Raw genomic sequence first — 72089 nt, 5'->3', positions numbered from 1 at the left:
TGAGCAACAGAACCGGTATCGAATACCCAGGCACTACTACGAGAGCTGGTTAAGTACACATCAATAACATGTATATCAAATATACCTGATTTTTCTTTGCCCGCCTTCTTATCTGCCAGATACTTGGGGCAATTGCGCTTCCAGTGACCCATACCCTTGCAATAGAAGCACTCTGTTTCAGGCTTAGGTCCAGCCTTGGGTTTCTTCGGCGGATTGGCAACAGGCTTGCCGTTCTTCTTCGAATTGCCCTTCTTGCCTTTGCCGTTTCTCTTGAAACTAGTGGTCTTGCTTACCATCAACACTTGATGTTCTTTACGGAGTTCAGACTCTGCGACTTTCGGCATCGCAAACAACTCGCCGGGAGACTTGTTCATCCCTTGCATGTTGTAGTTCAACACAAAGCCTTTATAGCTTGGCTGCAGTGATTGGAGGATTCTGTCAGTGATAGCTTCTTGCGGGAGTTTAATCCCCAGTTCAGCTAGACGGTTTGAGTACCCAGACATTTTGAGCACATGTTCACTGACAGACGAGTTTTCCTCCATCTTGCAAGCATAGAATTTATCGGAGGTCTCATACCTCTCGATCCGGGCGTTCTTCTGAAAGATAAACTTCAACTCCTGGAACATCTCAAATGCTCCATGACGCTCAAAGCGACGTTGAAGTCCCGGTTCTAAGCCGTACAAGACTGCACATTGAACTATTGAGTAGTCCTCCTTACGCGCTAACCAAGCTTTCTTAACATCCTGATCAGCCGTAGCGGGGGGTTCATCTCCTAGCGCAGCATTAAGGACATAATCCTTCTTTCCAGCTTGTAAGATTAGCTTAAGATTACGAGCCCAGTCTACAAAGTTGCTTCCATCATCTTTCAACTTAGCTTTCTCTAGGAACGTATTAAAATTGAGGATGACACTTGCGTGAGCCATGATCTACAACACAAATATATTCAAAGTGGACTTAGACTATGTTCAAGATAATTAGAGTTCAACTTAATCAGATTACATGCTAAACTCCCACTCAAAAAGTACATCTCTCTAGTCATTTGAGTGGTTCATGATCCACCGACACTATCCCAAGTCCGATCATCACGTGAGTCGGGAGTAGTTTTAGTGGTAAGCATCCCTATGCTAATCATATCATCTATATGATTCATGATCGACCTTTCGGTCTCATGTGTTCCGAGGCCATGTCTGCACATGCTAGGCTCGTCAAGCTTAACCCGAGTGTTCCGCGTGCGCAACTGTTTTGCACCCGTTGTATGTGAACGTTGAGTCTATCACACCCGATCATCACGTGGTGTCTCGAAACGACGAACTGTAGCAACGGTGCACAGTCGAGGAGTACACAATTTCGTCTTGAAATTTTTAGTGAGAGATCACCTCATAATGCTACCGTCGTTCTAAGCAAAATAAGGTGCATAAAAGGATTAACATCACATGCAATTCATAAGTGACATGATATGGCCATCATCACGTGCTTCTTGATCTCCATCACCAAAGCACCGGCACGATCTTCTTGTCACCGGCGCCACACCATGATCTTCATCATCATGATCTCCATCAGCGTGTCGCCATCGGGGTTGTCGTGCTACTTATGCTATCACTACTAAAGCTACATACTAGCAAAATAGTAAACGCATCTGCAAGCACATATGTTAGTATAAAGACAACCCTATGGCTCCTGCCGGTTGCCGTACCATCGACGTGCAAGCCGATATTTCTATTACAACATGATCATCTCATACATCCAATATATAACATCACATCATTGGCCATATCACATCACAATCATACCCTGCAAAAACAAGTTAGACGTCCTCTAATTTTGTTGTTGCATGTTTTACGTGGTGACCAAGGGTATCTAGTAGGATCGCATCTTACTTACGCAAACACCACAACGGAGATATATGAGTTGCTATTTAACCTCATCCAAGGACCTCCTCGGTCAAATCCGATTCAACTAAAGTTGGAGAAACCGTCACTTGCCAGTCATCTTTGAGCAAAGGGGGTTACTCGTAACGATGAAACCAGTCTCTCGTAAGCGTACGAGTAATGTCGGTCCAAGCCGCTTCAATCCAACAATACCGCGGAATCAAGAAAAGACTAAGGAGGGTAGCAAAACGCACATCACCGCCCACAAAGCCTTTTGTGTTCTACTCGAGAAGACATCTACGCATGAACCTAGATCATGATGCCACTGTTGGAGAACGTCGCATGGGAAACAAAAATTTTCCTACGCGCACGAAGACCTATCATGGTGATGTCCATCTACGAGAGGGGATGAGTGATCTACGTACCCTTGTAGATCATACAGCAGAAGCGATTAGAGATCGCGGTTGATGTAGTGGAACGTCCTCACGTCCCTCGATCCGCCCCGCGAACAATCCCGCGATCAGTCCCACGATCTAGTACCGAACGGACGGCACCTCCGCGTTCAGCACACGTACAGCTCGACGATGATCTCGGCCTTCTTGATCCAGCAAGAGAGACGGAGAGGTAGAAGAGTTCTCCGGCAGCGTGACGGCGCTCCGGAGGTTGGTGATGATCTTGTCTCAGCAGGGCTCCGCCCGAGCTCCGCAGAAACACGATCTAGAGGAAAAACTATGGAGGTATGTGGTCGGGCAGCAATGAGAAAGTCGTCTCAAATCTGCCCTAAAAGCCCCATATATATAGGAGGAGGGAGGGGGACCTTGCCTTGGGGTCCAAGGGAACCCCAAGGGGTCGGCCGAGCCAGGGGGGAGGACTCTCCCCCCCCAAACCGAGTCCTACTTGGTTTGGTGGGAGGGAGTCCTTCCCCCTTCCCACTTCCCCTCCTTTTTTTTCCTTTCTTTGATTTTTCTTCTTTGGCGCATAGGATTTGGTGGGCTGTCCCACCAGCCCACTAAGGGCTGGTGTGACCCCCCCCCCCAAATACCTATGGGCTTCCCCGGAGTGGGTTTCCCCCTTCCGGTGAACCCCCGGAACCCATTCGTCATTCCCGGTACATTCCCGGTAACTCCGAAAACCTTCCGGTAATCAAATGAGGTCATCCTATATATCAATCTTCGTTTCCGGACCATTCCGGAAACCCTCGTGACGTCCGTGATCTCATCCGGGACTCCGAACAACATTCGGTAACCAACCATATAACTCAAATACGCATAAAACAACGTCGAACCTTAAGTGTGCAGACCCTGCGGGTTCGAGAACTATGTAGACATGACCTGAGAGACTCCTCGGTCAATATCCAATAGCGGGACCTGGATGCCCATATTGGATCCTACATATTCTACGAAGATCTTATCGTTCGAACCTCAGTGCCAAGGATTCGTATAATCCCGTATGTCATTCCCTTTGTCCTTCGGTATGTTACTTGCCCGAGATTCGATCGTGAGTATCCGCATACCTATTTCAATCTCGTTTACCGGCAAGTCTCTTTACTCGTTCCGTAATACAAGATCCCGCAACTTACACTAAGTTACATTGCTTGCAAGGCTTGTGTGTGATGTTGTATTACCGAGTGGGCCCTGAGATACCTCTCCGTCACACGGAGTGACAAATCCCAGTCTTGATCCATACTAACTCAACTACCACCCTCGGAGATACCTGTAGAGCATCTTTATAGTCACCCAGTTACGTTGCGACGTTTGATACACACAAAGCATTCCTCCGGTGTCAGTGAGTTATATGATCTCATGGTCATAGGAATAAATACTTGACACGCAGAAAACAGTAGCAACAAAATGACACGATCAACATGCTACGTCTATTAGTTTGGGTCTAGTCCATCACGTGATTCTCCCAATGACGTGATCCAGTTATCAAGCAACAACACCTTGTTCATAATCAGAAGACACTGACTATCATCGATCAACTGGCTAGCCAACTAGAGGCATGCTAGGGACGGTGTTTTGTCTATGTATCCACACATGTAAATGAGTCTTCATTCAATACAATTATAGCATGGATAATAAACTATTATCTTGATACAGGAATTATAATAATAACTATACATTTATTATTGCCTCTAGGGCATAATTCCAACAGTTTTATGCGTATTTGAGTTATATGGTTGGTTACCGAATGTTGTTCGGAGTCCCGGATGAGATCACGGACGTCACGAGGGTTTCCGGAATGGTCCGGAAACGAAGATTGATATATAGGATGACCTCATTTGATTACCGGAAGGTTTTCGGAGTTACCGGGAATGTACCGGGAATGACGAATGGGTTTCGGGTGTTCACCGGGGGGGCAACCCACCCCGGGGAAGCCCATAGGCGTTGGGGGTGGCGCACCAGCCCTTAGTGGGCTGGTGGGACAGCCCAAGAAGGCCCTATGCGCCATAGGAAGAAAATCAAAGAGAAAAGGAAAAAAAAGGATGAGGTGGGAAAGGAGAGAAGGACTCCACCTTCCAAACCTAGTTGGATTCGGTTTGGAAGGGGAGGACTTCCCCCCCCCCCTTGGCTCGGCCGAACCCCTTGGGGGTCCTTGGACCCCAAGGCAAGGCTCCCCCTCTTCCCCCTATATATACGGAGGTTTTAGGGCTGATTTGAGACAACTTTGCCACGGCAGCCCGACCACATATCTCCACGGTTTTACCTCTAGATCACGTTTCTGCGAAGCTCGGGCGGAGCCCTGCTGAGATTAGATCACCACCAACCTCCGGAGCGCCGTCACGCTGCCGGAGAACTCATCTACCTCTCCGTCTCTCTTGCTGGATCAAGAAGGCCGAGATCATCGTCGAGTTGTACGTGTGCTGAACGCGGAGGTGCCGTCCGTTCGACACTAGATCGTGGGACGGATCGCGGGGCGGATCGAGGGACATGAGGACGTTCCACTACATCAACCGCGTTCACTAACGCTTCTGTTGTGCGATCTACAAGGGTACGTAGATCGAATATCCCCTCTTGTAGATGGACATCACCATGATAGGTCTTCGTGCGCGTAGGAAATTTTTTGTTTCCCATGCGACGTTCTCCAACACGAAGTGCATCCTATTTTTGTCGTAGCCCTCTCATCTTTTTAACACATGCTATGTGGGTGAAATGATGATAGCATGCCAACTTTCAACATTTTCAGAGTTCATTTGTAGTGCTTTTCAATTTCAGGGTCAACTAGCTCAAAAAAAATAAGTAAATGCACGAAGAATATCAAATGAAGTCAGAAATTATTGAAATTTTGTGATGTGCCTTTGAATGGTACATTTTGAACACACAAAAAGTATGGAGTTCAAATAAGTTCAAAAAAATGAAATCCCTTTGTAAGAGATGAGTTCTCGTTCGAAACGCTGCTACTTCGAGAGAGATTGTCCGTTTTGTACACGAAGTTCATCCAGTTTTTGTCGTAGCCCTCTCAACTTATTAACACATGCTATGTGGGTGAAATGATGATAGCATGCCAACTTTCAACATTTTCAGAGTTCATTTGTAGTGCTTTTCAATTTCAGGGTCAACTAGCTCAAAAAAAAAAGTAAATGCACGAAGAATACCAAATAAAGTCAGAAATTGTTGAAATTTTGTGATGTGCCTTTGAATGGTGCATTTTGAACACACAAAAAGTATGGAGTTCAAATAAGTTCAAAAAAATGAAATCCCTTAGTAAGAGATGAGTTCTCGTTCGAAAAGTTGCTACTTCGAGAGAGATTGCCCGTTTTGTACACGAAGTGCATCCAGTTTTTGTCGTAGCCCTCTCAACTTTTTAACACATGCTATGTGGGTGAAATGGTGATAGCATGCCAACTTTCAACATTTTCAGAGTTCATTTGTAGAGCTTTTCAATTTCAGGGTCAACTAGCTCAAAAAAAATAAGTAAATGCACGAAGAATACCAAATGAAGTCAGAAATTGTTGAAATTTTGTGATGTGCCTTTGCATGGTGCATTTTGAACACACAAAAGTATGGAGTTCAAATAAGTTCAAAAAAATGAAATCCCTTTGAAAGAGATGAGTTCTCGTTCGAAACGCTGCTACTTTGAGAGAGATTGTCCGTTTTGTACACGAAGTGCATCCAGTTTTTGTCGTAGCCCTCTCAACTTTTTAACACATGCTATGTGGGTGAAATGATGATAGCATGCCAACTTTCAACATTTTCACAGTTCATTTGTAGTGCTTTTGAATTTCAGGGTCAACTAGCTCAAAAAAAATAAGTAAATGCACGAAGAATACCGAATGAAGTCAGAAATTGTTGAAATTTTGTGATGTGCCTTTGAATGGTGCATTTTGAACACACAAAAAGTATGGAGTTCAAATAAGTTCAACCAAATGAAATCCCTTTGTAAGAGATGAGTTCTCGTTCGAAACGCTGCTACTTTGAGAGAGATTGTCCGTTTTGTACACGAAGTCGTAGCCCTCTCAACTTTTTAACACATCCTATGTGGGTGAAATGATGATAGCATGCCAACTTTCAACATTTTCAGAGTTCATTTGTAGTGCTTTTCAATTTCAGGGTCAACTAGCTCAAAAAAAATAAGTAAATGCACGAAGAATACCAAATGTAGTCAGAAATTGTTGAAATTTTGTGATGTGCCTTTGAATGGTGCATTTTGAACACACAAAAAGTATGGACTTCAAATAAGTTCAAAAAAATGAAATCCCTTTGTAAGAGATGAGTTCTCGTTCGAAACGCTGCTACTTTGAGAGAGATTGTCCGTTTTGTACACGAAGTGCATCCAGTTTTTGTCGTAGCCCTCTCAACTTTTTAACACATGCTATGTGGGTGAAATGATGATAGCATGCCAACTTTCTACATTTTCAGAGTTCATTTGTAGTGCTTTTCAATTTCAGGGTCAACTAGCTCAAAAACAAATAAGTAAATGCACGAAGAATACCAAATGAAGTCAGAAATTGTTGAAATTTTGTGATGTGCCTTTGAATGGTGCATTTTGAACACACAAAAATTATGGAGTTCAAATAAGTTCAAAAAAATGAAATCCCTTTGGAAGAGATGAGTTCTCGTTCGAAACGTTGCTACTTCGAGAGAGATTGTCCGTTTTGTACACGAAGTGCATCCAGTTTTTGTCGTATCCTCTCAACTTTTTAACACATGCTATGTGGGTGAAATGATGATAGCATGCCAACTTTCAACATTTTCAGAGTTCATTTGTAGTGCTTTTCAATTTCAGGGTTAACTAGCTAAAAAAAATAAGTAAATGCACGAAGAATACCAAATGAAGTCAGAAATTGTTGAAATTTTGTGATGTGCCTTTGAATGGAGCATTTTGAACACACAAAAAGTATGGAGTTCAAATAAGTTCAAAAAATGAAATCCCTTTGTAAGAAATAGAAGAAGAGGAAAAATTAGTTTAGGGTTACAAGAAGAAGAAATATAATCTTTTTTGTCATTTAATTTTGCTATTGTATAGTGTGTATGCTTAAGTGTTAATAGTGTTTCTTAGATTATTGCTTAATTTTGCTATTGTATATGCTTAAGTGTTAATAGTTTAATTTTGCTATTGTATATGCTTACGCTTGTAAGATAAGTTAATCTTATATATATATATATATACATAATTATTTCTATTTAAATTATATGAAAACTAATTCCCGAACTCCAAACGAGGCATCACATTAATCTCCCGAACACCTAAACCCTAAAACCCAAAGGGCCTGCCCCTAGGGCGCTACGAGGCACCCACGTGGAACACCTTTAGTCCCGGATTGTAACAGGGCCGGGACTAAAGCTTAGGCCTTTAGTCCCGCCCCTTTAGTCCCGGTTGGTGAACCGGGACTAAAGCCCCTTATGGGCCGGGGCTAAAGGCCCCGTCCCCACTAGTGTGTTGGTCCCAAAAGGACAGACTGCGGGGCCACCACGGGGGAACTCGAGGTTTGGCACCTGTAGGCTTTTCCATCCGTCGTGTCCTGAGAACGAGATACGCGGCTCCTATCGAGATCGTCGACACGCCGGGCGGCCTTGCTGGATTAGTTTTACCTTTGACGAGATATCTTGTGCATCGGGATTCCGGTGATGCTTTGGGTAATCTCAGAGTTGAGGTATTCCACTAGGGAATCCGACGAGATCGCGAGCTTTGTGATTGAGGATTTCTATGCGGCTTGTGGTAATTTGTGATGGACTAGTTGGAGCACCCCTGCAGGGTTAAATCTTTTCGGAAAGCTGTGCTCGCGGTTATGTGGCAACGTGGAAACTTTGTTTAACACTCGTTCTAGATAACTTGAAGTTAACTTAATTAAAATATGCCAACTGTGTGCGTAACTGTGACTGTCTCTTCCATGAGTTCCCTCTCCGATTGAGGACACGGTGGGGTTATGTCTGACGTAGGTAGGTGTTCAGGGTCATTTATTTGATCAACAATAGTTCACGTCCGCTATGCGTAGATCTTCCCCCTCTTATTTCTGGTACTCGTAAGTTTAGCCACCAAATATATGCTTAGCCGCTGCTGCAACCTCACCACTTAACCATGCCTCACCCATTAAGCTTTGCTAGTCTTGATACCTTTGGAAATGAGATTGCTGAGTCCCCTGTGGCTCACAGATTACTACAGCACCAGTTGCAGGTACAGGTAAAGGTTATTTGACGCGAGCGCATTGATTGTTCATTTGGAGTTGCTTCTTCTTCTTCTTCATCATCGATCTAGGATGGGTTCCAGGCCGGCAGCCTGGGATAGCAAGGATGGACGTCGTTCTTCTTTTGTCGTTTGTTTTCGTCCGTAGTCGGACCCTGCTCTTCTTCATGATGGTTATGTAATGTACTGATGTGACTCTGATGTAGCTTGTGGCGAGTGTAAGCCAATTATATATATATATATATATAAATATATATATATATATATATATATGTATATATATATGTATATATATATATATATATCTTCTTTTCAGTACATGTACTTGTAACGATCCATTCTTGCGACACGACGAGATGTGCTTCTATCCCTGACGAGGCCTTCGTGCCAAATTGAGGATAGGGTCGCATCTTGGGCGTGACACTTCTCCTCCTCCTCCTCCTTCTCCTTCTGCTCTTCTTCTTCTTCTTCTTTCTTTTCATTTTTCCTATTTCTCCTCCTCCTCCTCCATCTCCTCCTCCTCCTCCTTCTCCTTCTTCTCTTCTTCTTCTTCTTCTTTCTTTTCATTTTTCCTATTTCTTCTCCTCTTCTTGGAGCTAAATTAGCTAACTATGTCTTTTTGGAGCTAAATGGGCTAATTATCTCATTTTAGAGGAAAACAAGCTAAGTATATAATATTAATGAGCTAACCAAGGTTCTTATGCCATTTTGATGTTATTATGGCATTTTGGAGCTAAATGGGCTAATTATGTCTTTTTGGAGCTAAATGGGCTAACTATGTCATTGTTGGGGAAATTAAGGCAAGGAGAATATGAAAGAGGAGAAGAGAAACTTACCGTAGTGGTCATCAAGGAGGAGAAACACCTGGAGAAGGGTCGTGCGATGCCGCTTGGGAGTTATTCTGCAGAATAGATATTTTGCAATGTCTTAGCTAGCATGATGACACTCAATTATTAATACTAGTTTATAATGAAACTCACCGTGCTAATCGAAGAGAAGACGGGCATCGGCGGAGGGACTTGACCGCCCTTCTCGCACATACCCTGAAGAGTGGGTCGTATTAGTTAGTAATGAAACAGACATTACACACATGATTTGGCTAATGTGAAAAAAAACTTACCACAAAAAGCTCGTACAGGGCCCGTTGACCCGCCTCATTCCGGGACCTCTCCTCCTCAATCAATCGTGCCATGGTCTGGTCCCTCTCATCAAGAGCAACCTGACTTGCCAATTTCTCTTTCTCAAGAGCAGCCTCAAGAGCAGACTGGCTTGCCAATCTATCTTTCTCAAGAGCAGCCTGGTTTGCCAATCTCTCTTTCTGAAGAGCAGCCTGAAACACCATTCCTCGTTACCACAGTAATGATCTATGGTGACACACATAATGAAATGGATGAAAGTGTTCTTAGTCCGTACAACTAACCTCGATGGCAAGTTCGACTGGCCGTGGACGACGCATTATCTCAGGACAGTTGCTCGACTGGTGCGCCTTGATCTCCGGGAGAGTGAGTGGACAACGTATTATCCCATCTCCAATGGCTATCGAGCCATGGGGCCTCCCGCCACCAGATATCATCACCAGCTTTGGATCCAAAGGTTCCTGGCTAGGGTTAAAGTCATCCCCTTTCGTAGCCTTCCCCGCATCCCTGTATGACACGAGCTTCTGGTGGGATGATATGTTGGTGAAGTTATTGGGATCATCCAGGTCAGACTCAGAGAATGCCTTCGCCTTCTTGTACGAGGCAGTATGGGCCATGCCATAAAGGTCGTACAAGTGTGGCATCTCCATCTTATTGTGATGCGCCTAAAAGAGAGGAACAAAATATTAGCATCAAGAATGAATTGCATGAATCATGAAGCAAATCACATACCCAGTTTCGTCCGAACTGAAGTAAGTTGGCGCTGCCTTGATGGTGTGGCACACCAACCATTTGGCTACGCCGATCCTTCACATTCTCGTGGACGGCTCGCCAGCTGCCTGTGCACCACTCATCAACCAACGCCTCCCAACAATCCATCTTATCCGCACACCATCTCGGGAGCACCTGTAAGTTATTAGAAAGAATTTTCAGCGCTACGCCTATGAATGAAATCAAGAAAACTACGTAGAAGGACTTAAGAATAGGTAATTACCTTCATGTATTGCTCCTTCTTCAGAAACTTTCCGCGGCAATCCTTCTTCTGCTTCTTAATACCATGCGTGGCGTAGTAATCCCGAATAGCCTGCGGCCGAGCCTCGTGGCGCAAGTTCTGTAGTAACCGCCTACACTCGGCGTCGAGAACCCTGGCCGCCTCCTCCTCATATCCATCCTCACACCTATAGAAGGTCTGCAATCAAACGTGAAAACACCGATTAGTACAATAATTAGCTATATTGTTAATTTTAGATTCTGTAAAAGGATAATTTACCCAAAATCTCTTGATCACCAGCTCGGCCCTCGTGTGGCACAAGACACCATCTATAATCTCCTCCGGCGGGGCCTGCGCAGCCTGGTAGTGCTCCCAGGAAAATCCTAGTGTAGGAACCTGACCCTCACCAGGCAACGTGACAAACCCCGGGAAATTTGTTCGGCAAAGCACACCAAGGACGGAGTTCGGCCTGCGGATTCCAAGAGGGTGTACCCATCCCCTACAGTATGATAAGGTCAACGCATTAGATATTTGAACAAACTTGAAGGCAAAAGCTAAAAAAAGAGTAAATGTACTTACCTATCTCCTTCAGGTTTAATCACCGGCCTCTACTCGCGGGTAGCCGGCGCGACCGGGAGACATGTACTACCACGCTTGTACACGGTGGCCCCTTCCACCTGCACATCGTCCTCACTATCCGTAAGCTCATCCCCGCCATCCCTGCCCCCTGAGCCACCCGGACCCTCGGTCCAATCCGGCAACTCGGTACGATCCGGCCAGGTCTCCCATTCGGGCCTCTCCACGTCGGGCGAAGCCTCCGGAACCGTAGTCTCGTGGACTGAAGGCACCTCGACCCGAGGCTGCTCCTAGACTGGAGTCTCATGGGACGAATGCCCGTGAACAACAGGCTCCTGGAACGGAGTCCCCGTAGCCTCCTCCGCTAACGGGTCGACCATAGTAGTCCTATGCTCGGGTGAATGAGCTGGTGATGGTGGCGAGGACGGCTCAACAACCCTCCTGGATCTTCCGCGGCCACCACCTCTCCGTGTACCCTTCCCCTTCTTCCCTACCCGACCAGCACCTCTCCCAGTGGGCAATGCCGCCGACGAAGAAGAACCCACGGGTGGTGTTGACAGACTGTCTGTCAAGGCTCTACAGAGAGATAGGGGTGGAAGGGAAGTACCACCCCTCGTGCGGGGCGCTTGGGAAGAACCCGTCGAGCGATCTGGACCAGCGCCCACCATCTTTCCACACCTGGTGACCTGCCATGATAAAGATTAAAAGAAATTAGTACAACATAAAAAAATTGAATAACTGACATGAATAATAATATGTACATGAATAATAAAGATTAAAATATATATAATTTAAGTTGTGAATCTTACAAACTCATAATCATCATCAGTAAATGCATCATCATCATCACTATCACGCATGTCTTCATGAATGACGTGCTCGTCGGGTTCAACAACGTGAAGTTGTGAAAGGCCTTCCTTTAATCGTTGAAGCATTGACAGGTCATCCGCATCAGTAACCTCTATGAGTTCCAGGTCTTCTGGTTCCGGCTCAGGGCTGGAGTCGAATTCATTGTCGTTGTCTACTTCCATGTTCTTGGGTGAAGCACGGCGGTTCTTGAAACGTTTCTTGGAAAGACGTGTTTCTTGGAAGAATACTCCATCATATGTGTCTGGGTTAATGTGAGGTTCATAATCCTGTTCATTTGGGAGAGGTGGTCTAACATGTGGCGGCACTTCATAAACAACATACCAACCTTCCAGATTCTTATCCATTTGGCATGCCCACGGTAGATAGAAAACTTGGGTCGCCTGTTGAGCCGTAATATAGACATCGGGAACATCTAAATGGGTGTTTGGATTGATTTCGGCTAGTCCTATATGTTCATGAGTCCTTCTAGTCTTGTTCGGCTGGAACCAATAACATTTGAAGACTACGATGTTCGGTGGGTTTTCACCATAGAATTAAAGTTCATAAATTGCTTCAACTCTTCCATAATACTCGATAACACCTTCGCCAATAGCAGAGACACCACAATTTGTAGATTTCCGGTCGGGCATAGATAGCTCTTTGCCAAAGGTACGAAAGAGATACCCGTTGATGTTGTATTTCTCAAATGAACGGACCTTATAGTCAAAACCATTAACGACTTGTCTCAAGTGAACGCGGTTGATGTAGTGGAACGTCCTCACGTCCCTCGATCCGCCCCGCGATCAGTCCCACGATCTAGTGCTGAACGGACGGCACCTCCGCGTTCAGCACACGTACAGCTCGACGATGATCTCGGCCTTCTTGATCCAGCAAGAGAGACGGAGAGGTAGAAGAGTTCTCCGGCAGCGTGACGGCTCTCCGGAGGTTGGTGATGATCTAATCTCAGCAGGGCTCCGCCCGAGCTCCGCAGAAACACGATCTAGAGGTAAAACCGTGGAGATATGTGGTCGGGCTGCCGTGGCAAAGTTGTCTCAAATCAGCCCTAAAACCCCACTATATATAGGAGAGAGGGGGGAGCCTTGCCTTGGGGTCCAAGAACCCCCAAGGGGTCGGCCGAGCCAAGGGGGGAAGGATTCCCCTCCCAAACCGAGTCCTACTTGGTTTGGAAGGTGGAGTCCTTCTTCCCTTTCCCACCTCCTCTTTTTTTTTCTTTTTCTCTTTGATTTTCTTCCCAATGCGCATAGGCCTCTTTTGGGCTGTCCCACCAGCCCACTAAGGTCTGGTGCGGCACCCCCAACACCTATGGGCTTCCCCGGGGTGGGTGCCCCCCCCCCCGGTGAACTCCCGGAACCCATTCGTCATTCCCGGTACATTCCCGGTAACTCCGAAAACCTTCCGGTAATCAAATGAGGTCATACTATATATCAATCTTCGTTTCCGGACCATTCCGGAAACCCTCGTGACGTCCGTGATCTCATCCGGGACTCCGAACAACATTCGGTAACCAACCATATAACTCAAATACGCATAAAACAACGTCGAACCTTAAGTGTGCAGACCCTGCGGGTTCGAGAACTATGCAGACATGACCCGAGAGACTCCTCGGTCAATATCCAATAGCGGGACCTGGATGCCCATATTGGATCCTACATATTCTACGAAGATCTTATCGTTTGAACCTCAGTGCCAAGGATTCGTATAATCCCGTATGTCATTCCCTTTGTCCTTCGGTATGTTACTTGCCCGAGATTCGATCGTCGGTATCCGTATACCTATTTCAATCTCGTTTACCGGCAAGTCTCTTTACTCGTTACGTAATACAAGATCCCGCAACTTACACTAAGTCACATTGCTTGCAAGGCTTGTTTGTGATGTTGTATTACCGAGTGGGCCCCGAGATACCTCTCCGTCACACGGAGTGACAAATCCCAGTCTCGATCCATACTAACTTAACGAACACCTTCGGAGATACCTGTAGAGCATCTTTATAGTCACCCAGTTACGTTGCGACGTTTGATACACACAAAGTATTCCTCCGGTGTTAGTAAGTTATATGATCTCATGGTCATAGGAATAAATACTTGACACGCAGAAAACAGTAGCAATAAAATGACACGATCAACATGCTACGTCTATTAGTTTGGGTCTAGTCCATCACGTGATTCTCCTAATGACGTGATCCAGTTATCAAGCAACAACACCTTGTTCATAATCAGAAGACACTGACTATCGTTGATCAACTGGCTAGCCAACTAGAGGCTTGCTAGGGACAGTGTTTTGTCTATGTATCCACACATGTAAATGAGTCTTCATTCAATACAATTATAGCATGGATAATAAACGATTATCTTGATACAGGAATTATAATAATAACTATATTTATTATTGCCTCTAGGGCATAATTCCAACAGTCTCCCACTTGCACTAGAGTCAATAATCTAGTCCTCACATCATCATGCGAATTACATTGTAATAAATCTAACACCCATACAATTCTGGTGTTGATCATGCTTTGCCCGTGGAAGAGGTTTAGTCAGCTGGTCTGCTACATTCAGATCCGTGTGCAGTTTGCATATCTTTACGTCCTCCCCTTCGACGTAGTCGCGGTTGAGGTTGAAGCGTCGTTTGATGTGTCTGGACTTCTTGTGAAACCGTGGTTCCTTTGCTAGGGCAATGGCACCCGTGTTGTCACAGAACAAGGTTATTGGATTCAGTGCGCTTGGCACCACTCCAAGATCCGTCATGAATTGCTTCATCCAGACACCCTCCTTAGCTGCCTCCGAGGCAGCCATGTACTCCGCTTCACATGTAGAATCTGCTACGACGCTCTGCTTGAAACTGCACCAGCTTACCGCACCCCCATTAAGAATAAATACGTATCCGGTTTGCGACTTAGAGTCGTCCGGATCTGTGTCAAAGCTTGCATCGACGTAACCTTTTACGGCGAGCTCTTCGTCACCTCCATACACGAGAAACATCTCCTTAGTCCTTTTCAGGTACTTCAGGATATTCTTGACTGCCGTCCAGTGATCCACTCTTGGATTACTCTGGAACCTACCTGCCATACTTATGGCCAGGCTAACATCCGGTCTAGTGCACAGCATTGCATACATGATAGAACCTATGGCTGAAGCATAGGGGACGGAGCGCATATGCTCTCTATCTTCATCAGTTGCTGGGCACTGAGTCTTACTCAATCTCATACCTTGTAAAACTGGCAAGAACCCTTTCTTGGACTGTTCCATTTTGAACCTCTTCAAAACTTTATCAAGGTATGTGCTTTGTGAAAGTCCTATCAGGCGTTTTGATCTATCCCTGTTGATCTTAATGCCTAGAATGTAAGCAGCTTCTCCTAGGTCCTTCATACAGAAACTTTTATTCAAGTAATCCTTTATGCTCTCCAAAAACTCTACGTTGTTTCCAATCAGCAATATGTCATCCACATATAATATTAGAAACGCCACAGAGCTCCCACTCACTTTCTTGTAAATACAAGATTCTCCAACCACTTGTACAAACCCAAATGCTTTGATCACCTCATCAAAGCGTTTGTTCCAACTCCGAGATGCTTGCACCAGTCCATAACTGGATCGCTGGAGCTTGCACACCTTGTTAGCATTCTTAGGATCGACAAAACCTTCGGGTTGCATCATATACAACTCTTCCTTAAGGAAACCGTTAAGGAACGCCGTTTTGACATCCATCTGCCAGATTTCATAATTGAAAAATGCAGCTATTGCTAACATGATTCTGACGGACTTAAGCATCGCTACGGGTGAGAATGTCTCATCGTAGTCAACTCCTTGAACTTGTGAAAAACCCTTTGACACAAGTCGAGCTTTATAAACGGTCACATTGACATCAGCGTCCGTCTTCCTCTGAAAGATCCATTTGTTCGGAATAGCCTTGCGGCCCTCAGGCAGTACTTCCAAAGTCCACACTTTGTTCTCATACATGGATCCTATCTCGGACTTCATGGCTTCTAGCCATTTGTCGGAATCTGGGCCCACCATTGCTTCTTCATAATTTGCAGGTTCATTGTTGTCTAACAACATGATCGATAAGACGGGATTGTCGTACCACTCTGGAGCAGCACGTGGTCTCGTCGACCTGCGTGGTTCGACAGAAACTTGAACCGGAGTTTCATGATCATCATCATTAACTTCCTCCTCAACCGGCGTCGCAACGACAGAGGTTTCCCCTTGCCCTGTGCCACCATCCAGAGGGATGAGAGGTTCGACAACCTCGTCAAGTTCTATCTTCCTCCCACTCAATTCTCTCGAGAGAAACTCCTTCTCGAGAAAAGCTCCGTTTTTAGCAACAAACACTTTGCCCTCGGATTTGAGATAGAAGGTGTACCCAACTGTCTCTTTTGGGTAACCTATGAAGATGCACTTTTCCGCTTTGGGTTCCAGCTTTTCAGGCTGAAGCTTTTTGACATAAGCATCACATCCCCAAACTTTAAGAAACGACAACTTTGGCCTTTTGCCATACCATAGTTCGTATGGTGTCGTCTCAACGGATTTTGATGGTGCCCTATTTAAAGTGAATGCAGCTGTTTCTAATGCATAAACCCAAAATGATAATGGCAAATCGGTAAGAGACATCATAGATCGCACCATCTCTAATAAAGTACGATTACGACGTTCGGACACACCATTGCGCTGTGGTGTTCCAGGCGGTGTCAACTGTGAAACAATTCCACATTGTCTTAAGTGAGCACTAAACTCGAAACTCAGATATTCACCCCCACGATCAGACCGTAGGAACTTGATCTTCTTGTTACGATGGTTTTCAACTTCACTCTGAAATTGCTTGAACTTTTCAAATGTTTCAGACTTGTGCTTCATTAAGTAGACATAACCATATCTACTCAAATCGTCAGTGAAGGTGAGAAAATAACGATATCCGCCGCGTGCCTCTACGCTCATCGGACCACACACATCGGTATGTATAATTTCCAACAAGTCACTTGCACGCTCCATTGTTCCGGAGAACGGAGTTTTAGTCATCTTGCCCATGAGGCATGGTTCGCACGTGTCAAGTGAATCAAAGTCAAGTGACTCCAAAAGTCCATCGGCATGGAGTTTCTTCATGCGCTTTACACCAATATGACCCAAGCAGCAGTGCCACAAAAATATGGCGCTATCATTGTTAACTCTAACTCTTTTGGTCTCAATGTTATGTATGTATGTATCACTATCAAGATTCAATATGAACAATCCTCTCACATTGGGTGCATGACCATAAAAGATGTTACTCATAGAAATAGAACAACCATTATTCTCTGACTTAAAAGAGCAACCGTCTCGCAATAAACAAGATCCAGATATAATGTTCATGCTCAACGCAGGCACTAAATAACAATGATTTAAGTTCATAACTAATCCTGATGGTAACTGAAGTGAGACTGTGCCGATCACGATTGCATCAACCTTGGAACCATTTCCCACGCGCATCGTCACTTCATCTTTCGCCAGCCTTCGTCTATTCTGCAGTTCCTGTTTCGAATTGCAAATATGAGCAACAGAACCGGTATCGAATACCCAGGCACTTCTACGAGAGCCGGTTAAGTACACATCAATAACATGTATATCGAATATACCTGATTTTTCTTTGGCCGCCTTCTTATCAGCCAGATACTTGGGGCAATTGCGCTTCCAGTGACCCATACCCTTGCAATAGTAACACTCTATTTCAGGCTTAGGTCCAGCTTTGGGTTTCTTCGTCGGATTGGCAACAGGATTCCCGCTCTTCTTCGAATTGCCCTTCTTGCCTTTGTCGTTTCTCTTGAAACTAGTGGTCTTATTCACCATCAACACTTGATGCTCTTTACGGAGTTCAGACTCTGCGACTTTCAGCATCGCAAACAACTCGCCGGGAGACTTGTTCATCCATTGCATGTTGTAGTTCAACACAAAGCCTTTATAGCTTGGCGGCAGTGATTGAAGGATTCTGTCAGTGATAGCCTCTTGCGGGAGTTCAATCCCCAGCTCAGCTAGACGGTTTGAGTACCCAGACATTTTGAGCACATGTTCACTGACAGACGAGTTTTCCTCCATCTTGCAAGCATAGAATTTATCGGAGGTCTCATACCTCTCGATCCGGGCGTTCTTCTGAAAGATAAACTTCAACTCCTGGAACATCTCAAATCTTCCATGACACTCAAAGCGGCGTTGAAGTCCCGGTTCTAAGCCATACAAGACTGCACATTGAACTATTGAGTAGTCCTCCTTACGTGCTAACCAAGCGTTCTTAACATCCTGATCAGCCGTAGCGGGTGGTTCATCTCCTAGCGCAGCATTAAGGACATAATCCTTCTTCCCAGCTTGTAAGATTAGCTTAAGATTACGAGCCCAGTCTACAAAGTTGCTTCCATCATCTTTCAACTTAGCTTTCTCTAGGAACGTATTAAAATTCAGGATGACTGTCGCGTGAGCCATGATCTACAACACAAATATATTCAAAGTGGACTTAGACTATGTTCAAGATAATTAGAGTTTAACTTAATCAAATTATTCGCTAAACTCCCACTCAAAAAGTACATCTCTCTAGTCATTTGAGTGGTTCATGATCCACTTACACTAGCTCAAGTCCGATCATCACGTGAGTTGAGTATAGTTTCAGTGGTAAGCATCCCTATGCTAATCATATCATCTATATGATTCATGATCGACCTTTCGGTCTCATGTGTTCCGAGGCCATGTCTGCACATGCTAGGCTCGTCAAGCTTAACCCGAGTGTTCCGCGTGCGCAACTATTTTGCACCCGTTGTATGTGAACGTTGAGTCTATCACACCCGATCATCACGTGGTGTCTCGAAACGACGAACTGTAGCAACGGTGCACAGTCGGGGAGAACACAATTTCGTCTTGAAATTTTAGTGAGAGATCACCTCATAATGCTACCGTCGTTCTAAGCAAAATAAGGTGCATAAAAGGATTAACATCACATGCAATTCATAAGTGACATGATATGGCCATCATCACGTGCTTCTTGATCTCCATCACCAAAGCACCGGCACGATCTTCTTGTCACCGGCGCCACACCATGATCTCCATCAACGTGTCGCCATCGGGGTTGTCGTTCTACTCATGCTATTACTACTAAAGCTACATCCTAGCAAAATAGTAAACGCATCTGCAAGCACAAACGTTAGTTATAAAGACAACCCTATGGCTCCTGCCGGTTGCCGTACCATCGACGTGCAAGTCGATATTATCTATTACAACATGATCATCTCATACATCCAATATATCACATCACATCGTTTGGCCATATCACATCACAAGCATACCCTGCAAAAACAAGTTAGACGTCCTCTAATTTTTTTGTTGCATGTTTTACGTGGTGACCATGGGTACCTAGTAGGATCGCATCTTACTTACGCAAACACCACAACGGAGATATATGCGTTGCTATTTAACCTCATCCAAGGACCTCCTCGGTCAAATCTGATTCAACTAAAGTTGGAGAAACTGACACCCGCCAGTCATCTTTGAGCAACAGAGTTACTCGTAGCGATGAAACCAGTCTCTCGTAAGCGTACGAGTAATGTCGGTCCGAGCCGCTCCGATCCAACAATACCGCCGAATCAAGAAAAGACTAAGGAGGGCAGCAAAACGCACATCACCGCCCACAAAAACTTTTGTGTTCTACTCGAGAAGACATCTACGCATGAACCTAGCTCATGATGCCACTGTTGGAGAACGTCGCATGGGAAACAAAAAATTTCCTACGCGCACGAAGACCTATCATGGTGATGTCCATCTACGAGAGGGGATGTGTGATCTACGTACCCTTGTAGACCGTACAGCAGAAGCGTTAGTGAACGCGGTTGATGTAGTGGAACGTCCTCACGTCCCTCGATCCGCCCCGCAAACTATCCCGCGATCAGTCCCATGATCTAGTGCCGAACGGACGGCACCTCCGCGTTCAGCACACGTACAGCTCGACGATGATCTCGGCCTTCTTGATCCAGCAAGAGAGACAGAGAGGTAGAAGAGTTCTCCGGCAGCGTGACGGCGCTCCGGAGGTTGGTGATGATCTCGTCTCAGCAGGGCTCCGCCCGAGCTCCGCAGAAACGCGATCTAGAGGTAAAACCGTGGAGATATGTGGTCGGGCTGCCGTGGCAAAGTTGTCTCAAATCAGCCCTAAAACCCCACTATATATAGGAGAGAGAGAGGGGAGCCTTTCCTTGGGGTCCAAGAACCCCCAAGGGGTCGGCCGAGCCAAGGGGGGAAGGATTCCCCTCCCAAACCGAGTCCTACTTGGTTTGGAAGGTGGAGTCCTTCTTCCCTTTCTCACCTCCTCTTTTTTTTTCTTTTTCTCTTTGATTTTCTTCCCAATGCGCATAGGCCTCTTTTGGGCTGTCCCACCATCCCACTAAGGGCTGGTGCGGAACCCCCAACACCTATGGGCTTCCCCGGGGTGGGTGCCCCCCCCCCCCCCCCCGGTGAACTCCCGGAACCCATTCGTCATTCCCGGTACATTCCCGGTAACTCCGAAAACCTTCCGGTAATCAAATGAGGTCATCCTATATATCAATCTTCATTTCCGGACCATTCCGGAAACCCTCGTGACGTCCGTGATCTCATCCGGGACTCCGAACAACATTCGGTAACCAACCATATAACTCAAATACGCATAAAACAACGTCGAACCTTAAGTGTGCAGACCCTGCGGGTTCGAGAACTATGCAGACATGACCCGAGAGACTCCTCGGTCAATATCCAATAGCGGGACTTGGATGCCCATTTTGGATCCTACATATTCTACGAAGATCTTATCGTTTGAACCTCAGTGCCAAGGATTCATATAATCCCGTATGTCATTCCCTTTGTCCTTCGGTATGTTACTTGCCCGAGATTCGATCGTCAGTATCCATATACCTATTTCAATCTCGTTTACCGGCAAGTCTCTTTACTCGTTCCGTAATACAAGAACCCGCAACTTACACTAAGTCACATTGCTTGCAAGGCTTGTGTGTGATGTTGTATTACCGAGTGGGCCCCGAGATACCTCTCCGTCACACGGAGTGACAAATCCCAGTCTCGATCCATACTAACTTAACGAACACCTTCGGAGATACCTATAGAGCATCTTTATAGTCACCCAGTTACGTTGCGACGTTTGATACACACAAAGTATTCCTCCGGTGTTAGTAAGTTATATGATCTCATGGTCATAGGAATAAATACTTGACACGCAGAAAACAGTAGCAATAAAATGACACGATCAACATGCTACGTCTATTAGTTTGGGTCTAGTCCATCACGTGATTCTCCTAATGACGTGATCCAGTTATCAAGCAACAACACCTTGTTCATAATCAGAAGACACTGACTATCGTTGATCAACTGGCTAGCCAACTAGAGGCTTGCTAGGGACAGTGTTTTGTCTATGTATCCACACATGTAAATGAGTCTTCATTCAATACAATTATAGCATGGATAATAAACGATTATCTTGATACAGGAATTATAATAATAACTATATTTATTATTGCCTCTAGGGCATAATTCCAACACGGAGAACAACTGGGAGGCGCTGACGAAATTCCGCATCGGATCCAGAGCACAGCATACGGGAAAACGAACCCAATCTACACATACTCGGGTTGTCCATGGATAATGTTGGACAATTCGAAAGGATGGCGGTTATAAATATGCAAAGACATGCATATTTATAGATGTCGCCCTTTCGAACGGGAGACGCATACTGGGCACGCACACTGATAAATTAATTTAATTACCTAAATCTAGAAAGTTTCATCCGGAAACCGAGCCACAGTAAATGAAGGGGCGGGGAGGAGATGAAATTTGTACTGACCCACGAATGCAGGGGCGGAGATCGTACAACGCACGGGGAGGTCTTCGCACAGAAGACCTCACAGCGACGAGACAACTATCACATGTAAATCCACCCGATCAACACAAATATTCTAATTATGTCATTTTAGAGGAAAACAAGTTAAGAATATAATATTCATGAGCTAACCAACGTTTTTATGCCATTTTGTAGCTAAATGGGCTAATTATCTCATTGTTGGGGAAAATAAGGTAAGGAGAATAAGATAGAGGAGAAGAAAGAGGAGGAGGAGAAGAAGAAGAAGAAATCAAGAAGAACGAGAAGGAGGAGGAGGATAATAAGGAGGAGGAGAAGGTATTCTTCTTCTCTTCTTCTTCTCTTCTTCTTTTCTTCTTCTTTTCTTCTTCTCCTTCTTATTTTTGTCTTCTCCTCCTCCTCCTCTTCTTCTTCTTCTTCTCCTCCTCCTCCTCTCCTCTTCTCCTCCTCCTCCTCTTCTTCTTCTTCCTATTATTTCTATTAAGCTAACTAACTAACTAACCTAACTAACCAAGCTAACTAAACCTATCGCTAAACCTAGATAGCACTAAACAGCAAAAAAAACAGAATCTACCACTAAGTAACTAAAAAGAATCTAGCTACCACTAAATACCAAACAATAAAAAATCAACTTCTTCTTCTCTTTTCTCTTCTTCTCCTTCTTATTTTTTTTTCTTATTCTCTTCTTCTTTACTTCTTCTCCTTCTTATTTTTCCTTCTCTTCTTCTTCTTCTTCTCCTTCTTATTTTTTTCTTCTCCTCTTCTTCTTTTTCTTCTTCTCCTCCTCCTACTACTCCTCTTCTTCTTCTCCTCTTCTCGTCCTCCTCCTCCTCCTCTTCTCCTCTTCTCCTCCTCCACCTAACTAACCAAGCTAACTAACTAACCTAACTAAAACTACTAACTTAACTAAATCTACCACTAAAACTACTAACAATAATCTAGCTACCACTAATTAACAAAACAAAACTAAATCTATAAATTAGCAAAAAAAGAAGAAAAAAAAGGACTCACCGGAGGGGGCGGTCGGGGAGCAGGAGGGTGCGGCGGTGGAGGAGACGGCGGTGGAGGAGGGGGCACAGGGCGGCCGGGGAGAAGGGGGCGCAGGGCGGCCGGGGAGGAGGAGGGCGCAGGGCGGCGCAGGGGCGCTGGAGGAGGGCGCGGCGGCGGTGCTGGTGTCGGGGGTGAGAGAGAGGGGTGTTGGGGTGGAGGAGGGGGCGCAGGGCGGCGGTGGAGGAGGGTGCATGGCGGTCGGGGAGGAGGAGGGGGCGCACGGCGGCGATGGAGGAGGGTGCAGGGCGGCCGGGGTGGAGGAGGGGCGCAGGGCGACGGTGGAGGAGGGCGCAGGGTGGCCGGGGAGGAGGAGGGCGCAGGGCGGCCGGGGAGGAGGAGGGCGCAGGGCGACCGGGGAGGAGGAGGGCGCGGGGTGGCGCAGGGAGGCCGGAGGAGGGCGCGACGGCGGTGGTGGTGTCGGGGGTGAGAGAGAGGGGTGTCGGGGTGGCCGTTAGGGGGAGAGAGAGGCGCGTGGGAGTGGGGCTAACGACCGTTAGAGGGGGCACCCTCTTTGCCGTCCGCCTCCCGACGGCACAGAGTAGAAAAGCGGACGACAAAGAAAGTGGCCGTTAGGGGGGAGAGAGGGGCTGCGGGGTGGGCCGCCCATGCTCTTTGTCGTCTGCCTGCATGCTCTTTGCCGTGAGCTGGCAGACGGCAAAGAGCTGGCTGATGGCAAATAGTACCTTTGACATCAGCCTGCTCTTTGCTGTCTGGTTTTTGGTAGCTGATGGCAAAGAGGGTCTTTGCCATCAGCCAGCAGACGACAAAGAAGCAGCAGATGGCAAATAACTGTTTTTTTTACAGTAGTGTATGCCTCTTCGGGTTCTTTGCCATAAGACTCCCGCTGAGTGTCTCTTTAAATCCAATAATTTTGTAGTTCCTCCTAAGGTCTTTGGGTATGTTTGCATTGTGCATGATTATAGGAATTATGTTGGAAAATTAGATCCCCGTGTTCTCAAATGTGTTTTCATGGGTTACTCTCCCTCTCAAAAGGGTCATAGGTGTTGGTGCCCTTCGAAGCGTCGACATTTGGTGAGCATGGATGTGACATTCTGAGAAAATGATTCATATTATGGCTCAACCAATGACAGTGGCATTGCCCTATCCCCGTCTAAAGTGCAACAAGAAGGGGAGACTGGTAATGAATGCTCTCCATTAATCCCTAGTCTTGTTTCCACTTTAGATGGTTTGCCCACTAATGTTCCAAATAAGGGGGAGCAGACAACTAGTGATGGGTGTAATAATGGTTCTGGTCATAGAGACATAGAAGATGTATCAGGAAACTCTTCACTTCCTTCACAAGATGGCGAGCTTCACGTGCATGAGGACCCAGGTACTAACAATAACCTACCTAGTCACGTCGCTCTTATTAGCACCACAAGGCAGAGTGATAATCAATTATCTACCCCTGCTCCTAAAAATGATCAAACTATTGTTGTGAGGAAACCTAATAGAAATCGAAACATTCCAGGAGACCTCAAAGACTATAAACATGATATAGTCGATTTCATTTCCTATGAATATTGTACTCCACCCTTCAAAAGCTTTATTGCCTCTTTAGACTCTGTCCCCATACCATCAAACTAGAAAATAACTATGGAGGACCCAAATTGGAAGGAAGCAATGCTTGATGAGATGAAAGCCTTGGAGAAGAATGGGACTTGGGAGCTTGTGGATCTACCACCAGGTAAGCAACCTCTAGGTTGTAAGTGGGTCTTCCTTATTAAACACACCCATGAGGGCAAGGCGGAGAGGTACAAAGGCCATCTTGTGGCAAAAGGATACACGCAAACATATGGGATCGATTATGAGGAGACCTTTGCACTGGTGGTGAGCATGAATTCTGTAAGGACATTTATATCATGTGATGTAAGCCTTGATTGGGATATTTATCAGATGGATGTGAATAATGCTTTCCTTCATGGTGATCTCCAAGAAGTATACATGCATATACCCCCTGGATTTGAGTCAGGCCAAATAATTGGAATGGTTTTGCTCCTAAATCATTCTTTATACAGCTTAAAGCAATCAACTCGAGCTTGGTTTGATCGGTTTAGACAGGCCATGCTCAAAAGAGGTTATCTTCAAAGTAATGTCGACCATACGCTGTTTTACAAGCATATTAATGGTAAGGTTGCAATCTGGATAGTGTATGTCAATGACATTGTGATTACTGGAGATGATTCCAAGGAAGTTGCACATCTGAAGTGTCATATTGCACACGAGTTTGAAGTGAAGGGCTTGGGACAACTGAGATATTTTCTTGGTATAGAGGTCTCACGAGGTTCGAAGGGTATTTTTCTCTCATAGAGAAAATATATCTTGGATCTGCTCAAGGAAACAAGTATGCTTGGTTGTCGACCTGCTACTACACCTGTTGAGCAAAATCATCGGTTATGTAGTGATGCTGGAACACCTGTGGATTGAGAGCGCTAAAAGAGACTAGTTGGAAGGTTAATATATTTATCCCATACCCGTCCAGTTATTGCCTTTGATGTGAGTGTACTTAGCCAATACATGCATGACCCAAAATCAGCTCACATGGAAGCTGTAAATAGGAGCCTACGGTATCTTAAAGGGTGTCCAGGGAAAGGACTCTTATACACCAAACAAGGGGACTTGCAAGTTGAGTGCTATACCGATGCTGATTGGGTCGGTTCCCTAGATGACAAGCGCTCAACATATGGTTACTGTGCATTTGTTGGAGGAAACCTTGTTTCATGGCAAAGTAAAAAATAAAGTGTGGTGGCTCGGTCTACTGCAGAGGCTGAGTTTAGGTCTATGGCTCACGGGATATGTGAGTTGTTATGGTTGCAGATCAACCTAGCAGACTTGCGGTTGTATAAGTACAAACCTCCGATGTTGTACTCTGATAACAAAGCTACTATTGACATTGCAAATAACCCTGTTCAGCATGACCGAACCAAGCACATAGAAATTGAGCGACATTTCATCAAGGAGAATCTCGATAGAGGGATAATTTGCCTACCATATGTAACTTCAGCCAGCAAAGCAGCATTTGTACGTACAAAAGTACTCACGGAACAAACTTTTTCCATATTTTGTAGCAATATGGGTCTGTACGACATATTTGCCCCATCTTGAGGGGGTGTATAGATAATGTAATTAGGTGACTCCTTAGGGTCTAAAATTTAAATTGTACAAACAAATATAAATAAGAACAGAGAGAATGGATCGGTGTGGAACGATCCAGAATTCTCCCAAATCCTCTTCTCGCTACATGCAATCCCTAGCTCAAATCTTCCAAATGTTACCTAATTTTCAACAATAAATCAGATGGAGTAGTAAATAATCGGTGCGAGAGTTTTTGCATTTTATTTTTTTCGTAAAACCAAGATGTGTTTTTGGTCCGAATCCGAAGCATTTATTAGAGATCTTGTTTCATGGCACTCACCACGACAGTCAGTCGCCAGGTTCATATGCGCTCCAGATGTATGTATGGTGGGAAAACAGATAGTACTTGTTTTAGGCATGAACAATAGTTGAAAATAAAAAATGTTGAAACAAAATATGACAGATAAAACTGCAACAACTTTCTAGGGTATTGCAAACTTATTTCTCCACACATCACGCATTACATATGCCTTAAGGGACAAATAAATAAATAAATCCGACTAGGCGGGTAAAGGAGCAGAGGTCATCACACATGACAATTGCTGAATGCATTAGGGACGGCGTGCCTCATCAAGTCGTCCGTGCGTACTGCAGACTTGGTCAGCACAGTTTCAGGGGACGCCGTCCCCGCGGCTAGCATCGGGCAGCTTTTGTCGCACGTATCGAAATCTTGGTAGCACCAATCAGTATAATTACAACAGGTGCAACATCTGCTGGAGCACCTTCGCTGGCAATTCAAGTTCACATTATTGATATTGTCGTTGTCCATGCCGTTCGCGATGGTTCGGCCTGTCGAATAGCACACAAATCATTTCTCTCTCTGGGTTGATAAACAAAACAAGAAACAGACGAAATTTCATGAAGATATACAAATTAGAGAGTGAAATAGCGGTGTTGTTTGCAGATGCAATGCTTACATTGTGCTGTGGTGGCGGAGCACAGGAGGTGTACAGATAGCAGAGCCAGCGCAGCGATCCGGATCGTGTGCTTGTCCATCCTCTTCTCTGATGCAACACTACTAGGCACAGATGTGATGTTCCACTTGTAAGATTGCTTACTGTCAAGCACATGCCTCCTACTATATATACAGGGAAATCGTGAGGAGAAACATGAATTTAGTGTCTTTCATTTAAGAGCCACGTAGGCATAAATCAAGTTCTTAGTTCGCAAGATCATCTGTTCGCAATATCAACGAGTATATGATAGGAAGTGTTTCCCTTTTATTTTTTCTAGACAAAAGTTTCCTGAAATTTATGGCGAATATATATATAGAGTATCTTGTATCATCCATCCATATATATATCTACTACTCATCAATCTATATATCTTAATATTTAGGAAATATTTGTTCTAAGGGGATAGGGCAATATATTAATTGCATCACACTAATATTTGGCAGGATCTTCATTACACGTTGATATTAGGTACTAATTAATTGGTTGAGGTTGACATTGATATTAGGTACTATAATTAATTGGTTGAGGTTGACGTTGATATTAGATATTAAACACATTTTACGTTAAGGAAAACGTTTCACGGCAGCACGCCGACCAAAACTTCGGGCGGTCGCGCGCGGGCCGAGCGATCGCTCTCGATCATACGTCACGGGGGCCACGTCAACGCTCCTCAATTGAATTGTTTTTTCCACATCTTCTTCTTCCTCCCCACAACGCGAGCGTTGCAACAGTTTTCCCCCAATCTCCACTGCCACACGCAACACACTTGCACGAGAGCCCTTACTGCTAGGGCTAGTCACGTGGGGACAGAGAAGACGACGGGGGTGGAGAATTCGCGGCGGGGGGGGGGGGGGGGGGGAGTTGCAAGAGGCCGCATGCGACGCTCGTGACCGTCAATGGAGCATGACCAGCCATGGCGCTCAACAGAGCAGGTGATGCTGGAACCATTTATATAAAAAGCTTTCACCATTTGATTTGAAAGCTTCAACCAGCAGTATATAAAGCTACAACAACACACCATGCAACTGAAAAAGCTAAAATTGTTTAAATGAAAGATTCAACCGTAGTTTGAAAAAGCTTCAACCAACTGAAAAAAACTTCAACTAGAAGACATATTTTTAGGGGTTGGGCACTGCGCAACCCTGGAAACTGCAACCGACGGCGAGAAAAGCTTCAACTATCAATGAAAAAGTTTCCAACCACAAATAACAAAAACCATGCATGACAAATGAAAAGCTACATCCAGCTATGACAAAAGCTACAACCTGGCAATGAAAAAAAGCTTCAACCATCGTAGGTTTTTGCACGACGATCAATTAAATTAAACCTAGCAATGACAAAAGCTACATCTCAGCTGCCTCCATCAACTGCGGTGACGACATCTTGCTGCAACTGTCGTAGGATTTTGCACGACGATCAATTAAATTTTGCTACAACCATATTTCATGGCTTTCTATGGTGCTACAAGCACGACGAGAGCATGAAGAGATGTTGGGGATGGGATGTTGCGGATTTTAATGGCGAGATCAAGTGTGTAGCGGTAGGCGGGCGTGATGCTCCGCCGGCAAGAACTGCGTGCTAACATAGCTACGCTCGGCAAGAACCAGCAGCACGTTTTGCTGCATAGGGGGCAGAACCACATGGGGGCACCAACGCGGCAATCTCTGAGATAACGAGCTACCTCGGAGAGCGGCGACGGCGAGCGAAGCTGCAAACAAGAGGCCGAAGGGAGGAGGGGTACATGAAATTGCATTGGGCAAGGAAGAAAATTGAGTTGACTTGAAGACGAGGGGGAGGAAGAAGATCATGCAAGGGGACGAGGGTTCAATCGGATGGTTGTACGCGCCGTATTGAGTGGCTGGGGCCGACCAGCCAAAAAAATTGACCGGCACGTCGGCGCCTAGCATCGCCAACACGCTAAACATAAGGATAACGTACACCATTAGATATGTTGCACGTGGTTATGGAAATTACTATTTGTTATATTTATCTTCAGTTTTTTGCTAAATATGTATGTTTCTACACTGTGATATTAAAATCAACTTTGCCAATACTGAAAATAGTAGAGATGCAGTTTATAACAATATACTTTTCATGAGAATTTCTTTTTAAGTAAGAGCATCTTCAACAGACGTACAAAAGTTTCGCGTGCTAAAATAGTTTTAGTGGGTCATTGTAGCACTAGCACGTTGGAGCCAACATTGGTTTTTCACATGGACAAAAAAATACGTAAAGAAAATTATGAAGCCCGCGCGATCCAGCGCCCCAAATATATAGCGCGCTATAGCGCTTTTTAGTGCATGTTGAAAAGGTTTTTATGTGCGCACTATTTTACAGCATCTATTGGAGCATATCCGGCATCCATAAAGGACATTTTTTAGCGTGTGGAGTAGTTTTCAGACGCCTCTCTAGCAGACCAAGTAAAAACCAACCCTTAAAAACGCGTATAAGGGGCATTGTAAACTGTTTTTACGGTACGAAATTACCCTAGCCAGAACAGACCCCGTAAATGAAACTGTATTCCACTATAGCTCATTTTTTTCTTTTTTTCCTCCCGTCCCAGCGAGCCGTCTCCGGCCACAACGTGCCTCGCCGTGGCGCCACGGCTTGCCCCGGCGCCACCCGCGTCGCCCCCCGCCTCGTCCTGGCGCCGCCCGTACCCGGCCATGCATGTAGTGGAGGAGCCCTGCGCCGCCTGCCCCCGATTGAGCTCGGCACTGTCCGTCCCCGATTGAGCTCAACACTACCCGCCGTCGTGCGTACGTTCCCCGTCATGGCAGCGCGAGCTCCCTCACCCTGCCACGCTCTTCTCCGGTGCCGCCCCGTCCTAATTCAGGCTGTCGGTGGCCTGCTCCATCCTGCCCATGGACGGCCTTGTCTCGGCAGTGGAGATCGAGCTTGCCGCAATTCGGACCGGCGGCAACTAATTCCGGTGTGCGGCGGCTTCTTCCGACATGTGGCGACGGATTTCGGTGAGTTCTAGGTAGATTCCAGCTAGTTCTGCGACGGCGCGTTTGCTCCGACGAGGTTTGACCAGTTTGCGGATTGAACTGTATACTATCTCCAAAACTGCACTTATAAGGTTTTTACGGATGGATTTACCGTGCCCCTTAAAAAAATTATGGGTATAACAAGTTTTACGCTGCTCCGCGTCGTTTTTCCGACCGAAACTGTAAACAACTCGTTTTTCACGGGTTTGACCAGTTTACGGGGTCTGCTATCCCTTCCTAATAGACGCCTCCACCCCTGAGCCACCGATGATGGTTGCGTGTTAATTTTTGCTGGGCTTTCAAGCGCAGGAATTTGTAACAAACATCAAGTCTTTCCTTAAAAAGATTAAGGTATCACTCCATGGAAGCAAATATACAGTTCTGCTTGTTACAAACTCCACTTGCGTCCCCAAACATTGCTAACAAAGGTGTCAATCTTGCTAATCTTGCATTTGTGAATCTATTACATTAAATAGGTTACACGATTTAACAACGATACGATCTACCTAGATCTCACTCAGCCGCTCTCGGTCCGGCCGGGCAGGTTCAACGGCGATGGGCTCCCGCGTCCGCGCGTGTTCACCGGTGACCGCACCAACCCGCCGACTCTCCTCTCCAGCCCTTCCTAATAGCCGCATCCACCGAAACCTGAGCCATCCCTGATGGTTGCATGTTAACTGGTATTTGTTGGGCTTCCAACCAAGCATAGGAGCTTGTAACAATCAGCAAGTTTCCCTCCTGTAAGGAAGGTATCAATTTATGGAGGCAAATATATGGGAAATTCACTTTGACTCATAGGTCTAGATGCACCCATTGTCTAAATACACATTTTAAAATGTTAAGAAAAAATCCTACATGTACATCCGGACATTATATTTTCGAGCATAAAGTTTTGGTGAAAAAGGATATTTTTTGTGGCTTGTATAAAAAGGAACATTTTCGATGCTTGATTATAACTATTCACAAGAACTTTTATCTTTTATATATGCCACAAAAAATGTTCTTTCTTTACCAAATTTTATGTGCTAACATAGAATGTTCTGATGTACGTGTTAAATTGTTGTTTGGAATTTTTTAACATTTTAAAATGTGCTATATACATGAGCCAAAACACCATGTATTTCTTGTTACAAATTTCAATTGTGTACTCAACATTGCTAACAAGGGTGTCAACCTTGCTAGCCTTCCATTCCTGAGCACATGTTTTGTAAATGAGGTAAATACATCAGTGATGCTTGAACATGCCACAAATATTCAGTTTAGTGTCTGGACTTGAAAAGCACCAAACTGATTTTAAAACTTGACACAAACATGCAAATACGGTGCTAATTCTATCTGCATACATAAAATGTGCCGACGTGGCATAGCTTAGCGTGGCATGAGTCCCGCTTATACATTCGAGACAAGATTACTATTATAATATATGTCCATGACTAATGGGTCCTGCCTGTAGCCCACAAGGGAAATTAAAATGAAAAATAGCGACGAAACGTACGCAACCGACAACCTCCAGCTAAAGCACATCAGTTGGTGGCCACCATGTGAACTAAATCTTATTGTCAAAAGACACTACAGACACTACTTAAGATTAATGTAGGGTAAATGGAAATGGTTCTGGTCCTTAATTGGGCTGCAGTTAGTGCAGCCTATTTAACATCACTTATTCTTCCTGAAAAAATGAAAAAAAAAGTCTGCAAATTATAATAATGACAGTAATACATATAAAGTTCAACTATTACAAAACTAAAAATCACGTACTTTAAAACATGTGCATGAAATTTTACAAATATTCACGTACTATTTGAAAAATATTTATATAAATGAATAACATATAAGAATTATAACCATGTTTATATAATATAAAATGAGAAACACATTTTAAATTTACTTGTAAATATTATTTATAACATTTGAATAATTATGTGCATATTTTTATATTTCATAATTATCTTGTTAAAAAAGTTTGTATAACTAAAATTACTTGTAATTTTAAATGTTTATATGAATTTTCATGCCTGGATTATATTTGCATTATATAATAATATGAATATAAGCCATGAGTGAAATCATACACCGATGAATATTCATAATATTTAGTAAATGGTTGTCTCCATAATCTTGTATTATTTAAATATAAGCCATGCATGTATAGAAATGTTTGTCTTCACTAAATTTTGTTAATAAATATTTCTAATATAATCTATGACTGTATACTTTAAATATTTGTTTTAAGTAACATTTTAAACACTCATGGATTATATTTAAATTAGTATTTTATAAATAATAGGTGAATATTTCAAAACAATTACAGTAACATTTTTAGTAAGATATTTTACTGCAAACCTCTATATATTATTTTGTGTGCTCATGAATATTTGGGTACCATGAGTTTATTATTTATGTACCACATATATTCATACCGACATCTTGGCATGGAGCCTTGTTTGTGATTTTTATTAATAATATACGTGCACACAGATATTTGTTGAGCACGAGGTAATTATTAATAAAACATGAATTTTTTTAATCTAAATTCTTTTATTATGAATATTAGTTATATATTTTAGGGGTAACACTAAGTTTTAATCATCAAAGTCCGCAGTTTATGGGATTGAATACTTTTTTGTTTCAAAAAATAACTACCCTGTGCTAAATGGGCCGCATTAAGTGCAGCCAATTTAAGTGCCGCAATTATTTTCATATAAGCTACATTAAGAGTCGGGAGTTTTCTTTGGCAACAAAACCAAGTTGGCATGTTGGCCAGCATGTGCTGCAGTTTAGCGTTAGGTCACGGGATCTCATGCCATGTCAGCCATATACGTGTCACGTGGATGCACTTCACGTATATGTATGGAATTAGCACCGTATTTGCACATCCGCGTCAAATTTCAAAACTAGTTCGGCGTATTTTTCAAGTTTAGGCACTAAACTAAACACCTGTGACAAGTTTAAGCACCATTCATGTATTTATCTCTTTGTAAATCTACTAATGACATGTTTAAACATATAATGTGAATGGATTTATTACATTAAATCAAGGTATAAGCAAAGCTACAATGTGTTTAATCTACTGAACCCAAAACATATATCAACATAAGAGAATAACATGTTGTAATATCTTTTTATGGTTGCTCATTCGGGATGGGTGTTAGTGGGCCTTTGTTTTCAGGTCCATCCAAGGAACACAGATGATAGAGAGGAGGCCCTTCTTCGGCCTCTTTCCTTTGGCGTCAAACCAGTTTCGTCTTTCCCGCCGCGCGCTTCTCCGTCTCTCCGACGTAGTCAACATTTGCACATACCCAACGAGGGAGAGAGGAAATTTCTTTCCGGATCAAGAAGTTAGGCCGAATCTCACTCGCCATGGTGGCCGCGCTCGGCCCGGGCAGGTTCATCGAAAATCCAACATCGCACCAATTGGTGTTGAGGGAGTACGTGACCCAGGGTAGTCGGGCAAATCCAAGCGACGGAATGCAGCACTAACACTTTAAAAACTTTTATAGCCGCTCATACATGATTTTCTTTTTTAAAAAAAGAAACTTCACAGATTTCGGAAAAAAGTTCATGAACATGCAAAAAAAAGGCTGCTCTATTCAAAAAAAGTTCAATGGTTTCGAAGAAAGTTCATCAATATTGAAAAATAGTTCACAAAAGTTTTGACAAATGCTCATCAAAGTTTTGAAAAAAAAAGTTCATCAATTTTGAAAAAACTCCACAAATCCGAAATAATTCATAAAAAAATAAAAAGTTCAATGAATTTGAATAAAGATCACCAATTTTCAAAAAAGATCATCAGTTTGAAATAAAGTTAATTGAATTTGAATAAAAATGTTCGTCTAATTGGAAAAAACAATCATTGGACTTGAAAAAACATCATCAAATTTTAAAAATAGGTCACTAAAACTAAAAAGTGGTTCATTGCTTGTGCAAAAAAGAATCATCAAAATTAGAAAATATCATCGATTTAAAAAAAGTTCAGATGTTATGAAAAGAAAAATGAAAACAGGAAAACAAGAAGAAAGGGAAACAAATGCAGAAAGTGTAGGGGGCATGGAAACATACGAAACTCGGTGATCGGATAAACTAGGAAAAGAAGAAAAACAAAGAAAAAAGTGGAAAAGGAAAAGAAAAGAAAAGGAAAATGGAAATGGAAAGAATAAAAAAAGGAAAAAGTTGGAGCTTAGTAGATCCCGCTCTATGACGTGGTGGTTATACCAGCGAACCTCGACGAGGGAGGTTGTTGTTTCGATTCACAATGTGCTTGTTTTTTGCGGATTAAAACACTCTGTAGTGGGTTAGCAAAATACACAGTAATAAACGCATGAAGCGTCAAACAGGAGTCGACCTAGCAAACAGCGCCGCCTCTAGCACTATCCCTCCCTTCCTAATAGCCATCTGCACCCAAACCTGAGCCACCGCTGATGGTTGCATGTTAACTGGTATTTGTTGGACTTCACTTGTGTCCCCAACATTGGAAATAAAGGTGTCAACCTTGCTTGTCTTGCATCCATGAACACGTGTTTTTGTAAATCTATAAATGACATGCCTTAAATATATAAATAATGCGAATGAATTTATTGCGTTAAACATTTTTCAACGATTTAACAATGGTATGAGCAGAGCAATACGTTTAAGCAAGTGAACCCCAAAATATATTCAAAAATCAGAGAATAAATTACATGCTGTGATATTTATTCTGGTTGCCCTCATTCGGGATGGGCGTTGGTGGGCCCTGGCTTTCCGGCCCAGCCAAGGAACAGAGTTTGATTATGGATGAGGAGGCCCTTCTTCGGCCTCTTTCCTTTGGCGCCAAACCAGTTTCGTCTTTCCCGCCGCGCGCGCTCCTCCCTCCCGCCGCCGCCGCCGCCGCAGTCAACATCGGCACCCACCCACCGAAAGAGAGAGAGAGAGGGAGGAAATTTCTTTCCGGATCAAGAGATCAAGACGCTAGGCCGGATCTCGCTCGCCATGGTGGCCGAGCTCGGTCCGGGCAGGTTCTACGGCGGCGGGCTCCAGCGGCCGCGCGTGTTCCTCGGCGGAGACCGCGCCGACCCGCCGGCGCTCCTCTCCTGGGCGCGCGAGGCGCAGTGGTCCACGGGCGGGCGTGGCGGCAGGCGCCTCCGCCTCCAGGGCCGCATCGAGGGCAGCCTCGGCAGGCTCCGCCGCGCCGACGCGCTCGGCTCCGACGACGACAAGGACGAGGAGGATGGGGGCGTCGCGGCCCAGGAGCGCCAGGTCGTAGACGATAAGGACGACGAGGAGGAGTCCGTGGAGTCGGAGCAGGACGAGGAGGAGTCCGGGGAGTCGGACGAGGACGAGGAGGAGTCCGGCGAGGAGGAGGCCGCGCTCGTGAATCCGGCAAGGTGGCTGCAGAGGAAGAAGGCTGTCGCGCCGGCTTCTGCTCCTTCTGCCAAGGCACCGGCGAAAGCGTCCCCAAAGAGGAAGGCCTCCGCGGCCGGGCTAACGGCGAGGACGCCGCCGACGAGGAAGAGGAAGGCTGCCGAGGCCACGGCGGCAGGGAGGAGGACCTCGCCGCGGCAGCTTCTTTGATGCGTCAGATTGGATTTGGTGCTATAGCAATTCAGGCGTGATCTTGGAGATGTAGCATCCTGTGTGCTCGATGAAATGCTGGAGCGAGGTCTGGTGTCGTTGCTCCTATCTATTTGAATCAAACCCCTCCAGAAACATACTAGTAGTTTCTAAAGTTTGTTACTCGTCAGTGCTCTTGCCCCTGCAATGAGATCTGAAAAATGTTTGATGCTGTTTCCTACACTTTTTTTTATTAGTTGAAGCCAACATATGAATTCAAATGCATTCCCAATCTGTTCTTTGTTGGTACCGAAGATATGGAAATCTTGCGTTTCTTGCTAACATTTTTTTTTTTTGCTCAGCTGAAGATACCATATGAATTGTAAAATGGATTCGAATGCAATTGCCGATCTGGCTCCTCCATCCATTTTTGATGATCAACTGAAACTACTACCATGTGAATTGCAGAACGGACCCGAATGCAATTCCCAACCTTCTCCTGTTGGTGCCAGTACATGTTAAAAATTACAACACGAACATTAAACATAAATAATAATTGTGCATTCAGGCCATCAACTGCAGCTGGGTGTGTATCTCTGTATCTAGGGAGCAGAGCCCTCCTTCTCTTCCACCAAGTCCCCGTTCCGCTGCTGAAGGTCCTTCATCTGCTTACTCTTTTCTGAATCCTTGGTTGAAGCTACCATCTGAATTCAAATGCATTCTCGGTCTGTTTCTCGTTGGTACTGGCTTTTATGTGTTTTTTGGTTACGCTTGATGCTACTTGTAGTAACATCCTCTTGTATAATCTGCTGAAACCAGCATAGGAATTGCAAAACGGGCTCAAATTTTTCTTGTGTGCATCTTTTAATAATGCTGGTTGCTCGGGCTTGTGTTTTTCAACCTCCTTTTCCGAAACAACAACAAGAAAACTGGATGAAAGTCAGCTTCATCTGTTTTGGGACTGCATATTTGCTCGGATGTGTTGGAATTCCACGGTGCCAAACAGATGCAGTTGGCACCCCCTTCAGTATGGGCGCCATTATTCCCAGCCTCTGGAACATCTGGAAGATAACAACATTTTTGGGAGGTGGCTAAGATTTATCCGATGATTATCTTTCTCCCTCTACACACAGGGAGTTAAAACCAAGCACCTTGCTTTTCTAGATACAACATGCTCCCCCCGTAAAGAAATATAAGAACATTTAGATAACTCGATCAGAGTGATCTAAACGCTCTTATATTTCACTGCGGAGGGAGTACTTTGTAATTTGTAGGTAGCTCCCATTTTTCCCTGTATATTCCCTCTTGTTCTTTTCCTTTTTTTATAATATACTTGAGTAGAAAATCACGGTAGGATACTTTACTACTGTTTTTCTGGTGAAAACAAACGCAGTTGAGTTGGCACTTCAATTCAGTGTGTCAGTCGATTGCCAGACCACTATATATATTTTTTGTCTTTTTTCTGTTTTTCTTTCTTCTTCCTCCTCCGGATGCTCGCCTCCTGGTGGTGTATAAACCGAGCAGTAATCTAATACAAACAGGACTTCCTACCAATGCATGTCAAGCCTTCGCCACGCTGGAGCGAGCCGTACCGTCTCCAGCCGACTGATCCAAATTCATTTGGCTGGCAATTTACATATAGCATGTGTTTGCCGGTGGTAAGATCTATTTGGTGGTTGTCCTGAGAGACATCATCATCATGGATTTGATGACCTCAAGTTTCTTGATAATTCAGCTCCCACAATGACTGGAGTATGGCTCCTTCAACACCAAGCTGTCGAGGGCCGATGATGCTTTCATGTCAAGGAGCTTCGTGTTTGCATATGGCTCCACAATGGGGAAGCCGGTCGCTAGTGGATACCATCTGTTTGTGCGGGAGGCTTGCTAATGTGAAGATGTCGGGTTGCGCGGCAAATGATTATCATCTTTTTCTTCGGCTAAGCCGGGTGGGGGACAACACTGAGTTTGTTGTGGTCTTGTGCATGCGTTGTTATATCTCGATATTGGTTAATTTTCCTTTCGGATAGTTTTGAGATATAGTGGTTAGGTTTCCTTTCAGACTGCCAGAAAAGATACAAAATAATAATCTTAATCAAATTAAATTAAATTAGATAATAAATAGAAATACAAGATTTTGAAGAGAGGACTCATATATGATGGCATAATAAAGGTGGGGGAAAGGAAGGGTAGGATAAAAGATGTTGCTTTGTACCTTCTTACAAGGAGAGGGTGGTTAAAGGGATTCGACAACTGCCTAGACCTTGGAGAAATGAAGTTGGAAAGAGAATCAATTTGTTGTTATAGGAATGAAAACCACATGTTATAATGGTTGGTACACATTTCTTAATTAGAACAATTGTTTGATCTCTATGATCTTTCTTGTTTTGTGGCAATGCACGGACATCCAACTATTGTATAGAAATACGCCAGTAAAAGCTTTGGGGCCAAGGTCGTTGATGAATTGACATGGTGTTCCCGGCCCAAATGATATGCCAGTAAAGATTTATGTTGAGGGCAAATGCCCTCCCTACAATGACTGCAGTATGGCTCCTTCAACACCAAGTTGTCGAGGACCGATGCTGCTTTCATGTCAATGAGCTCCGTGTTTACATGTAGCTCCACAATGGGGAACCAGGTCGCTAGTGGGTACCATCTATTTGTGTGAGAGGCTTGCTAATGTGAAGATGTGGGTTTGCGTGCAAATGACTACCATCCTTTTCTTTGGCTAAGCCGGGTAGGGGCAACACTGAGTTTGTTGTGGTCTTGTAGATGTGTTGATATGTGTTATATCTCGTTATTGGTTAATTTTCCTTTCACTTAGTTTCAACAAGTGAATGTTCCCTCTCAGTTCCCCCACAATTTTAAAATTGGCAATATACATATAGGAAGAAAAAGACTCGATCTTTTCCCCTCCTCCCAGCCTCACCGGCGCCGGCGAGTCGCCCACCGGATCCAGCCGCCATGGAGTCCGGAGCGCCTCACGCGTTGCCCTGCCCCGTCGACGACGACGACGATTTCTACTGGGACGCCGAGGCCGAGGCGGAGCTCCAGGCCATCGAGGCCGCCCACGCCGCCGAGTCCGCCAAGCGCCGCCGCCTCCCCGACTGGTCCAACACCCCCGCCCCCGCCCCCGTCCGCCCACGGCCCAACCCGGTCCGCGCGGCCGCGAGCGCCTCCTCGCCGTCGTCGGTCCTCTCGCCCCCCACTTGCCAAGGTGCGGCTCCCCCCTCTTCGCGCATCCCACTTTCCCCTTCCTCCCGAAATCAAAGAACCCAAGAACTCAAATGTGCGTGGAAGAACTAGGGTTCTTGGTGCCACAGTTTCACCACCTGGAAGAAAATCCCCCAGTTTTTGGTAAAATGACAGCTCTTTCTGGTTGTTCATGTGTTGTTATACTCTGTTAGGGTTCATAGGATGGTTGGTTGGTTTGTTGATTTGTGTAGATTGGCACCTAGTGGTACTGTATGTTTATCTGTCTTAATCTTCTTGTGGGATTGACATCTGAATCATGTCTCCCCTGGATTTTGAGCCGCAGGGAGTGTGAAGGCTAGGTACCAGCAGGTAGCATTCCGCGGAAAGATAGTGTACTGCCGGACAGCAACTGAAGTGGACAAAGCTACACGGGAGATTATGCGCAAAATCGAAAGCATGAAGGCCTCTGGCCCGGTCTCCCTTGGTTTCGACCTTGAGTGGAAACCCTTTCCCAGAAGAGGTTTGCTCTTCTGCCTATAGCCTAATGTTTAGTTGCATTTTTCAAACTGTAAAATGTTGGTTTCTGGATGAATGATTTGTAAGCTGAGTCTTGCAAAAAATAAAATCTGATGGAACAACCGACGTCTTGGATTTTGCAGGAGAGCCACCATGTAAAGTCGCGTTGATGCAATTATGCATGGACAAAACTCATTGTTATGTCATGCATATAATTCACTCTGGAGTACCTCCTATTTTGAAGTCTCTTTTGGAGGACAGTTCATCCGTCAAAGTGCGTAGTTTGTTCATTTCCTCATGGATTGTATGCTCTTTCCCTTGCCCTGTTTTGGTCATGCAAGACATTGTTCTCTTGTCTATGCAGGTTGGAGTATGTATAGACAATGATGCAAGGAAAATGTTCAATGATTATGATGTCCGTGTACAACCATTGATGGATTTATCAACTGTTGCAAATCTCAAGTTAGCTGGGCCTTATAAAAGATGGAGTCTTGCTGCATTAACTGAAATGATCACATGCAAAGAGGTAATTCCTATTCTATTAGTATTATTTAGTACTGCTCTCTTTCCCCAGTTCTGGTAGCACTGGAAAGAAACAGTCTTCAGTCCTTTATTCATTTATGTGTTTTATGTATCACGATAGAGGTTCAGTTATGCTTATGTAGACAGAACACCCATATGCGTACGGAATACAAGCTTTTTTTATAATCAATAAAATATTAAATTGAAATTCTTGTGGTTGCTGATATTTGCATGCCTGGTCCATATCTGTGTATTATGGCGATGCCTGATGGGGTAGTTCCGTGGTTGAGACAATTTGAATTATTGTTTAGCGGAACAGATTCTGAAGTTTCTATGAAATGCAATCTTTTTTTACCGGATAGGCTTTTGCTTGGCTTATATAAGTATAACTGCTTTAGTGTTCTCGTTGCACTAACTTGTTGCTATGTTGCTATGCTCTTTACCACCTGCAACTTCCTGTCTATAAGTTACCAAAACCTGGCAACATAAGAATGGGAAACTGGGAGGCTTTTGTTCTCTCAAAAAAGCAACTTGAGTATGCTGCTACCGATGCCTACATCTCGTGGTACTTGTATGAGGTATTCGAATATACTATTGAATGTGCTTTCTTATAAAGCTGATATTCCTTTCTCCACGATCTTGACAGCAGTTACTGCACTTTGTTAGGTACTACGGAGTCTTCCAGATTATACTCCTGATATCGAAACAGAGGTTGTGTAGGGAACATATTTGCAGACACGCAAGAAATCAGAAACTGTACTGTTAAGTTATTTGATGGCTCCCTAGTGTTCTGTAACTTCACTTCTCAACCAGGTCAGCAATGTTGAATCTTTTACTTTACCTGCAGAACCTGGTGTTAGCTGTTTGTTTGTTTTTTTGAAAAACAGTCACTTATTTTTCACCTCCAATGATTTCATGTTTTCTTTTCCTACTCAGGGTTTAATACAAGATTATTTCTTAGAGAATTGGATGTCATAGAATTTACATTAGCTTTTACTGGTCTATGAATGGTTTCAAATGGTTCAGGGCTAGTTTAGTTTCTTTCGTGGCATTTAGTTATATTGTCTGTATATTCTGAAGATCTTCCTTCAGAAAATCAAAGCTTATTAGTTTTCTTTATGTTCTCCAAAAACTTGCTAGTTCCAATTAGGCCTACAATGTCCTAACTTAGGGCACTCCCAATGCTCCAACCTGTTCTGTATCTGTATATTCTGAAGATCTTCCTTCAGAAAATCAAAGCTTATTAGTTTTCTTTGTGTTCTCCAAAAACTTGCTAGTTCCAATTAGGCCTATAAAGTCCTAACTTAGGGCACTCCCAATGCTCCAACCTGTTCTGTATCTGAATTTGCACTGAAATCCAGTCGCAACTCTTGGCTACAATAAAAACTCGCCGCTAATACTAGATATATTGTAGCCACTTTAGCTCATTTGAACAAGCTTGAGCATAACCTTCGGATGGATTTAGGCATTCAGCTCCTCAATCTTCAGTGGCAAACAAAAATCTCTTGGTGATATTGATTTGACTTTATCTCTGGATGTAAATATTGCGTTGTTGATGCTCATTGTTAACCCTATGCCTGCAGGGTTGAGTAGGAGGATCGCCCCCTAGATCGGAACCAAAGGATTGCGAGGATAGCGAACATTTGCTTAAATCTGTTGTAGTAATTTGTTCCTGTTGTGATCTAAAACCGTGAAGGTTAGCACCTTCACCATGAATCTGTTGCTCATTTATCTTGATCATACGAATTGTCTGCCGAGAACAATTTGCACCAATTTTTTTGGTCAAGAATAAATAAATGAAAGCTGAGCTTCCTGTCCTAAAATGGGGAATTTTGGTTGGGCTTAATAAATCCATTCGAGGGGTATCTGACTATAGGTGGCTACGCTAACCATATCTCCTTGATGGGTTTATCTGGTTAATGTAAATATACTAGATGGGTTGGCCAAATAGGTCCTCCTATTGGACCCTCTACGTCAAAAGGTTTGTTGGCCAGCCCACTTAGACGTTGTATGCAGTGCTACTAGGATCGGTTTTCTTTTGTTGTTATTCAGTTTTCTAGTCGATTTTCCATAAAAAAACTGTTGCTCGATTGGTTTGTTAGATTTTAAAATATTGTAAGATTTTAAAATCTTCAAAAAGGTAAAAATGTTGGTGATTTTTTTCACTTTTTAAGAAATGGTCAAGAATTTTAGAAATGCTTGTGTATTTTGTAAAATCTTCACATATGATCTTGAAATTTTTAAAATGCTCATGTATTTTTAACAATGATCACGATTTAGGAAATACTCCCAAAATTTGAAAATGTTCATAAATTTTAAAAGGCTAGAAGTAGGAAAAGGAAAAAAGAAAAACCAAATGGAAAAAAGAACTTGAAGTATAAAAGCATAAAGGAAAAACCTCAAATGCCCCAAAGAAAACCGTTTGGAACCAAAGAAACAAGGCATTGAAATTTTGGTATATGCGCGGAGCCCTGTGCAAGTTGCAGGCAATTTGAAGCAATAAGCGTCAAATAAGGATCCTCTGGCCAAATGCCCTTGAAATGGTTAAGTTTTTTTAAGGAACCTTGAAATGATTTAGTGACTGATATATGACAATTACTTCAAAATTAATTTCAGCATCAATTAAGGCCCATTTGAACGGTGATTTTTTTTCTTGTAGAATCTGAGCAACACAGCGAGAATTTCTACGTGTCCACTTGGAACAAAGAAAAAACCTCCTATGAAACCATATTTAATATTTAAAACTTAAAGGACAAATAAAGCTGAAATGTGGTTCGACAACGTGAAAACTTCATATTTACTGTCTCTAAAATCACATAACTTTTATGTGAAGCATCCCAAAAGCGGGGATGGATAACTCCTCCATTTTGAGAATCGTATAGATTCAAACAGAAGTCCATCAAAATTATGGTGTCTATCAAGTGATGCAGTGCAGTGTCTTGCAGTCAAACGACCAAGCCCAGATACCTATGGTGCTCTTGTGTGTGACTAAATATTCACAAATCAGAATGAAACATTGGCCGGTGATTGTTACTGAACATTCACTGGAAACTAGTAGTATATCTAGGATGATGTTGTGTGTGAAGAAACAGTTCACAATTTGGAAAGAAACATTGGTCGGTGATTGTTGCTGAACATTCACTGGAAACTATTTTAATCCCAACTCTTTTGGACTTTGATCACCTGAGCCAGTGACTAAATGTCGTTGATTTCGACGACACATTCAGATACTCATTTTGACCGGCCGTCAACATGTGAATGAACCCTCGCTAATCTTGCTTCTCCGGCGTCGACACTGTGACACGTATGCTCATATCCTCAGCCCTAATTTTAAAACATCACGAGAGCCATGCCGCCACGCGATTAGCATCGACCCCGACGCTAAATTAACATGGAAGCAAATATGCTTGACTGACAAAATGCATGGGCCGGCGAAGCAAGCAAGCATGGATCATCTCCTCCCATAGTTTTATCATTAGGGAATCATTTAGTTAACAAACATAGGTAGATATTCAGAAAGGATATGATCCCTTCTACTTGTGATCTCATTCCTGCAAATCTGTGTGCTGAGATACTCTCAGCAAAAGAATTATGGAAAAGGAATAATCGGTTGGGGTTTTCAGATTCCTGCTGCAATTTTTTGAAGGGTTTTAAGATTCCCGCTGCATGGCTTAGCCGACTGTGCCACATGTAACAAACAGTGGTGGCAATATACTATGTATATATGCGCAAAGGAATCTCTTGCTTCGCATCTCGGGCGTCCACTTGGTTGCCGGTGGGCACGTGGCGGGCATCGGCCCGTCCGACTGACTGGGGTGGCTTGGGTTAGTAGTGCTGGGTTAGTGATGACAGGGTTCTTTGCTCTGGGTTGTCACATGGATTTGTGCTGGTCAATGGGAAACCAACATGGCGTTGCAGATCTTGTGCAAGATTTGGATACAGAGGAACAAGATCGCCATTCTGTTTTCTTTTGGAAAAGAATAAACAGGAGATGTGATAGGTTTTGTGTGGTGTTACATTAGACTTCAGTATTATTTGGGGAGCTGGTTATGCCATAGCAGTTCACGGTTACATTAGGGCAATTCCTAATTTAACTCAACATTGGGGAGCTGGTTTAGGGTTTTGTGTGGTGTTACATTAGACTTCAGACTTGAATTGGCATGCATCAGGGTAATTCCTAATTTAACTCAACATTTGCTAACTTAATTCATCAATGGGATTACGGACTGCTGGGATGGAATCAGTGCCATTTTTTACTTTGAAAAAAAATGGGTATAACAGCAAAATGTAAGTACATAGATACATATACATGGTGATTAGATTGCTGAATGTAGACACACATCAGCTTGAGTGCAAATCAAGATGTGTGTAGTAATGTCTTGTCCTTGCTCCCAGGCCACACAGTATCAATTGACAAGTCAAAAGATGCAATATCTTACAGGATCTAGTGACCATTTTTGACCAGTGCATCCAGGGCTTGCACCTAGCCTGGTAGCTAGTGACAGACAGAGCACTAACAACACCAGTTGTTCTATCTAGACACTAATTCCCACTGCAAAACACTGTGAAGCAGCTCAGTTTTGGGCACTGGCATCCAGGGGACAGTGATGTTGCTCAAGGAGCTTGCTACCCATGATCTGCCCCTGTCTTTTGAGACCAGCTAAACCACCAGACCATAGCAACGTCTTATCACTTTTGCTTGTGTGTACCTTGTTCCACTACCACTGGAGGGCACAGCTTCTAGCTTTCTGTGATTGATTTGATACATTGGGAGACTTTGTTCCAACGGCTCACAGCGATCACACTTATTCGTTAGCTCTTGGTTGCCGTGTGTGCACAACGATGATCTTCCATATATCTAGTTCCCCCCGTGTCGTTCTGTAGGTCGTTTTCGATGTCGACATGGTCACTTTATCTCTCAGTTCATGTGAAAATATGTTGCTTTAAATAAAATAAAACAGAGCATGCACCATGAAGTGTGTTGATGATACATCTATCTAATAGCATCAAACTAGCGTTGCAGAATTATATGCTTTTCTATGTTAATTGTCAACCGTAAAAATGTTTGATCAGTAATGATTGTAAGCCGCATATATTCTGATACAATATACAAGTATCTGCTGAGGCTGTTGCCATCCTACCAGTTTGGCCTGAGTGATCTCTTTCGCATCAATCCCATTCAATTATGTCGATATGTTCTTGACATTTACTTCACGGGTCTCGGATGTGTCGCCTTCTCGTGAAGCATGTAAATTGTCAGCTGATCTAATTTGAATCGAAGATGATCTCAAGTAGCAGAATATACTCTGAAGAAATGGGATCATGGTATAGTGGAGAATCCACCATGTATATAGTGGCAGGAATATAACTTGCTTCCAGCTGTGGATGATACGGCAGTAGTCTTTGGATTATTCTTCTGGAATTTTTGTCATGTCATATAATTTGACAGGCACCAGGAGCACTCTGTATTGCAAACTCTGGAGAGGTTACTTAGAAGTACACTACTGGTGCTGCAAATTTTCAGATTTAATACACCGTCAGTTCAGATTTTTTTTTTTCCCGTGTTACCGGATCGAGTTCGAAGACGAACACAATCAATGGTTGGATTTTCTTGTCTCCAAGCTAGAGAGCATGCATGCACCATCCTTCTCTCTTAGCCCTATGCTTGGACTTTTGAATCTGAATGTGGTGCAAATTGCAATTGAATTTTACACATAGCAGATCTGATGCTAGATTTTTGCACATAGCTTCTGAAGCAGTTCATATCCTGCAGGTTAACTGTACAGTTCCCAATTAGGGTAAGAGGGAATGAACCAAGCACATGAGAATCCTACCAATTGCATTGACCCAAATAAAGAAGCACTTATCCTAATATCAAAGACTACAGGTTCATTATGAATACCGGAAGAATGGGGTTATGTGCAATAAAATAGCTCAAATGTATCTACTACTAAATACGACTACAAAATGAATACCAATATATGCTTACCATGTGGTCATGTGGTGCACCTACAAGTGGTTGATATTTTGCCAGAACCACTTCGGTTCCATATCTCCTCTAGAATATATAGTCACATAATTTAGCAAAGCATCATTATAATTTAGAAAACAAATCAGGATTACAATTTTTCTTCTCCACGTCGAATTTACTCTGAGTGGAACCACTGGTATCGAATAAATTTCCTGCATTTCAGTCCTTTTTTTTTCTATTGGTAAAGGCGCGGATAACTGAATTCTTCTACTTTATCATACTACTACACATTGTTGTAAACAATTTTTCAAAAAATAAACTTCGTCTACTTTGTCATACTACTACACATTGTTGTAAACAAATTTCAAAAAATAAACTAAATTAAGTACAGGCAGTTCTATCAATTAATGCTGATGCGTGGAGGTCATGACTCCTGAGAGGCTACCACATGACAAACCTGCCACTGCACCTCATCATCTGACTGAGATTCTTCAGGCTCCATAAGACCCAAATAAACTAAAGACTGCCACAGCGCCGAACTGAACTAAGTTTGTGTCAGATTATACTCTTTTTCTTCTTCTTCTTCTTCTTCCTCCATTGAAATCAGGCCCTAAAACAACTCAAGAACCACAGAGGGTTAGTGGCTAGCTCAAATGCTCAAACTGATCAATGAGGAGAGAACTTTAATTAATACTAGCTAACACATGGTGGTTAAACCGTTACAACCGACCAAAGAAACAGTTGGTGCGAGGTCAAACGTCTCGGGGAAAGCGACAAGTTTCGGTCAATGGAGGAAGGGTGAGGTCATCTCATCGAGAACTAAAACAAGCGGCGGCATATGGGCGGCCTGGTCCTAGTGTAGTTTGGGGGAGGCTTTACCCAAGTGTTGGGGACTGGGGTTGTGAATGTGCTCTAGATGAAATGATTCTTGGGAACCCATGATGCCATGTGCAAGATGTAGATATGAGTGTTGTGCATGGTTATCCACTAGTTAATCACCTATTTCTTCCAAATTTAAGGCACATATTAATGGATCATAATCGCTCCATCTAGAAGTATAAGACGTGTTTGACATTTGGAGTCTCCAGCGCACGATTTTGAGTAGTCCATCTGCCTATAAGTCACATGTCACAAATATTATACTACCACTGGAAACCTATTTCGAATATGAATTCAATGGTACCATTGGAAACCTATTTCCAGTCAGAATTCAATGGTATAATTTTTATGGCACACAACCGGCGTTTCATTGATCAAATTAATGGTCAAACTTAAACGTCAAGGTACATGAGAGACAGGTAAACTGCGACCATGGGAGTATAATTTTGCTTGTAATATGATACAAAATGTAAATGATATTTTTATTACTTCCAGTTTTTGTAAGATCATATAACCTTGCAAATATTATATTTTGTAGAGCAGGATAGGCTACACTAGATACACTTCGATCTTTGGGTAGATAGTTTCTTAGTGATCTTTTTATTCTATTACCAGCAGCTAGTTTATTATCGTTTAGTAAATAAATTAAATAGATTTATTTACTAAACTGAGAACTTGGTCGAGTAATTCTATTGTTGTCAAAAGTAGAATTACTCGACCAAGTTCTCAGTTTAGTAAATAAATTAAATAGGTTTACCTATTCCAACAGCTGCAACATAATGTATTACACTTATTTTAGACCCGAAGAAAATTGACAAAATTTGAACATATAACTTATCTTTACTTCAAACTATTTGCATTTTGTAAGTACACATATAATATAAGGTTAGATTTGCATTAGAACTCCAGTTCAATTTTTTTATTAGATTCAAATTTGTGACGATTCACTTTGGAACTTTCAGAAACAAAAAATAAATTAATGACACCATATCACTGTGTATCAATCCATTGATAGAAGATATTTTTTTTTTCAAAAAAGGCATATAGATCAACATATTAGAGAAGAGCACAGAGAAGGCATATGGGATGAACTAACCCAGAATAATAATAATTGCGCCTGTAGCTAGCTAGAATCTAAACTACCGATAGAACATTCCATGATGATCAAACTAAACCCCGGCCCTATAGCTTAATTTGGTGCCAACCAAAAATCCCCAAAAGTGAAAGCCCCCCATTATCTTAAGATCCGATGGGACTCGAGCAGATATACACGGGTTAAAATATATGCAAGGGGTATGACCCCGCCGTGACCGATTTCAGACCAAGTTGGATGGATGTATATGCATGATATATAGCCACTGGATCAATATCTTGGTTGTGATCGATGATGATTAGTACAACAAACTGACTAGCTAATTAAGCCCCCTCCCCCTGCATGCCATGTTCAGGCATGATTCAACAATTAGCTGGTTGACTAAATTATTTGCATGTAGCTAGTGCATGCCAATTATTAGGAGATCACATGGCGGCGCGTCAAATGCCCAACTAGCTTCATTAAGGAGTAGTTAATTGATTACGTACTGGTAATATTCTAAGGGGAATTGGCTTAGGAGTTAGGAGTAGCTAGCTACTGCATGCCTGCATGCATGACTCAGCCCGGAGTCTGCTATATGTGGCGCCCGATCCGTCCCTTGTGTAGTACACCTCATGGATTAGTAATTAAATAATGATGGTTTTCAACTGGCAAGGGATTAATGCTACGTACTAGCTATTAAAAAAAATCAAGTTCATCTAAGGCCGAAAATCGTTGTTTAGCCTTTTGGAGAGATGTCATGCACAGCTCAGCTAGCTTGTAGCCCTGTTAATGGTGATTTAGTCTTTCGATCGGCCTCTTAGGGTGTTTTGTTTTTGCTATACTATGTCAGTTCATGTTTTTTATGGTTCGCGCGGTTGTTTGATTGAGGTTATGTGTAAGTAGTTATGCTGAGGCTGGGGTATGAACTCTATGCTATTGTATCACCTTGATGTGGTCCTTTTGCAGCAATAAAATGCCTTTTATTCAAGAAGCTTGTTGTTCCACTTTCTAGTAATTATGTTTATTCAGAGTATTTAACTTTACTATAGATTGTTGGAGTAATCCAAACTGAGTTGTGTTGCGTTAAGTCAGGGGCGTACCCACGTTGTGCTACCCAGGTGCAAAATGTTTTCTTTCTAAATTTCATGCAAAATATAGCGTGTGATGTTACAGTATAGATAAGTCAACACGTGCAACCGGAAGATAGCGACTTGAACTCAAGACCTTAGCTCTGATATACCATGTTAAGCTTCATGCGTTAGCCAATGCAACCAAAAATCCGAACTGATGAAAAGGGCTAGTGCAATCCACATATACTGTAACATGTGACACCTCATCTTTAGATGAAATTTATGAATGGTCATATGCTAGGACACCGGGTCATTTTCTCTCTAGGTCCACCCCTGCATTAAGTAAGTACTCCATCTGTCAACTAATATAAGAGCGTTTATATCACTACTTTAATGAGCTAAACGATCTTATATTAGTTGACAGAGGGAGTACTAGTTATGCGTGTTTGTTTGGATTAGGAGGTGAATGTTGGAGTAATCCAAACCGAGTTGTGTTGAGTTAACCACATAACTATAAATACTTTAGATTTTATACAATTATGTAAATACATGGAATGAGTTTTAGCTATGAAAACTTCAAGAAAGTGCCCACGGTATGGTAAGCTATGTATGTGTAAAAACATATGAAGAAAATATATGTGCTCACATCCAAGGGCGCACAAATATGCATAAGAAAGTCAAAGGAGGAGGTAAGTACTGAGTGAAGGTGGTCGCACGACGTGCACGACCTTGAATCAAATCATGTGTGCCCCTCGAGACGGTACTAAGAACTCAAGAAGGGAGTGTGGGCAATACAAGGTGGCGGAGGTGAGCACAACTGCCACCTGATCTTGTTTGCACGAGAGCGGTGGTGATGGCGGTTGGAAGGGGGGCACCATCATAGGAGGAGGGAAGATGGAAAACCTTGAGGGCGGATGAGAAAGGGGAGGCAACGTAATTAGGGCTACCCTTCGCAAGTTATAGTCATTGAGCAAATCTGAACCCGAAACCCACATGCACATATCGTTCTATCTAAGTGACATTTGTTTTGTATTGTCCATCACAGATGCGTATGTGAAAGAGCCGTTTGTGATCTTATCCGTGGAAGTTCTTGCCAAGAGCCATCTGCATTGAGTGGTGAAATATAGAAGCCCTCGGTGGAAACCGTTGGGGACGACTACACAAATGGCTTCCCGATGGAATAACCTGTGATTACTGCCAACAAAGATGGGTTTTCAGCTAAAAAAGATGTATTTTGGTGAACCTTTGGATGAACCATCTTAGACGAGTATTTTTCCTCTCCAGTAACGCCTAGCTGGGGAAAATAACTACATGACTTCCCGACTACTCTCTCCGTTCCTAAATATAAGTCTTTTTAGAAATTCGACTACGAACTACATACGTACAAAGTAAAAAAAAAGTTAATCTACACTCTAAAATATGTCTATATACATCTGTATGTAGTTCATAGTAAAATCTTCAGAAAGACTTGTATTTAGGAACGGAGGGAGTAGTTTGGTAATTTAGAGTTTTAGATGATGACTGCTAAATCTAGATTATAAAAACCAAATCTAATTTATTTTATATTATATTTTATAGTTTCATTAATCATTTTGACATTTTCATAGTTAGGATATAATTATCTATAGAAGGGGAAGAGTCAACTAATAAAAAAGTAGGATGTGACTTGTACCATTTGCCTTGTGGTTTATAAATATTCTAATAGTGTTCTTTGAGTTGCATACATTGAATTTGAACTAGGGGAGTTGTTCATCATGATCATCATTAGCAAAATGATAATTGCCCTGGATTACATTCATAAATGTGGTGGGGACATATTGTGGTATCAAATATTTCAAGCACAACCAAATTAAGTGCTGATGGAGACGTTCTTGCATAGTACCACGTAGTTAGCATTACTCTCCATGAATAGGGCCATCCTCCCTCTAATTATGACTAGTCGAATTAGTATGCAATCATACTTTTTTCGCCCTGATGCCCCACAGAATATTGAACAAGGATTAAAAAATTGTGTATATGCAAAGCTTCTCATAAAACAAGTAGCAAACGCGCATCACGAAGTCCCTAAAAAACATTGGTGGGATTGAACTTTTGAAAAGGCTCTTCAATTGAGCGTTTTATTTTATCAAAAGGACTCTCTCATAGATGATTTGCACTTTTGAGCTAATCTCATACCCATACCAGGGCAAGCACGTAGCAATTGCCATGTGAGCTATGAAGGCTCAAAGAAGCTCATCTTGCCTTACATAGACGGCGACGGGAGTATTTTTTTTAGTTGGGCAACGGGAGTTATTTCACCAGGAAGATATGTTACAATACATTATAGAAGGATTGTACCGCTACAATGGAGAAAATATTTCCCTGTTTGAGTTAAGATCTTACTCAATATCCCGACGATTTCATTTGTTACTCAACTATACGTTGAACTTATATATGGTTATTTTGTGTTTCTTGTACATGTGAAAAACATATGATTCAAAAACAAAGAAAAATAGAAGATAGGAATTCAAATTAATAGCAGCATTCTTGCATTATGCAAGAATTTTCTGCAGTCATTGGAGGAGTCAGGTGCAAGCTAGCTAGGATAGATACTACTAGCTTGCACATGTACAAAGAGTAAGAATCCATTGCTAAGAACCATCAGTTCTTCTTCACTGATAGTATACAAAGGATCTCATTCCCTAGGAACCGAATAACATACAAGCTACCACTCGGAAGTTCCAACCCCAAATGAAGTTTTGCAATGATGTTCCCTAGAGTAGAAAGCTTCATCGATCGTCGAGTAACATATACCTCTATCCGTATAGGTCGGCGATTCTCGACAATCATGCCAAAGGCCTTTTAACGCGTGCTCCACAGTTGGAACTCTCACCAACGGCGCTAAAACCCTAGCTGGCCAGGGTTTAGTTATATACCCTAACACAAGCTTTAAGGACGGCTAGCTCAAAAGGCTAGGCTAAGCGCAATCAACAAACTTAACACGGTTTCCGAGGCGGGTAACCGACCACGCCGAGCTAGCTAGCTGTGTAACTACGTACATACGTGGTGACCTAGGGCATGCTGAAACCCATTGGCTTTGAGCTCGCTTTTTCATGGCTTGGAGATAGGCTGATTAAGCATGCATCGAAACCAACGATTGTTAATGTTAACCTTGCATCAACTTGCCAATTTGCAGATATCATGTATGCATGCATGGATCGATGAGGTGTCAGACCAGGTTATAAAATTGGACATGCTATTGGCGAGGGTAGGCTCTACGTGTTCTCTTCTCGGGTTTGCAAAAGGGGCGGCTGGCTGGCTGCAGGCTTTCTAGGACGAAGAGATTAGCTAGCGTGCGTGCGTGCGTGCGTGCGTGCATGCATGCTGCTAGCTAGCTAGCTATATATCTCCTTTTGAGCCGTGGAAAGGAGTGTGAGTGTAGAGAAACAAGGCCCCTTGCACATGCTCCCCTCTCACACTGAGATGCATATATATATGTTCATCTGGTAGTGCACATATATACATTGGAATTTGGATCGATGACAAGTACGTACGTACATGGTTAATTTTGTTGCATCCAAGCAAATGCATATGCGTGCATGGCTCATGCATGCACACCTGTGCGCTAGGTTTCATATGTTTGTCTACCCTTCTCCTTTCATGAAAAGAGGTGCTAACCTCCATCGGTTCGATTGGTAAATGTGTATTGAGGCCGAAAGCGTACCTACATCGCATTTGGTTAATCTTGTTTATAGTTTTCTCTAATAAGATCGTGGGTACTACATGGGGACCTCCCTTGGTGTAGATTAAGCATGGTGATCAATGCGGGTTCATGAATCGTAACCTAGCTCGAACGACACCTGTTGGAAGATCTTTGACGCACCAACCTTATGATTGCACTTATGATTTTGGTTATATATTTATTTGAGCAATTTGCCCCCCAAGTCTTCACAATATACCATTTTAATGCCGTGAAGGAAACCAATAAAGCTTTGCCCATGTATAAATTAGTCCATCATTAACCTGACATCATGCGAACAACTGTGTGTTTTCTATTGCAGAATTGGAAGACTTTCATCGGCTCCATGTAATGTATCTGTTTTTTTTTTCTTTTTTGCAACAAAAACGCAAGATTCTCCCATGAACAAAAAATTGATAGAACACAAAAGAGTTCACGAGCTCGGCCTCTCTTTTTTTTTTTGAGAAGGAGGTTGAACCCCCGGCCTCTGCATCAACGTGATGCACACAACCATTTTTATTAAAGTTGATGTAAGCCAAGGAGGCCAAAGTCATCAACATAAGAAGCAATGCATAGTCAATTACTCCCTCCGTTTTGAAATATAAGACCTTTTAGAGATTTCATTAAGAGACTACATACGGAGCAAAATGAGTGAATGTACGCTCTAAAATATGTCTATATACATCCGTATGTAGTTTATAGTGGAATCTCTAAAAGGTCTTATATTTAGGAACGAAGGGAGTACAATAGAGCCATTACAGTATATGAATTTAACACCTACAACTATGTCGACTTTTTTCCGCAAGAATGCCATACGCTCAGCCTCTGTATTAGGGATGCATGCAACCAAAGTCATACAGTACAAAACAACCGCGATGAACCTCTCAAGCATAAGTCTCACTAGAGAAAAGCTGTGTGCCTTGGTGCACTTCTTTTTTTGGAAGCAAGATTCAATGCAGGGCATATGAATGCATGTAAACATGTGAAAAATCTATTGCTAAGTTCCAAAGGAATTTAAAATGTAGGCACCCCGCGTTGCAAATGGAAGCGTAGTTGCATATATGCATGCACCGGCCGGCCTCCTTGCAGGTGATCTGTAAATGAAAACTTTGTGATCTAGCTTGTCGAACGCGTTCTTTCCTTGTTGTGTAATGTTTCTTCGCGGACGCGCAAGAATCTGTAGAAACCAGCTGCTGAAAGGGTTAGGACTGATGGGAATATTAGGTGCAAACAAATCAAAGGGGTGTGTGATGTGAACTGCAGCTTTTGGCCTTAAGGATGAGAACAAACTAGAAAATGCACAGGCGCTTAGGGTTAGGTACGGTATGGGCTCAGCAGTACTTCTAAATGCACCAGATGATAAAGCCATCAATAAAACAAATGTACACTTTAGTACTTAACCAATATCTCAACGGGAAAGTCAATTGACCTGGAAATTATATTAGCTAAAGTTTGTGATTGTAGATAATGGTGATGACATACCCGTGGTTGCATGGTATGGGAGAGATGTAAGCGGCTTTGTTTAGTGTGACAGGGCTTTCTTTTGTGATCGTGCGATGTGGCCAGTTTGAGGAAGCTGCTTGGAGGTGCAAAAATTTGGACGCTCTCATTAGCTTCGTGGAAGAAAATATGGAGTCAACATCATATCAGATCATCCTTTTCTTCAAAAGGGCTAATGGTTTGGTTGATAGCTACTGGGTAGCAAGATCGGCAGAGGACATAGTTTTGCAGCTTCCAAGGGAGCACACAGTGTGCAGTGAAGCTGCTCAGCAGGTGCCACTTGAAATTCGAACTTGCACTTATATCCAAATAATATATATAATACGTTTATAGTAAACTGGAGATAATCTCCCTGCATTTGTTGTGTAGTACGAATTTTCCTCTGTGGAATTTATGGAAGTAATGAAAAGGAAGAAAAATCCAGTTGATATTTTTAGGGGCGTCCTCGGGGGCGGGGGTACCCAGGGTCGGGGGGGGGGAGAGAAGATGCCACAATGTCGGTTTTATACACTACACACGACCTCTCCACCGATGGCACCTACCATCCTCCGCCACCAGATGCACCACGTCGGGTGGCGGCGGCGAGGGGGGGGGGTGATCCACAACACTGCATACTACACCACCTTACATTGCCCAAAGAATGATACCAGACGATGTAACTTGTTGAAATGGTTGCACGAGAAACACCACAAATGACCAATTCATCGCGGCCACTTCGTGCCAGATCCGGTTGTGACGGTAGCCAATCCGCCAGTGTGGCCCTCGCTGCCCCTGGCTAGGGACGAGAACGGCCGCCCACACCAATTCCCACGCTATGAATAGAGAGGAAGACCGCGCCACCACTGCCGTTGTCATGTGGGCCTCACCCACTCGCGGTGAGGGGAAGACAAGAAAGGAGGAGCTGGGTCGCTGATGTCTAGGGTTCGCCGCCATTTTGTCACCCTTGTAGAGCGATGTATGAGATGTTCAAAAGTAGTGCCTCTACGTATAAGGATGAGCGTCTAAGATTTATCGAGCGAGCTGATGGATTGTATTGCAAGAATTATGCAAAAGAAACGGATTTTACACCCAAATAAACAAAATCTACAAGGCAATCTAGTGTCTAAGCCTGGTCTACTAAGGCCTGAGAATATCTTAGTGAACTAAGTATTAGTAAATCGTTAATACCGTAATATAATTGCCATATGGAACATGACACTAACAGTAGACTAGAACATGCATACATCGTCAAAACATGGCTTAAAGCTTAACGTGTCCGTGTATCTCATTGTAATGTGTGAACATGCGAAAAGTGGAAATGAAGGCAAGGCTACACTGCCCTCTATTTAGGCAAAAGAATACAAATATAGTCCTAAAATATAAAATATATGCATAACACATACTCCCTCTATAAACAAATATAAGAGAATTTAGATCACTAAAATAGAAACACTCTTATATTTCATTATGGGGGAAGTACATATGTAATACTCCCATTGTCTCATAATATAAGATCATTTTGCAAGTTATTTTAGCTTGCAAAATGATCTTACATATATGGGACGAATGGAGTATGTATTTGCAAACTTTCATCACTGTATCATTTTAGTCCATATTGTACACAAAAAAGGCAAATGTGTGGATTGAGTTGGTAGGAACTTTTAATTTTTTAGCAACAAAATTGTATTTTTAACCTACAAATTAATATATTTGAGATAATACAACTATGCGGAATCCATTTATGTATCACTTTTTTGGACTAAAATTCCTAGGTACATTTTCCAAAATATCAGGCTCCATGAAGCCCGGAAGTCAAAATTGCTGCCAAAAGCAAGATCTTACCATCAAAACCCGCACGAAAACAATACGGTTCCACACGTGAAGAATGTTCATATTCCGAACAAAACACGGATAATCCACACATCTTTTCAACCAAAACTAAAAAACTGTGCCCATTCAACAAAAGCATACGCGCGCCGTAAACCGTGTAAACCACAGATGCCCATGCATGCCATCTTTTCAACAAAACAAACCAAACCAAAAAAACTATGTTTATAACCTCCGAAAAAGCCTACGCGCATCGTAAACCGTGTAGGCCACTTGGCAAAAACAGATGCCCACGACGAACACAAGGGCCGTGCGCCAAACTGAGCTGTTGAGCCGTGCTTTTTCCTAGTTTATTGGAGGGTGGCGAAAAGTTACGAGCTGGAGCTAGCTACCTATGCCATAGGGAATTTTTCGGGCGATTAATTAACGGGCTAATGTGATGGCTTAGCTAAGCAAAGAAAGCTGAGTGTGTGTGTGTGTCAGTGGAGTGAAGTGAGTGAGGTGGCGAGCTCATCCTCAGAGAGTGAAGATATTAGTGTGGTTCCACGTAGCTTGATTAGTTTGCGCGCCAAAAGGGTCTCTCACATGCATGCAGCCGCCGTGTGTGTACGTATGCTGGAGCTGCACTGTAAAGCGATTTGCCCACTTGGAAGCTGGCGACTGGCTGATTTGGATGCTTGGTTGCTTTAACAGCATGGCAACAAGTGCTTGGTTTGTGTACTTTCCCTTGCAAGTTTGCACTATTTCCTAACGGTTTTTGCTAAGTCTCAGTCGACAGAGACTTACAATGCTATATTCGTTTGATCTTGCATGAGGATCTGTGCAAAAAAATTCTTTTCAATTTTTCTTTTTTCTTTATATATATTATGTCATTTGACCGAGACTTGATTAAGTCTCAGTCGACTGAGACCTAGCCACATCATTTGTTAATGCTTAGTTTCCTATTACTCTATCTGATCTTTTTACTCTATATATAAGAATTGTTTGAAGTCAAACTTTGTAAACTTTGTAAAGTTTGACCATACTTATATGAAAAAAAATATCATCATCTAAAGATTACAATACCAAAGTTAAAAATAGTGAATATTAAATCCATGATGCATCTAATGATATTAATTTTGTATTGTGAATGTTGATATTTCTTTTATGAACTTGATCAAACTTTACGAAGTTTGACTTTAGACAAATCTTATATACGAAGTAAAAATGACAGGAGGGAGTATGCACTATAGGCTCAGCATGGCAACACTATTCATGCTAGCCATTCCCCCATGATCCAATGGTCGAGGATTGCTCCGTGTATCGGCATTGCTCATCTCTTCCCGTTTGCTCTTTATTTCAAGTTAGTGGGGATCCAAGCCCTTGAACCTCCGATGAATGCACACACCTACATCAGTTGGGGACAGGAGTAGATGTACATTCTCATCGTACTCAAATCCTATTCGCATAAAAAATAATCATACTCAGATCCAACACGCGTCAACTTAAATATAGCAGCATTTGCATATTTGTCCAAAGAATGGGTAGTTTCTCTTACATGTTGCAATGCGATGTGCCAGACTTACTTAATTCCTGCACACAAGCATGTAAGAATTGTTCATTAGGACGAGACCATGTTTCTTACAAACCTTTTTTTTAAAGAAGCGCAAGCCTTCCAACCTTTACATTCTTGGATGCATCAGAACCAAGATTTCAAATTCCAGTAACATTTGAATTTTGCAAGTTACAACACTCTTTTGATTGTCCTGATTTTTTAGGTTACCAGTGTTTCGATATCCACTAAAATAAACTTCATTGAAATCTTAAATGCCGCATACAAATGTATCTTTTTCAAAAATGATACCAAGCATCGAAGGTAAGCACACCGTCTTAAAACATCCCAAGATCACATAATCAAAAGTTACAACAACTGTGATAATCTGTGACGCTCATTCTACGACGATTCAGTGAAAAAACGTCATATTTTGTGAAATTGATATGATTCCCCAACGTTTTTTCATTGAATCGTCACAGAACGTGCGTCACGGATTATCACATTTGTTGTAGTGGTTATAGTCGTCCTTGAAGATCGGAGTCACAATGGCGGGTCATAATTTTTAGAAAGAGTTCACAATTTTCTTTGCCCTCAAGGTTCGATTTTGGGACATGTTTTACCCATCACATATAACACAAACTCTTCTACTGGACTCAATTTAACCAAACTACTGCCATGTGTAACAAGTGTGCTTGAAATTTTTAATGTGAAACATAACAGCGGTGCTTCGCCAACCAAAAAAAAGCCTAGAATTAAGTATAACATTTGTCTTTTGACTTGTCTCTCTTTTGTACATGTCAAAATGCTTAAGCTTTTCAGTTGAAATCTACAGGTAATAGCATTTTGGTGTGCCAATGAACATATCTATTTGTTTCCTATTTTGGTGACATTTGCAAAATTCATTTTGACGGGCAGAGCGTATGCTCCCTAGAGCCAAATTAGATTTCCGCACATTTTACCCCTTTAAAATTGCAGCCGTTTTCCAAGTGGTCGGCCCCACATGTAAGTGCTTTAATTGGCAAAAAGAAGAAAATGCGAGAGGTAGACGGTTTTATTTGGCCGGCCGGTTTCCTTTCGGTTCACAGTTGGTTCGGGTTTTCCTCGGCGTCCCCACTTGTCATCATCCTCCGCTAGCTGCTCCCACATGTAAGATGGCAGTCGTAATTAATGACAGGACTAACTTAACCACGGCCATCGTGCTTGCATGCGCGCGTGCATGGTTTCCCCTAATTGACCAGATTAGTGAGTCCCATGGCGTGCAAGCTGCTAGCGCACAGATCTCGATGCAGCAGGAGCAGCAGCAGATAAGCAAGCGGCGCGGCGCGGCGGCCGGCATGGTCGTCCAACCTTCCCCGGCCGGGCTGGAAACAAGGGGCCGTCCCCGTCCCCGTTGCCGCCGGGCTGCATCTGCATGTTCTCCACGGGTAACGGCATCCCTGCATGTGTCCTCTCCTCACCCGCCAGAATCTTGCATGCTCTCCATGCACTCCCCTCTTTCTCTCTCTCCCTCTCTCTCTCTAGAAAAAAAATTCAAAATCAAAATAGTTTTTTTAACAGAGTACAATCGCAAATACAATCACCCCTACGAAAAAACATGCCGGCACGTCATCTTGAGATTAACGAAGTTGTTAGAGACACCGCACCGATGTCAAGTCTGGAAACTTTAACTCCGATAAACGGGAGATATCACCGTCGTCTTAATAACCATCCAATCACAGATTGATTTACGAAAAGAAAAAAAGAAACAAATTGCTCTCTCATAAGCTAGCGTATCTCTCTCCTAAGCTAGCAGGGAAATTCATGTAGCAATAAACTAACAAGGATTAGAAGTTTGCAATTTTGAAGAAGAAAAAAAGCACTTAGATCGTATCAATCTTCAAATTATCATTTGCTCCCTCCATGATTCCATCACTCTCCTTTCTCTCTCCTCACACCTCATCTCCCTCTCTTCCCTGCCCTCCACATACCCTTCAACCCCTATATAAGCACCACCACTCCTTCCTCCCAAACCACCAACACACAACACATCAGCAACAGCAGCAGCAACAACAACAGCAACCAACAAACACCTTCTTCAACCTCAGCATCTTCACCACCTTCCCTTCTCTCAACCGATCACACAGCAGGCCAGCAGCCACCAAAGCAAAAGCAAGAAACCCATCAAGCATGGTGCTCCTGTCTAGCGATCGCATGGACAGCCTCTTCTCCCCGCGTTGCGTGTGGGTGAACGGGCCCATCATTATCGGCGCCGGGCCGTCGGGGCTCGCCGTGGGCGCCAGCCTCCGTGAGCAGGGCGTGCCGTACGTGATGCTGGAGCGGGAGGACTGCATCGCCTCTCTGTGGCAGAAGCGCACCTACGACCGCCTCAAGCTCCACCTCCCCAAGCAGTTCTGCCAGCTCCCCCGCATGCCCTTCCCCGCCGACTACCCCGAGTACCCCACCCGCCGCCAGTTCATCGACTACCTCGAGGACTACGCCGCCGCCTTCCACGTCAAGCCCGAGTTCGGCAGCACCGTGCAGTCCGCCCGCTACGACGAGACCTCCGGGCTCTGGCGCGTGCACTCCTCCTCGGCCAAGTCCGGCGAGATGGAGTACATCGGGCGCTGGCTCGTGGTCGCCACCGGCGAGAACGCCGAGAACGTGGTGCCCGACATCCCCGGCCTCGACGGCTTCGCCGGCGAGGTCGCCCACGTCAGCGAGTACAAGTCAGGCGACAAGTACAAGGGCAAGCGCGTGCTCGTCGTCGGCTGCGGCAACTCGGGGATGGAGGTCTCCCTGGACCTGTGCGACCACGGCGCGCTCCCGTCCATGGTGGTTCGCGACGCCGTGCACGTGCTCCCGCGCGAGGTGATGGGAAAGTCGACCTTCGAGCTGGCCACGCTGCTCATGGCGTGGCTCCCGCTCTGGTTCGTGGACAAGGTGATGGTGTTCCTCTCCTGGCTGATCCTCGGAAACCTGGCCGGCTTCGGCATCCGGCGCCCGGCCATCGGCCCGCTGACGCTCAAGAACAAGTACGGCAAGACGCCGGTGCTGGACACGGGCGCGCTAGCAAAGATCAGGTCCGGCGACATCACCGTCGTACCCGGAGTGTCCCGGTTCACCAAGAGCAGGGCGGAGCTGAGCGACGGCACCGCCCTCGACCTCGACGCGGTGGTGATGGCGACGGGGTACCGCAGCAACGTCCCACAGTGGTTGCAGGGCACCGACTTCTTCGGTAAGGACGGGTATCCCACCACCGGCTTCCCCAACGGGTGGAAGGGCAAGTCGGGGCTCTACTCCGTCGGCTTCACCCGCCGCGGCCTCTCCGGCGCCTCCGCCGACGCCGTCCGCATCGCCAAGGACCTCGGCCAGGTGTGGCGCGAGGAGACCAAGCCCACCACCAAGCGGGCCGCCGGCGCCTGCCATAGGCGCTGTATCTCCGTCATCTTCTAAGCAACCACACAAAGCCGGCCTTCCTTCTCCGGCGACGACGACGACGACGACTAACCAAATCCCCTTGATTACTTTGTTGATGATGTTGATTTCGTTCATTGTAAGAGTAAGAGTGAGAGAGTGAGAGAGTGAGATGTGAAAAAAAAAAGATGTTAATTACCTAGTAGGTTATACGTACGGTATGTAAGGTAGGAAGGATATAGTAAAGTGGAGCCCTCTCGTCAGTGGGGAAGCGGAGTGGAGCCCCTGGGGCCGGGACTTTTATTACTGTAGCTAAGGGGCGCCATGGTGCACTGCTCTACTGTACAGCACCACCACACTTTAGCTCTACCCAGTGATGGAAAGATGAGGCTCATTTCACCATCTTGTATTTTTCTTTTTTACTGTCTTTGTGCAACACCCCCTCAGTGAATATACATGACCAATGTTGTTACTCATATGCTCTTGTCTCTTTTCCATCAGTTATTTTTCCTTGAAAACAGTTTACAGCTCCTTCTCAGTCTCTCTCTAGATCTCTCTCTCTCTCTCTCTAGGGTTGCTGGTAGCATTAGCAACAGCATGAGTATCTGATGAACCAGTCAATGATGTGAAGGAGGTGGTGTCCCTTTGAGGGAGCCAAGGAATTCATTGGGGGAAGAGGAAGCAGGGGAGGGTGGTGGTGGAATTCCCTGCCTCTTGTCCTTTGGCTGTCTCACTGGATCTGGCCATGGCTGGCTCCTGGTGCTCTGGGAAGTTAAATCAGAATCAACCAGATCTCACCATGCTTCATGCTCCACCAGCTGCTGCCACCACCTGCTGCCTGGTGGCCCTCTGCCAAGATTCCACCAGTCATTAACCCCAAAGTCAATCACTAAACAAGTCTCTTCCTCATCACTCATCACCTAGCTAGCCACGGTTGCTTACTTACTAGCTTCTTACTCAGTCACAGGCTTACAGCTCTGCATCTGCACTCCCTCCGTTTCAAAATAAGTATCTACCGTGGTTTCAGTTTGAATTACTCGTTGCGAAGCGAACTGGGTTCGTAAACTTTTTCAGAAATAAAGTGGGCTTAATCATGGGGGTTAGGCGTGCCCCCCTCCAATTATTTTGCCATGGTTGCTAATTAGGTGCGTGCATACTATACCGGCTGATATTGTGGTGATCTCTTTGGCCTAGCTGCTGCTGTTTGTATACACAAAAAAGGGATGCAAAAGCTTCAGTTGAAACCACCCCACGGTTTCTTTTATGGAATGATGATACTTGGTACAACTCGATCCCCGTTTGCTCTGATCTGTCCTATTAATACCCAATAATAATAATAATAATAATAATCCCAGGCCATCTTAGAATCAAAAGTCCTAGTTAATTTCTCCAATCAAAGCCATCAGCAAATGAACAAAATACAGAAGAAGAAGAAGATCATTAGAGACGAGCTTAGTTTATGTGTGATGAATGAATCATCTCTCAACAACAACAACAACAACAACAAGAATAAAAATGTGATGGTGATCAGATGAGAGGATAATTAACCAGAGCATAATCATGCGTGAGCTGGGTGTGGGTTGTATCCCAGTCGTCCCAGGTAGATGGATGCGAAGCCCCCACTGAGCACTGAGAAGATGGCAGGGAAAACCAGGAGGAAGATCCCAGGCGGCCCAGCAGCAACAAGAGGAGACCCCAGTGAATCACGGGCCATTTCAGATCTCTCTACATCACCAGCTAGCTATCCATCACTCGCTGCATCGACAGATTTGGTTGCCGCATGGGCATGGCTGGAAAAGTTCAGCCGCTTTGTTTCCCATCAACTTGTCCGAATTCCTTGGGTGGTGCTGCTGGGAAGTTCACATTGTTCCCTTTTTTTTTTCTTCATGCATGCTAGTTGGTGATGTATGGTTTTCGGAACCGGACCGATATATGATCGGGTGGCCAGTTTCAACTCATGTTATTGTGACATCAGTCTCTTGTTGAAAATGTATCTACCCATATCGTATCGTATCGGATCTTGCTCTGTTTTCTACGAAATGAACTGTGTGTAACTAACCTCACTTTTCTTCTCTGACATCTCATCCTTTTGTAAGGCAAACACGTCCAGATTCATAATTCGTGTGGATCCAAACCCTAATTCATCCCATCCCTAGGTTGATTGTTTGTACTGTAATAATAGTAAAAGGTGAAGAAGAGGGGAATCAGGAGATCCACAGGAAAGGGACTTGTCAAGGGTGAAACACGGCCCTACGTACCCTGAAATATTCTGGACAGCACAGGAGCAGGATGAACTTTTGCTCATGTTGCAATGGGGCACTCAACTTCCAGTGATTGCAGCGGCGCACTGGGCACAACAAGGGGGACCTCCAATCTCACACCATGAACAAGAGTCACGGCCTTTTCCCTGTATCTGGATGGGAACCAGCGATATGTACGTACTCAAACCACCTGTTGAGCTTGGCCCACACTCCACACACACTGATCCCTTGCCTTGGTCCACAGTAGTGATGTATAATCCTTTGAGAATCACTCTGGATCGAGTGGCCGGCGTCGATTGCATATATGCACCCAGGAGCTCGAGCCGATGGCGAATGTTGGTGATATGCTCGCATTTCAACACCTCCACTCACGTCTTGTTCCCTCGTGTCCAGGTCGTCCAGGACATCGATCGATCGTCAGAGGTGAGGCTCTTTTAAGAAGTCGATTGTAAGTGGGGTTCGTTCATGTTCAAGATGTCGATAGGATAGGAGGCCGGGGGTGAGCCTCGCCTCCTTCTCGGAAGAGGAAAAACTCCATTCCTCGGGCCCTAATTGTTACCTGCTTGGCTCTAGCATGTAGAAAAATAGAATTGCCATGGATGAAGGTCTTTCATTGCGACTGAGTTCTTCTCATGACCAAGAACGTCATGGTGTAACGCCACTGCTTGCTCCAGTCTCATGCCCAACAATGGCGATCTCTCGAGAAATCTCTCGGAACCACGGCCGCACCTCCGGTATATCTCTTCACCGCATTGCCGCGGGGTAACAACAGAAGATAGTTGTGCATTTCTATGGCCGGAAAATGCAGATCCGTGAGTCCCTTTCGTTATCTGAAAACCTCATATTTTTGTTGGGAGCAGAAAGAGACGGCTGCTGCTGCTGCTGCTGCTGCTGCATGGATCACCATCACGAGTAGTGGCCGATCCACACACATTTCCAATGTTTCATGCTGCACTGCTGCATGATCAGGATGGTTTAGCAGCTTGGCCGCCGTATGCCGGTGTTCCTGCCGGTGCTGGAGTATATCTGGCGAGTCATATCTGAAGTGACATGCATGCAAGAGCGTGCGTGTGTCCGTGCGCTGGGGTGACGTGTCGGCATCATATTGTCCCGCGCCGAAACGTGAAAAGTTCGTATCGGTTCTCGAGATCACATGGTCAATGTGTTTTTCAAAAGTTAGATGATTCCCAGCATGTTGCTGCAAAAACATTACGAGGCATGTAACTACGAAATATTATTGCTGGCATCCTATTTTGTTAGGTTAGCAACTTAACGGTTTGAGGAATTTTCAAAATAAAATAAATTATTTTTCATAATGACTTTCAGAGTGTTTTTGTTATGTTTTGTTGATTTAATGAATTTGTAAAGATTTACATCAAGTAATTCAAATTTAAACTACAAGTGTGCTTTAATTTGATCGTAAAAATCGCAAAAAAAAAATCATTTCATGCTTGCCTATTAGGATTGTAGGCAGTGGCCACAAACGAAGGTGAAATTGCAATATCAAGGTGATAATTGTAACAAGTGGCGGGTAGCAATAGTAACAATAGGTGCAGCAAGGTAGACCAATCCTTTTGTGGCAAAGAACAGGCCAGAACAATTTCTTATAATAGGCAAAGCGTTCTTGAGGGCACACAGGAATTTTATCTAGTCACTTTCGTCATGTTGGGTTAATTCGCGTTCGGTATTTTGATAATTTGATATGTGGGTGGACTGATGTTTGGGTGTTGTTCTTACTTGAACAAACCTTCCACTTATGATTAACGCTCCCGCAAGCATCCGCAACTACGAGAAAAATATTAAGAATAAATTATAACCATAACATTAAACATAGGGATCCAAATCAGCCCCTTACGAAGTAGTGCATAGACTGGGGTTTAAGCTTCTATCATTCTCGCAATCCATCCTCTAATTACTACTCCAAAATCCATCCCTTAGTCCCAAACATGGTGAGTATTATGTAGTCGATGTTCTCATAACACCACTAAGAGAATCACAACATTCATATCATCAAAATATCGAAGGAATATCAACTTCACATGACTATTTGCAACATGATTTCTCCCGTGGCGTCAAGAACAAAAGTAACTACTCAGAAGTGATAAACATGTTCATGATCAGAGGGGTATTAAATAGCATAATGGATCTAAACATATGATCTTTCACCAAATAAACCATAAAGCATCAACTACAAGATGTAACTAACACTACTAGGCACACCCCAGGTACCAATCCGAGGTTCCAGTACAAGATTGAGTACAAGAGATGAACTAGGGTTTTGAGAGGAGATGGTGCTGGTGAAGATGTTGATGAATATTGGCCTCCCCAAGATGAGAGAATGATGATGGCCTCAATTTCCCCCTCCGAGACGGAAGTTCCTTCGGAGGAATCTTTGTGTCGGAGGGAAAAACTGCTCCTGCCTAGGTTCCACCTCAAGACGATGGCGCTTCGTCCTGAAAGTCCTCTCCCTAATTTTTTCAGGGTGAAGGAGAATTTATACCAAAAGATGAGCGCCAGAGGTGGGCCAGGTGGCCCACTAGACATGAGGCCACGCCAGGGGTGCCTGGCGTGCCCTTGTGTCTAGTGACCATCTGGTGCCCCCCCCTCCCGCACTTCTTCGCTCTAGTATTTTTTATCTATTATAAAATAAATCTCCATAAATTTTCAGCTCAATTGGAGATGTGCAGAATTGATATCTCTGATGTAGCTTTTTCAGGTCCAGAATTTCATCTGCCAACATTCTCCCACTTGATGTAAACCTTGCATATTATGTGAGAAAAGACATTAGAATTACTCCACCAAGTGGAAAAATACATCTAAACACTATAAATATCAGTAACAAAAACATGATGCAAAATAGACGTATCAACCGTCAAGGTGACCAGGGAGGAATCACCTTCGATGGTTCACGCTTGAGGGGTTGCATGACAGAGTAGTTAGCGGAAGTGGTGAAGGAGGAGTCACCCTCCATAGTGCACCTCCGGTTAACTACACTACAGAGCTAACATCATGAGTACATAACGACGTGTCACCCTCGATACTCGATAATATCTCTGCAGGGTCGTACAACTGGGGGTGTGAGGTGACGTGACGAGTCATGGCTTGTCGATCAGTTGATTGAGTCTTTGGGTCTCCAGGTCTTCAAGTCTAAGAGTCTTCGATGATGAAGCAGGGGCAACTTGGACTAATTGGGGTCACTCGAGATCACTAATCAACCTATACTAAGCATTTAATATGTAGTAAGGTACAATAGCACTTTATCAAAAACAGGCTATGATTCAGAATAGGAGCTATCTACAACAGTAGCAAAATCTAATGCAAGCATGAGGGAGAAAGAATGGACGATATATGGATGATCAAGGGAGGTTGCTTGCCTTGTTGCTCTGTTGTAAAAGGCCCTACCTGTCATAGATAGTGGGTTAATATAGAGTTAAAATTAATTAATTTAACTAACCTAACTACCAGGCCCCACCTGTCATTGACTATTAGTTTAAATTAATTGTTTTAATTATTCTAGATTAATTAAGGGATAATTAACCCTCAACCCACATGTGAGTGCCCTAGGGGGTGGTGACCCACTCGTCAGCTACTCGGGGCTGCCCAGTCAGCAGTTGACCGGGGTCAACAGTCAACATGGGCCCGAGGGGCCACTCGCAGCGACCCAGGGGGTGGCCCTGGCCGACCAGGTCAACGGCGGCGGCCGGAGCAACGCCGATGACCAAAATCCACGGCGGAGAGCTGATCGAGGCTTGTGACAGAATTTTGCTACGGCGTCCATTTTACGCGCGGCCGGGCGCGTTCGAAAGCCAGGGCACGCCCACATCCATCCCAACCAGTGGGAGGAGCTGGGGTGGCCGGAGCTCGTCGGAATTGAGTTCGCGATGGCGACCGGAGCTCGGGCTCGAGGCAATCGAGCACACGGGCTCGGGGAAGGTTGTGCGTGCATGCGTTCGACCCCCTGCGAGCTCTAGGAGCTCAAGGGGACTTCATTGCGGGTTGCAACCGCTGTGGCGATGGCAGCGAGCTCGCCGGCGGCAGCGCTTTCGGACGACGATGGGGGGAGCTAGCTAGGAGGGCGTGCATGAGCTGAGAGAAGGAGAGGGAGGAGCAGGAGCTCACCGAGCCCTGTAGAGGTGCAAGGTGGGCTCGGGGGAGGCTCGGTGCGGCGAATCGACGCGAGGTACGGTGGCGCCCGAGCTTGAAGACGACGACGGTCCAGTGCTCCAGGGGCTTCGGGCTTGGGGTCGTCGGCGAGGAGGAAGCAACGGAGTTGGGCGGAGCTCGTGGGCACATCGGCGAGGTGCGGGAGGGCCGGTGGCCGCGGCTAAGCAGCAGCCATGGCGACGGTGGTTGCTACGTAGACGAAAACCTTTTGTCGTCTCTTGAGCTTGCGTTGGTTTTTCCTTGAAGAGTAAAGGGTGATGCAGCACAAGAGCAGTAAGTATTTCCCTCAGTTTGAGAACCAAGGTATCAATCCAGTAGGAGAATCTCGTCAAGTCCAGAGTACCTGCACAAACACAAAGAGCTTGCACCCAACGCTATAAAGGGGTTGTCAATCCCTTCAAGATTGATTGCAAAGTGAGATCTGAAGGCGGAAAGTGCAACGAAGAAAAAGAGTAAGGCTGAAAATATGGTGTGGAGTAGACCCCGGGGCCATAGTGTTCACTAGAGGCTTCTCTCAAAATAGCAAATATTACGATAGGTGAACAAATTACCGTCGAACAATTGATAGAACCGCGCAAAATCATGACGATATCTAAGGCAATGATCATACATATAGGCATCACGTCCGAGACAAGTAGACCGATACTTTCTGCATCTACTACTATTACTCCACATATCGACTGCTATCCAGCATGCATCTAGTGTATTGAGTTCATGACGAACAGAGTAACGCCTTAAGCAAGATGACATGATGTAGAGGGATAATCTCAAACCAATGATGAAAACCCCATCTTTTTACCCTTGATGGCAACAACACGATGCGTGCCTCGCTACCCCTTCTGTCACTGGGTGAGGTCACCGCACGGTATGAATCTAAAACCAAGCACTTCTCCCAATGCAAGAATCATAGATCTAGTTGGCCAAACAAAACCCACAACTCGAAGAGAATTACAAGGAGATGAAATCATGCATAAGAGAGATCAGAAGAAACTCAAATTAGATTCATAGATAATCTGATCATAAATCCACAATTCATCGGATCTCAACAAACACACCGCAAAAGAAGATTACATCGGATAGATCTCCATGAAGATCATGGAAAACTTTGTATTGAAGACCCAAGAGAGAGAAGAAGTCATCTAGCTACTAGCTATGGACCCGTAGGTCTATGGTGAACTACTCACGCATCATCGAAGAGGTCATGGTGTTGATGAAGAAGCCCTCCGTATCCGAATCCCCCCTTCGGCAGGGCACCAGAACGTGCCCCAGATAGGATCTTGCGGAGATAGAAGCTTGCGGTGGCGGAAAAGTATTTTCGATGATCTCCTGATTTTTTCTGGGATTTTAGGGAATTTACAGGCGAAAGTCCTAGGGCAGAGGTGGCCCAGGGAGCCCACAAGCCTGGGAGGCGCGGCCCCCCCTTGGCCGCGACTAGGGGGCTTGTGGGGTCCCTGCAGGCCCCCTCCCCTGATTCTCAGGCTTCCCGATCTTTTTCTATTTCGGAAAAAATCTTTTTGGCAGTTCCGTTCCGTTTGAAAGGGGTCAAAAACATGGAAAAAACAGGAACTGACACTTGGCACTGAGTTAATAAATTAGTCCAAAAAAAGATATAAAAGGCATACACAACATCCAATGTTTGACAAGATAATATCATGAAACCATAAAAAATTATAGATACCTTGGAGACGTATCAGCGGTGCTGTCCCGAGCGAGGGAAGGAAGAGGATGAGCGAGGGCAGCGTCGAGGGGGAAATGGGGTGGCTAGGGTTCCAGGGGTGCACAGGACCTTGTAGGGTCGGAGAGGTGCCAGATGTGCGCCACGGCGACGGGGCCGGCCGGTGGCACGCATCCGCGCGGCCGCGTCGCCCCTCGTGAACAGAAGGACGACGACGGGGTTAGGTGGGCTGGGCCGGCAGGCCTAAGTGCACAGTGCACTTATGCCTCTTTTTATTTCTTTCTTTTTTCCTTCTGCTTTTCTTTTTTATTAATTTTCTGTTTTTATTTTTTTATCACAAAATAACTTTTGTTTAATATGGCACCTGGTCCATTAAATACAATGCAATTTATGGCACCGCCACAAAAAGTCTGGGACTTATTTGAATAAGTTTGTAAATTTTTATAATTCAAAGGTATTCAATTTGTTGTTTTGGCCTGTGTTATAGTTATTTTGAGTCACCAAAATACTTGATAAAATGTTGTTTCATATTTCGTAATTACTAGGTGAATATTTGCAAAACAACCATAATTTTAATTTTCATGTTTGGAAAAATATTTAATCCACTTATTATTTAAATGTTAAATTTCAAAAGGGAATTTGAAATGATATATGATTCTAACATTGATCAAGCACTGTTTAGCAAAAACATTAGCTTAATCTTGACCGTCAATGTAGCTTAATTACACTGATCAATGTAGCTTAATCCAAGGGTGTACACACCTATAGGAATAACTCAATAGATTGATCGAAAAGGATAACTTTGAGGTGGTTCACTGCCTACAACAATTTTATCTTATGTTCTGCGCTACTTATGAACTTTGGAGTGATTCTTTGTCACATGTTGAGGGATGATCATATGATTTTGTTATGTTAGCATTGTTGAGAGATTGCACTAGTGAAAGTATGAACCCTATGCCTTATTTTGAAGCATTTGCAATACCGTTTATGCTCACTTTTATTACTTGTTACCTCGCTGTTTTTATTTATTTAGATTATAAAAATATATTGCTACTATCCGTACTACACTTATATCATCATCTCTTCGCCGAACTAGTGCGCATATATAATTTACCATTGTATTTGGTGTGTTAGGGACACAAAACATTTCTTGTATTTGATTGCAGGATTGTTTGAGAGAGATCAAATTCATCCTACACCTCCCACGAATTGATTAACCTTAGGTCATCCACTTGAGAAAAATTTATTGATGTCCTACAATGCTCTGCACTTGAAAGCTCAACAGCGTCCATAAGAATAAAATTGGATAGTAGACATCACAATGTCTTCCCCTTTAGGTATTGAAGATTGTTCTCAAAAGCAATGAGAGACTAATTTGTTTGCTAGTGCATACAGAGAGAAAGAGTCAATGAAGTATTGAGAAGAATGCTACATTCTGACGAGATGTTTGAAGAACCTCATCCAGAATTATATGGGTAGCAGATAAAAAGAGTTATGTTTCAATAAGAAACTACACCGAAAAGATTGTGTGAAGAAGTTGAGCCCTTCAATTATTGTTGATGCAAAAGCAATTTGTGTTTGATGTGTTGGAAGAAGAATGACTGCAGTCGAGAAGGTTGAAGGAAGAAGCGACGACGTAGTATTTATTTCATTGCTTTTCTTTCTTTTATTTGAGTCATAGGACGTGTGTGCTATGTAGACGAAACGCCATCTCCAGATGCCATCGCAAGAGAAACTCATGAACAAATCTCAACGGCGGCGTGAGTTGGCGAGGGGAGAAAATCCTAACATGCAGCACAATGAATGAAGAGTTCTCGCGGCAGAAATCTGGATCATTTCTCAACTTGTTAAATTGGAACGAACCATTTTTAGGGTAAGACTGGATTTTTGTGTTTTTTTGAGAATCAATCAACTGGAATTAGGAGTTCTCGAAGGCTTCCATGGTGGCAAGGGACGCACACGGATGGTGGTTTGGAGTGACCGGAGGAATATGAACGGAGGCGGACCGAAGTGGAAACGGGAACTCCCGCGCGGGAGTGTCCCTCCCGTAAAAAGTCTCTCCGGATAAAGGTCGAGCTCGGATCGATGCGGGGTCTGACCAAAACATTTTTTTTCAACGCGAAATTGTAAAATGACGGTTGTTTTATAGCTTCGAGGATTATACGGGGTGGGTTAGAGCTGGTATTTGAGCACCGAATTTACGTACATGCGAGCTGCTACTCAGGCCGAACAGCAGCAACGCAAGAAGAAGAAAACAGGTTGGGCCAACCCTTTGTTGCTCGTCTCGAGGGCCGGGCCGGGCTGGGCTGGAGCAGCGCAGGAAGGAAGGAAGGAACCGCAGCGAGGGCGAGGGAGGCGCACGCACTCTCCGCTCCCACTCTCCCTTCTTCCTCGCCTCCGTCCGTCTCGCCTCGCCTCGCCTTATCGCCCCCAAAAATCCCTCCTTTCCTCCCCCGACCCCAACAAATCCCATCGCCGCCCGGCCACATCGCCAGCTCCTCATCCCCCTCGGCCGTGGGGACCAGCACGGACTGGGGGATCGATCGATCGCTCGCTCGCCCGCCCGCCGTCCCCTCGCCGGCAGGGCAGGTACGCCAGCCCTAGCCGTGGGGGCTAGCACGGACCGGGGGCTCTTGTGTTCACTTCGTCGCATTCGTTTGGCAGATGAAGGAAGCCTGCGATCCGCCGCCTGCCTCGGACTCAGTGGCGGCAACAGACAACGGTGCCTCCATCTTCACGAAAAAAAACATTTGGAGCGATGCCGCTGCCGAGGGAGACGCCGATTCCCCGCCTTGGCCTTGTATGCATGTCTCCTATATATATATATATATATGCCAATCCGATTAACATCTTTTCGGGTCTTGCTTCTCATCTTGCTGTCGATTTCTTTCTCGTCCTGCAGGGGACAGTGTGAAGACTGAAGAGGATGCCGAGTTTCTTTCTCATGCAAACAGGGCTTTGTCCTTTCTGGTATTGAGTGTATACCCTTTCTTCTTTACTCATACATTCTTACAGCACTGTCTATTTTATAAGAAAAAAAAATGAATCGAACACTGCCTCTCGTATAATTGGGTTATATTTTTCTCAACTAAAAAAGTATTTGCTTCGGTCCAACTGACTAGATAGACATGTCAAATCTTCGATTGTTCGAGCATAACACCTAAGAACATTATATTAATTACCAAGATGATTTGACATTTCAGCTTGTTGTCAGTATGAATAGTTTGATTCAGGAGTGGAATATG

The 72089-nt window shown here is 44.0% G+C and overlaps 5 protein-coding genes across 7 annotated transcripts in view; 4 read left to right on the top strand and 1 right to left on the bottom strand.

Annotated features, from left to right (window-relative positions):
* Positions 1-26445: 26445 nt before the first annotated feature.
* LOC123429033 lies at positions 26446-27137 on the bottom strand. The gene is made up of 2 exons (XM_045113102.1): positions 27014-27137; positions 26446-26885 (listed from the first exon to the last, which is right to left on the bottom strand). The coding sequence occupies exons 1-2, from the start codon at positions 27090-27092 to the stop codon at positions 26623-26625; spliced, it is 342 nt and encodes a 113-aa protein (XP_044969037.1). The 5' UTR covers positions 27093-27137; the 3' UTR covers positions 26446-26622.
* Positions 27138-34797: 7660 nt separating this feature from the next.
* On the top strand, positions 34798-36468 carry LOC123429032 (histone deacetylase HDT2-like). The gene is made up of 2 exons (XM_045113101.1): positions 34798-35677; positions 35931-36468. The coding sequence occupies exon 1, from the start codon at positions 34813-34815 to the stop codon at positions 35587-35589; it is 777 nt and encodes a 258-aa protein (XP_044969036.1). The 5' UTR covers positions 34798-34812; the 3' UTR covers positions 35590-35677; positions 35931-36468.
* Positions 36469-38442: 1974 nt separating this feature from the next.
* Positions 38443-41621, top strand: LOC123431492 (Werner Syndrome-like exonuclease). The gene is made up of 7 exons (XM_045115310.1): positions 38443-38782; positions 39104-39280; positions 39420-39550; positions 39641-39802; positions 40266-40376; positions 40465-40611; positions 41382-41621. The coding sequence occupies exons 1-6, from the start codon at positions 38530-38532 to the stop codon at positions 40516-40518; spliced, it is 888 nt and encodes a 295-aa protein (XP_044971245.1). The 5' UTR covers positions 38443-38529; the 3' UTR covers positions 40519-40611; positions 41382-41621.
* Positions 41622-59369: 17748 nt separating this feature from the next.
* Positions 59370-60862, top strand: LOC123431491 (probable indole-3-pyruvate monooxygenase YUCCA5). The gene has a single exon (XM_045115309.1). It carries the CDS (start codon positions 59518-59520, stop codon positions 60781-60783), a length of 1266 nt encoding a protein of 421 aa, XP_044971244.1. The 5' UTR covers positions 59370-59517; the 3' UTR covers positions 60784-60862.
* A 10305-nt stretch (positions 60863-71167) lies between these two features.
* The window catches only part of LOC123431490, a 5393-nt gene continuing 4471 nt past the window's right edge, over positions 71168-72089 (top strand). The window contains exons 1-3 of one of the 3 annotated variants that reach the window (XM_045115305.1): positions 71168-71433; positions 71509-71644; positions 71747-71814. In XM_045115305.1, coding sequence (XP_044971240.1) covers positions 71509-71644; positions 71747-71814 — 204 coding nt within the window. In that variant the 5' untranslated portion in view covers positions 71168-71433. Of the gene's footprint in view, positions 71645-71746; positions 71815-72089 lie in introns of all 3 variants that reach the window. The other 2 variants (XM_045115308.1, XM_045115307.1) reach the window with 2 other exon arrangements.

Source organism: Hordeum vulgare, chromosome 2H (genome assembly GCF_904849725.1).
Source record: "Hordeum vulgare subsp. vulgare chromosome 2H, MorexV3_pseudomolecules_assembly, whole genome shotgun sequence".
Classification (NCBI taxonomy): domain Eukaryota; kingdom Viridiplantae; phylum Streptophyta; class Magnoliopsida; order Poales; family Poaceae; genus Hordeum; species Hordeum vulgare.
The sequence above is the reverse complement of the archived record's forward strand: the minus strand, read 5'-3'. Positions and strand labels throughout refer to the sequence as shown.

Bases quoted from the DNA above. Each gene is read 5' to 3' on its own strand.
- LOC123429033 (XM_045113102.1), bottom strand. From the start codon at position 27,092: ATGGACAAGCACACGATCCGGATCGCTGCGCTGGCTCTGCTATCTGTA. The intron at 26,886-27,013 runs GTAAGCATTGCA...GCTATTCGACAG, and splicing joins CTCCGCCACCACAGCACAAT to GCCGAACCATCGCGAACGGC.
- LOC123429032 (XM_045113101.1), top strand. From the start codon at position 34,813: ATGAGGAGGCCCTTCTTCGGCCTCTTTCCTTTGGCGCCAAACCAGTTT.
- LOC123431492 (XM_045115310.1), top strand. From the start codon at position 38,530: ATGGAGTCCGGAGCGCCTCACGCGTTGCCCTGCCCCGTCGACGACGAC. The intron at 38,783-39,103 runs GTGCGGCTCCCC...TTTGAGCCGCAG, and splicing joins CTCGCCCCCCACTTGCCAAG to GGAGTGTGAAGGCTAGGTAC. The intron at 39,281-39,419 runs GTTTGCTCTTCT...TGGATTTTGCAG, and splicing joins GAAACCCTTTCCCAGAAGAG to GAGAGCCACCATGTAAAGTC.
- LOC123431491 (XM_045115309.1), top strand. From the start codon at position 59,518: ATGGTGCTCCTGTCTAGCGATCGCATGGACAGCCTCTTCTCCCCGCGT.